General features: G+C 50.4%; 3 protein-coding genes and 1 long non-coding RNA gene across 12 annotated transcripts; 1 reads left to right on the top strand and 3 right to left on the bottom strand.

Moving 5' to 3' along the window:
• Nucleotides 1-287: 287 nt before the first annotated feature.
• LOC308462284 (N-acetyllactosaminide beta-1,3-N-acetylglucosaminyltransferase 4-like) lies at nucleotides 288-12,667 on the bottom strand. 8 transcript variants are annotated; one of them, XM_080979871.1, is made up of 5 exons: nucleotides 12,646-12,667; nucleotides 9,652-9,716; nucleotides 7,022-7,091; nucleotides 4,076-4,675; nucleotides 288-1,242 (listed from the first exon to the last, which is right to left on the bottom strand). In XM_080979871.1, exons 4-5 carry the CDS (start codon nucleotides 4,656-4,658, stop codon nucleotides 809-811), a joined length of 1,017 nt encoding a protein of 338 aa, XP_080835997.1. In that variant the 5' UTR covers nucleotides 4,659-4,675; nucleotides 7,022-7,091; nucleotides 9,652-9,716; nucleotides 12,646-12,667; the 3' UTR covers nucleotides 288-808. The 8 variants fall into 8 exon arrangements, with proteins under 8 accessions (XP_080835997.1, XP_080835998.1, XP_080835996.1 ...); XM_080979872.1 differs by lacking the exon at nucleotides 7,022-7,091; XM_080979870.1 differs by lacking the exon at nucleotides 12,646-12,667 and having other exon boundaries at nucleotides 9,652-10,020.
• A 13,250-nt stretch (nucleotides 12,668-25,917) lies between these two features.
• UFSP1 (UFM1 specific peptidase 1) lies at nucleotides 25,918-28,946 on the bottom strand. Its single transcript, XM_080980019.1, has 2 exons — nucleotides 28,791-28,946; nucleotides 25,918-27,407 (listed from the first exon to the last, which is right to left on the bottom strand). The coding sequence occupies exon 2, from the start codon at nucleotides 27,378-27,380 to the stop codon at nucleotides 26,715-26,717; it is 666 nt and encodes a 221-aa protein (XP_080836145.1). The 5' UTR covers nucleotides 27,381-27,407; nucleotides 28,791-28,946; the 3' UTR covers nucleotides 25,918-26,714.
• A 1,444-nt stretch (nucleotides 28,947-30,390) lies between these two features.
• Nucleotides 30,391-53,714, bottom strand: SLC12A9 (solute carrier family 12 member 9). 2 transcript variants are annotated; one of them, XM_080979696.1, is made up of 14 exons: nucleotides 53,578-53,714; nucleotides 50,167-50,424; nucleotides 49,923-50,057; nucleotides 48,531-48,662; nucleotides 47,564-47,854; nucleotides 46,463-46,570; nucleotides 46,093-46,204; nucleotides 43,880-44,037; nucleotides 43,546-43,628; nucleotides 41,076-41,200; nucleotides 39,020-39,212; nucleotides 36,828-37,002; nucleotides 35,734-35,880; nucleotides 30,391-33,142 (listed from the first exon to the last, which is right to left on the bottom strand). In XM_080979696.1, exons 2-14 carry the CDS (start codon nucleotides 50,390-50,392, stop codon nucleotides 32,238-32,240), a joined length of 2,790 nt encoding a protein of 929 aa, XP_080835822.1. In that variant the 5' UTR covers nucleotides 50,393-50,424; nucleotides 53,578-53,714; the 3' UTR covers nucleotides 30,391-32,237. The 2 variants fall into 2 exon arrangements, with proteins under 2 accessions (XP_080835822.1, XP_080835821.1); XM_080979695.1 differs by lacking the exon at nucleotides 53,578-53,714 and adding an exon at nucleotides 53,260-53,536.
• On the top strand, nucleotides 43,535-46,132 carry LOC308462411. The gene is made up of 3 exons (XR_013979126.1): nucleotides 43,535-43,641; nucleotides 43,902-44,056; nucleotides 46,031-46,132. It is a non-coding gene; the product is annotated as an uncharacterized lncRNA (long non-coding RNA).
• Nucleotides 53,715-60,948: the final 7,234 nt, after the last annotated feature.

The following is a 60,948-nucleotide window of genomic DNA, read 5'->3' as shown; positions in this document are numbered from 1 at the left end:
CAGAGTGGCTGGGGAAACCCAGCCAGATGGGCGGGGTACAGATAATAAATTACTATTACTAGCTGGCCCTTCTGAGGAGCAGGCCAATGCAGCAACGGCCATGCGGATCCTTCCTAGCTTCTGAGGGTGGCACGGCGAGCCTCTGCGAGACGTCCGATGCCCCTGGGAGCAGACTGTCCAGCTCCGGTACGCGAGAGAGGCTGCCCCCCCACTGCCTTCTGACCCAGGGCTCGGGCACAGACGCATAGCTGTCAACTTACAGATTTGAAAATAAGGGACCAGCAGCCTCAAAAATAAGGGATTTTAGTCAACCACCTGAAATACAAAGTTTAAAAGGACCAGATAATTTTGGAGAGCAGCGCCGGTTTTTAGCCCTTCGTTTCCAAAGGTTGCTGTTCAAGCTGATGAAACACTGCAATTAAATAACTACAAGCAGCAACCACTTTTCACGCAAAACGAAGTCCAAGCTACGAAGATGGTACCCCAGGCAGAGACACTCAGTTCGGCGGCCGCAAGGAGGATGGCGGCGGAAGGGCCCGAGGCTCCCGCAAGTCCCGGCGGGGAAGGGCTCCCGGGGGCCGAGGCTGGTGAGAGGAGGCCAGAGGGGGTCAGGCCGGGCAGCCAAGCAACACATTTGGAGCCTCCCTGGCCAGGAGGGAGGGAGGGAGAGGAGCTGCTTCCTTTGAAACCTGGGAAATTTAAGGGACATCATCAATAAGCGACAGCAGCGGGACACGGCGCTGGGATAAGGGACTGTCCCTCCAAAGAAGGGACGGTTGACAGCTATGCACAGACGGGCGGCCGCCACTCAGCTGACCCTGAGCTCCTGCCACACCTCCTCCATCCTTTCCATCGAGCTCCCGTGCACCGTCAGGGAGTCCCGGTACAACGCAATGTCGTCCTTGGGGATGCCCCACACTTTGAAGCGCTTGTCGTGTCGGTGGGGGAGCCCGGCAGCCAGAGTTAGGAAGGCCATGTAGACGTCGTCCAGGGGGAAGACCGGGAGCTCCAGGGACGCCTGATGTAAGGCAGGGATCAGGGGGCCGGGCACTATGAAGCCCCCGCCAGAGGCAAAGTTGGGGTAGTATCGCTGCGAGTAGAGGGCAGTGGAGACGGCGTACTTCCCTGTCCTCATCACAGCTGAGTGGCGCTGGATGTTCCCATGGATGAAGCGGGAGGCGTTGGGGGTCTGAGCCAGGTACTCGGTCAGCGCCGGCAGGTTCACAAAGAGGTCATCATCCCCTGGAAAACAACAGTGCTTTCGTATAATAATAATAATAATAATAATAATAATAATAATAATAATATATTATTTATACCCCGCCCATCTGGCTGAGTTTCCCCAGCCACTCTGGGCGGCTCCCAATCAAGTGTTAAAAACAATACAGCATTAAATATTAACTGGGTGACCTCAGCCATTCTGGGGGGACTTCCAACAAATTAAAACAAAAGAAGATGTCAAGCATTCAAAACTTCTTGTACAGGGCTGCCTTCAGATGTCTTCTAAAAGTCAGATAGTTGTTTATTTCCTTGACATCTGATGGGAGGGCGTTCCACAGGGCGGGCGCCACCACTGAGAAGGCCCTCTGCCTGGTTCCCTGTAACTTGGCTTCTCGCAGTGAGGGAACCGCCAGAAGGACCTCGGAGCTGGACCTCCGTGTCCGGGCTGGACGATGGGGCTGGAGATGCTCCTTCAGGTCTACTGGGCCTTTGAGGCCGTTTAGGGCTTTCAAGGTCAGCACCAACACTTTGAATTGTGCTCAGAAACGTACTGGGAGCCAAAGAAGTTCTCTCAGGACCGGTGTTATGTGGTCCCAGCAGCCGCCCCCAGTCCCCAGTCTAGCTGCTGCATTCTGGATTAATTGCAGTTTCCGGGTCACCTTCAAAGGTAGCCCCACGTAGAGCACATTGCAGTAGTCCAAGCGGGAGAGAACCAGAGCATGCACCACTCTGGCCAGACAGTCTGCGGGCAGATAGGGTCTTATCCTGTGCACCAGATGGAGCTGGTAGACAGCTGCCCTGGACACTGACCTGCACCTCCATGGACAGCGGTGAGTCCAGAATGACTCCCAGGCTGCGCACCTGGTCCTTCAGGGGCACAGTTACCCCATTCAGGACTAGGGAGTCCCCCACACCTGCCCGCCTCCTGTCCCCCAAAAACAGCACTTCTGTCTTGTCAGGATTCAACCTCAATCTGTTAGCCGCCATCCATTCTCCAACCGCCTCCAGACACCACACAGGACCTTCACTGGTTCTGATTTGAAAGAGAGGTAGAGCTGGGTATCATCCGCATATTGATGGACACCCAGTCCAAACCCCCTGATGATCTCTCCCAGCGGCTGCATGTGGATGTTGAAAAGCAGGGGGGAGAGGACAGAACCCTGAGGCACCCCACAAGTGAGAGCCCAGGGGTCTGAACACTCATCCCCCCCACCACCACTTTCTGAACATGGCCCGGAGGAAGGAGAGGAACCACTGTATGACAGTGCCCCCAGCTCCCAGCCCCTCTAGATGGAGGGGTCCCCCCTAGACTTTTTCAAGGCCCCAGTGCCATCCCGATGGTCAAATGCAGGTAAAAGCAAATCTATGCGCCACATCGTGTTTTGACATTCAAAGTAATGTTCAAGGTCCCATAAGCACATCCCACAAACACAGGGCGATATCTTGTTTTCAACGGCATGATATATCGCCAGCTAAACATGGCGTCACGCCAATATACCACAATGCCTGACATAAGGATGGAGCTATGTAGGCACTGAGGTCCAGTTCCGAGGGCCTTCTGGCGGTTCCCTCCCTGCGAGAAGCCAAGTTACAGGGAACCAGGCAGAGGGCCTTCTCGGTGGTGGCACCCGCCCTGTGGAATGCCCTCCCTTCAGATATGAAGGAAATAAACAACTATCTGACTTTTAGAAGACATCTGAAGGCAGCCCTGATTAGGGAAGTTTTTAATGTTTGATGTTTTATCGTGTTTTTAATGTTCTGTTGGGAGCCGCCCAGAGTGGCTGGGGGAACCCAGCCAGATGGGCGGGGAATTAATAATAAATTATTACATTATTATTATTATCATTTTGCTGGCTTCATGGTTTTTCCCACATTGCAGTTTTTGAATAACACCCCCACACACCCCATGATTTGCAATCATTCTTGGTCACCCACCTCTGCCCACCTTCCAGCTTGTCAACATCCTTCTTAAATTGTGCTGCCCAGAACTGGACACAGGACTCCAGGTGGGGTCTGACCAAGGCAGAATAGAGCGGGACTAAGACTGCCCTTGATCTGAACACTATACAGTGGTACCTCGGGTTAAGAACTTAATTCGTTCCGGAGGTCCCTTCTTAACCTGAAACTGTTCTTAACCTGAAGCACCACTTTAGCTAATGGGGCCTCCTGCTGCCGCTGCACGATTTCTGTTCTCATCCTGAAGCAAAGTTCTTAACCCGAGGTACTATTTCTGGGTTTGCGGAGTCTGTAACCTGCAGCATCTGTAACCCGAGGTACCGCTGTATTTCTGTTGATGCAGCCTAGGATAGCATTAGCCTTTTTTGCTGCTGCATCACACTGTTGCCTCACATTCAGCTTGACCCCTAGATCCTCTTCCCATGCGCTGCTAGTAAGCCAGCTGGTCCCTATCCTATCTTCACGCATCTGCTTCTTCCTGCCTAAGAGCCAGGCCTCCTTCGTGGCAGACCTGCCCTGTACCTTTGGCCCCCAGCAAGCCCGTGACGTACTGTATTTTTTGCTCTATAAGACTCACTTTTTCCCTTCTAAAAAGTAAGGGGAAATGTGTGTGCGTCTTATGGAGCGAATGCAGGCTGCGCAGCTATCCCAGAAGCCAGAACAGCAAGAGGGATTGCTGCTTTCACTGCGCAACGATCCCTCTTGCTGTTCTGGCTTCTGAGATTCAGAATATTTTCTTTCTTGTTTTCCTCCTCCAAAAACTAGGTGCGTCTTGTGGTCTGGTGCGTCTTATAGAGTGAAAAATACGGTTCGGAATATTTTTTCCCTTGTTTTCCTCCTCCAAAAACTAAGTGCGTCTTGTGGTCTGTTGCGTCTTATAGAGCGAAAAATATGGTACCTTTGAAGATGTAGGCCACACCTGGGCAGCTGCTGTGTACCCACTGCAGGAAACATCGTTCCTTCAGGGACAGGTTGTGGTGCGACTCCATGAAATCCCACAACAGGATGTCCCCGAACTCCTCGTTCTCCTCCGTCACCAGGTTCATCTGCTTCTGGTTGGGCGACACGGCCATCAGGAACACATGTCGGATCCGGAAGCCCCCCATCTCCCGCGGCCGCACCCAGGTGCGCCTCAGGGCTGCCCTCCTTGCGCTGGATCCCGGGTGGGACTTGATGGCCAGGAGAAGCAGTGGGGCGGCAGAGGCCTCCGGGCACCAGCTCTGCTCGCAGGTGAGCTCCCGGCACCGATATTGCTGCAGGTGTGGGAAGAGGTCATTGTAGATGCCCGGGTCCAGGCGGTAGGTGTAGGTGCCGTCGCTCAGGGTGGTGGCGTTGGCCAGCAGCGGGGGCTGGAAGGTGGCGCAGCAGGCACAGGGCGAGGGCACCCACTGGCGCACCATGCGGGTGAGGTGCAAGTGCAAGGCAGCGATGGTCAGGAAGCTCCCAAGAATCACGATACAGAGTATGTGGGTCTTTCGCATCCTGAGGCGGGGGAAACCTGTCCGGAAAAAGGAGGAGGCAGCAGTGGGTCAGTTAGCGGGGACTGTGGGTGCTCTTGCGCCCTCGCAGGAACCAGGCCCGATCCCAGACCACAGTCCCCATTTCCCAGAGACGTCGCTGCGAGTTACAGCGGAACCAGGCACAGGGCCTTCTCAGTGGTGGCACCCGCCCTGTGGAACGCCCTCGCACCAGATGTCAAAGAGAAAAACAACTACCAGACTTTTAGACGACATCTGAAGGCAGCCCTGTTCGGGGAAACTTTTAATGTTTAATAGGCTACTGTATTTTAGTGTTCTGTTGGAAGCCGCCCAGAGTAGCTGGAGAAACCCAGCCAGATGGGAGGGGTATAAATAATAAATTATTATTATTATTATTATTATGAGAAGCCGGTTTCTGATTTGATCTCGGAATGTCCCTGAAGTGTAGATAGGTTCCCATGAGGGAGGACACCAGAGATAACAGCGAGAACCTAGTAAATATACGGACTATTTGAAAAGTAATTGTAATGAACCGATTACGCTAGTAGGATAAGTTTTGTAAGGAGGGCTATCTGAAATATTGCAAGAAAGACTATGAGGAGAATTATTAGTGAATGATAATTAAGAGTAATACAGAAGTTATTGCAAGAATATATTGCAAGAAAGACTATGAGAATTATTAGTTGATGATAATTAAGAGCAATAGAGAAACTAAGAAATGCAGAATAAGTGATAAAGAACAAAAAATCATCAGAGGTGTTGACGGAAGTCTAAAACATTGTATAAGAGAACAAGTTATGTTATATGATTGTTGGAAATGATATGTTAAAAAAACTAAAAAAAAATTATATAAAAAAATAGAATATGTATTTTTCAACTCATTGTAAATCACCTGTCCCTTTCGCTCTCTGCCCTTCTTCATGCGGCGCAGGGTTGAACTGCGGAACTTCCTGCCTCAGTATGCCGACCTGAGAGGCTTCAAAAGAGATTTGGGCAAATTTGCAGAGGAAGAGAGGGCCATTGCTGGCTACGAGCCAGAATGACTTTGCTCTGCCTCCACAGTCGGAGGAAGCAACGCTTTTCTGAACGCCGATTTCTTGAAATCGCAGGAAGGGAGGGTTCCTTAAATGGAGGCCCCTTAGGGAGCTGCGGTGGACTTAGGCCAGTTATTACTGCTATTATCGTTATTATATATTTATTTATACCCTGAATTTTCCCCCTGACGGGAGGGCGGCTTACAGACACAAACAGGAACAGGCTAAAAATATGGGGGTAAATCTGTCATGAAAAGACAATTAAACATTGATAGAATTAAAACCAGTGCTTTTTTTCTTCTTTTTTAAAAAAAATGTTTAGGGGGACTCTCATTTATTTCTGCTCATATTGAAATACTGCGCCTCAATGAATAGAATAGAATTTTATTATTACGGTCACAGACCAGTTCCGGCTCACTTACAATATCAGGAAAATCATAAAACACAACAGGAATACATTGAATTGCAACTGGGTATAACAGAGACAATTCAGATATAGCAGCAGTTAAAAAATATATATTCAATCTTGATCACTAAAATATAACCTAAAATAGTCATTTAAAACCTTAATCGTTTTAGTAGTACAGCTTGTTCCCTAAGTTTTATGGCGGTCGCACAGAATTTGGCCACCCTGAGCGTGATCTCTGGATCCTTGTCCTCTACCAGGAGTTTTAGACCCATTTGGAGATTTTTGTACAACAGGAGTGATAAATACCGAGCGTATATCCCCACAGAAATGGCACCCCTCAATGAGGCCAAACTTAGATTCAAAAAATGTTTAGGGGTATGCGTTCCCCCCAGGGGAAAAAAGCACTGATTAAAACTATATTCGTACATAAATTCTGTTTAAAACATACTGATAATTACTGTAAAAGCAGACCATCCTCTTCTCACAGGGGCCAAAAAGACGCCTGCAGTCAGGATTCGAACACAAGACCGCTCTCCCCGCCTGCCGTTTCCAGCAACTGGCATTCAGAAGCAACCTGGCCTGTAGCCGTCGATAGCCCTCTCCCCCTCCATGAATTTGTCCAGTCCTCTTTCAAAGCCATCTAAGTTCGTGGCCCTCATGTGGCAGGGAGTTCCGCAGTCTAATTACGTGCCGAGGAGCCCGGGTTTTGCAAGGGGCTCTGCTTTGACTCTGTCTTATTTCCCTGGGAACCCCTCGCCATGCAGCGTTCAAAAGCAGAGCAGACCTCTCCTTCATGTTTTATCAGAGGCCGGGTGGCCTCCCATCGGGGATTCTCCCTGCGATCCCCGCATTGCAGGGGGTCAGGCTGGATGACCCCCAGGGGTCCCTTGCAAGCCTACAATTCTGTGAAAGTTGGAGCTTACCGGCCTGATTAGGCTTTCAAGGAGAGGCCTTGAGGAGGAAGATGTTCTCTTCGCTGCCGTCCGATTTTGACTGAAAGGATGTAGTGGTAAGGAGAACAACAATTATTCATCACGGCACGATCTCATTGCGAGAAAGAAAGTAAATCTCAAAGAGGCAGGAAGTCTCAGCGCCTGCGGTTGGACCAGTCTAACGACCACGGATATTACGATCTACACACAGCAAAGCAAAATGCTGTTTCTTCTGTGCAATTTAGGCGCCTTGGACAAACGCCACCTGGAATCCTGTATCTCGTTCTGGGCACCCCAGTTTAAGAAGGAGATCGACAAGCTGGAGGTTCGACCGAGATGATAAAAGGGTCTGGAAACCAAGCCCTATGAGGAACGGTCGAAGGAGCTGGGTTTATTTCGCCTCGACAAGAGGAGGGGGAGATGGTATCCGAAAGGCTTTCTCGTGGAGGAGGGAGCAAACCCGAACCAACGGATTCAAATCGCAAGAAAGGAAATTCCGCCTGAACATCAGGAAGAGCTGTGGCAAGAGCTGTTTCCCAGGAGTAGAAGGAAGCAGTGGTGCGTCTGCTCTTAAAGAAAACATCCCTAGATCCTTTATTTTTTTATTTTTATTTTATAAGATATTTATTAAGATTTTAAAAAATTCATCCCTAGATCCTTTAAAGGTAAAGGTAAAGGGACCCCTGACCATTAGGTCCAGTCATGACCGACTCTGGGGTTGCAGCGCTCATCTCGCTTTATTGGCCAAGGGAGCCGGCGTACAGCTTCCAGGTCATGTGGCCAGCATGACTAAGCCGCTTCTGGCAAACCAGAGCAGCGCACGGAAACGCCATTTACCTTCCCGCTGGAGTGGTACCTATTTATCTACTTGCACTTTGACGTGCTTTCGAACTGCTAGTTTGGCAGGAGCAGGGACCGAGCAACGGGAGCTCACCCCGTCGCAGGGATTCGAACCGCCGACCTTCTGATCAGCAAGCCCTAGGCTCTGTGGTTTAACCCACAGCGCCACCCTATCTATCCAATTACCGCCCGGTTTCGAATCTTCCGTACCTGGGTAAGGTAACTGAGAGAGCAGCTGCCAAACAGTTAGGTAGATTTCCGGATGAAACATCGTCTCAGTTTGGACCCATTTCAGTCCGGCTTTCGCCCTGGTTACGGGACCGAGACGGCTTTGGTCGCCCTAACAGATGATCTCCGTAGACAGCTGGATCGAGGCGGGTTGGGACTGCTGATTCTCTTAGATCTGTCAGCAGCCTTCGACACGGCCAAGCACAAACTTTTGGGCCAACGCCTTGCTGACGCAGGGATTCAGGGCACGGTCCAACAACGGCCGTGCTCTTTTATCTCAGGTCGGGGACAGAGAGGGGCGCTAGGGAGGGAGTTGTCGCTGCGGCACTGCTTGGGGCCAATCCTTCCCCCGATGCTTTTTAATACCTTTATATGCCCCCTTGCCCAGATTGTCCGGAGCTTTGGGCTGGGTTGTCATCAATATGCCGATGACACCCAACTCTATCTGTTGATGGACGGCCGCCCTGACTCGGCCCCGGACACACTGACCAGGCGCTTGGAAGCTGTGGCTGGATGGCTGCGTGGGAGCCTGTTGAAATTAAATCCTTCGAAGACAGGGGTCCTCTGACTGGGTCGGGACGACATGGGGTCGGGAGGCCAACTCCTGTCTCTTGCGGGGGCTCATTTAGTGCCAGCGCCTTCTGTCAAGAGTCTGGGTGTAACCTTCAGATGCCTCCCTTTCCATGGAGGCGCAGGTTGCAGCCACAGCAAAGGTGGCATTGTCCCATCTCTGCCGTGCTAAGCAGTTGGTCCCTTACCTTTCCCGCCCTGATCTGGCCACAGTGATCCATGTGACGGTCACCTCCAGGCTTGACTACTGTAACTGGCTCTATGCGGGGCTGCCCTTGAAGCTGACCCAGAAACTCCAGCGGGTGCAGAATGCCGCGGCGAGGCTCCTTACGGGGTCCTTGCCGCGGAATCACATTCACCCAGTGCTTTACCAACTGCACTGGCTCCCGGTGGAGTACAGGGTCAGGTTGAAGGTGCTGGTTTTGACCTTTAAAGCCCTATGCGGCCTAGGACCCTCATACCTACGGGACCGCCTCTTCTGGTATGCCCCGCGGAGAGGTCCACAAATGACAACATTTTGGAGGTCCCAAGTCACAAGGTGGTTAGATTGGTCTCAACTAGGGACAGGGCCTTTTCAGTACTGGCCCCGACTTGGTGGAACGCTCTGTCACAAGAGACCAGGGCCCTGCGGGACTTGACATCTTTCCACAGGGCCTGCAAGACAGAGCTGTTCCGCCTGGCCTTTGGTTTGGACTCAGTCTGACCCTTATGCTTCCCTCCCCTTATGGCTTTGACTTTTAAAATGAGGCTGCATTTTAAATTGCATTTTAACCTGTCTTTTAAATTGGGTTGTTGTTTTTTTGTCCGCCCCCTCCATTGTAATTTTACTGCTGTTAGCCGCCCTGAGCCCGGCTTTGGCCGGGGAGGGCGGGGTTTAAATAAAATTTATTATTATTAGCAGGGATTCCTGCATTGCAGAGGGGGTTGGGATGGATGACCCTCATGGGTCCCTTTCAGCTCTGCCATTTTTGGATTCTACTCACAGCGAGTCGAAGGTGTGAGCCTGGCTGCCGTCTTCCTCCTTTTCTTCCTCCGTCTTGGCGTCCCCCTTGTAGAAGAGGAAGGGAGGGGGGAAGGTGGGGGCAAGAGAATAAGGGTGAGTTGCCTCGGCTGCCCGTTCCTGGGTTTGGCGCCACCTCCTGTTGGCCTCCTTGCCTTCTGCCCTACCAGTCCCAGGTGAGGGGTCCCACCAGGCCTGCCTGCTACTGCTTGCAGGCACCCAACTTTCCTGGAAAGCACAGCAGAAGCAGCACCTAATCCTTTTGCAAATACGGAGCCTTCTTAGCCTTATCTCTTTGCTAAAATCAACTCAATAAGATTCTGGAAAGGCTCCAAGCAAGCGAGCAGTAATACGATAATATGATTTGCAATTCTCTCCCTTGCCTGGAAATGGCAGCGGGATGGAGAACGAATGGTGCCTTAATGGGCCCTTAATAGCTGGAAGGGAGGAAGTTGCTGGATCAGGCCAGAGCAGTGCCTCAAGGATCCCCATCATTGTTCATTGTGGGTCGGAGAAAAGTCACCGAATTGTGGAGCTGGGAAGGGAGAAAGGTTGTTTTCTGCTGCTCCAGAGAAGCGGACACGGAGCAATGGATCCAAACTACAAGAAAGAAGATTCCACCTAAACATTAGGAAGAACTTCCTGACAGTAAGAGCTGTTCGACAGTGGAATTTGCTGCCAAGGAGTGTGGTGGAGTCTCCTTCTTTGGAGGTCTTTAAGCAGAGGCTTGACAACCATATGTCAGGAGTGCTCTGATGGTGTTTCCTGCTTGGCAGGGGGTTGGACTCGATGGCCCTTGTGGTCTCTTCCAACTCTAGGATTCTATGACCCAACGGTCATCTAGCCCAACCCCGCTGCAACGCAGAAATCTTTTGCTCCATGTGGGTCTCGAACCCACGAGATTGAGAGTCTCATGCTCTACCGACTGAAAGGAAAGCAAGGCAGGCCTTTATGTTCCCCTCCCTGTTTTACAATGTTATAGGAAAATCCTTGGGCTCACTTGGATTACAAAACAAAGACACCATCCAGGAATAGAGGAGCCAGTAGGCCTGGTCTTTATTCAAACAACTGTTGCAACAGGACTCACCCAGCACATGGGAGAAGCAGGAAGAACAAAGGATGGCTTCCACTTTTATCAGTTTTACAAAGGAACCCACAACACCCCTAAAATTACATCATGCACACATCACAAATACATCACAAATTGGGAGGTTCTGGCGACAGAAACCTGAGTATCAGGGCTTGACCCCACCCTTCCCTTGACCTCCAGCTCCCACACATCAAGTAAGACAAAATAAATATTTACAAGTTCCTGGTTTCCCTAACATAAATTCCTGCAACAACGCAAACTGCCCCAAACGCCACAGCTACATCGCGAGACGGGTTGCGCACGCGAAACAGATCATGCTCAAGAGTTCACAAGCCTGTCACTCAGAGTTATTTGAGCAATATCTTCTATTTGCTTTTCCCTCCGGGAGCAGCCTATGGAAAAGGAGAAGACTTTGATGTCACAGTTTAATTGACGCAGACTGGCCCCTGTTCCTAGTCCAGAATTTGCATTCGGTTTCCTCTGAGTGATTTGCAAGTTGTAAAGTTTAGGTTTCCCTAGTAACTTCCTGCTATCTGCTCGGAAGGGGTATCAGTGTTCAGCCTGAGGCTAAATATTATACTCAAATAAAGGGCCTATTTGTTCAAGGGATGTTTCCTAATTTTTGAAGGGTTAAGGACTGGTTATCTGTGGAGTGTGTGCTGTCAGGTGTTATTCGTATTTTTTAAATATTAAGAGTGTGACTTCCAGTTTAGCTCTGCAAGGATAGATCATGTGCCAACGCTAACTAAACCTAGGAATTATGGGTGCCTGACGCCCACAAACTCTGGAACCCAAAACTCATAGAACCACATAATTGTACAGTTGGAAGGGACCCCGTGGGTCATCTAGTCCAACCCCCTGCAATAATAATATAATAATAAATTATTATTTATACCCTACCCATCTGGCTGGGCTTCCCCAGCCACTCTGGGCGGCTTCCAACAGAATAATAAATTGCAGTAATGCGTCAAACATTAAAAGCTTCCCTAAACGGGGCTGCCTTCAGATGTCTTCTAAAAGTCAGATAGTTGTTTATTTCCTCGACATCTGATGGGAGGGTGTTTCACAGGGAGGGCGCCACCACCGAGAAGACCCTCTGCCTGGTTCTCTGTAACTTGGCTTCTCGCAGTGAGGGAACCATCAGAAGGCCCTCGGAGCTGGATCTCAGTGTCCGGGCAGAACGATGGGGGTGGAGACGCTCCTTCAGGTCTACTGGGCCTTTGAGGCCGTTTAGGGCTTTCAAGGTCAGCACCAACACTTTGAATTGTGCTCAGAAACGTACTGGGAGCCAATGTAGGTCTTTCAGGACTGGTGTTATGTGGTCTCTGCGGCCGCTCCCAGTCACCAGTCTAGCATTCTGGATTAGTTCTAGTTTCCGGGTCACCTTCAAAGGTAGCCCCACGTAGAGCGCATGGCAGTAGTCCAAGCGGGAGATAACCAGAGCATGCACCACTCTGGAGAGACAGTCCGCAGGCAGGAAGGGTCTCATCCAGCGTACCAGATGGAGCTGGCAGACAGCCGCCCTGGACACAGAATTGACCTGCGCCTCCATAGACAGCGGTGAGTCCAGAATGAGTCCCAGGCTGCACACCTGGCTGGGCACCTGCAGGAATCGAGGGTTAGAATCCCTGGCAGGTGGCCATCTAGCCTCTGCTGAAGAACCCCCGACAACAGAGAACCCACATGCTTATGAGGAAGTCCATTCATAGCAAAATATACAGCGTACGACCAGAAGCCCAGCAAACTAAAAGGAGGATCAAGAAAAGCTGGAGGGGAAATATTTAATGTTGGAAAAGCCAACATCAAACAATCCATAATACAAGATCCCAAATGCCATATGGACATCACAGCATTTTAAAAAAATTAAAAATCTGGATTTTCCCTTACCTGAGAACATCTGATAAGCAAAAAAACCTCTGCTTACAATTGCAATCTCTGCTGGCATTGAAATGTTTTCTTTCGTGGGTGGGACCGATTCGGATGGTCCTCCCCCACCACTTAATGGATCCAAATGGTTTCCAGAGAGTGGTAGGGGATGCTTTATCCGAGGTTGTTGGCCTTTCGGCTGATTCCCTGGTGGCCCGCTGGAATGCGGAGTTAACCAGGGCTATTGACTGTTTGGCTCCGAAGCGTCCTCTCCGATTGCATGGAGCCCGGACAGCCCCATGGTTTTCCACAGATCGGAGGGCAATGAAACAATCGTTGAGACGGCTAGAGCGCCGGTGGCGGATGACCCATTCTGAAGCTGAACGGACACGGGTTAGAGCTCAATGTCGAGCCTACCAAGTGGCGATAGCGATGGCGAAGAAGACTTTCTTCACTGCCTGTATTGCATCTGCAGAAAACAGCAGCAGGAGACTTTTTCAGGGGGTTCGCAATTTAGCGGAACCACCTGCTCCATCGGGGCCCAGTAGGAGCCACATGATCTCCTGCAATGATTTTGCAAAGTTTTTTGCAGATAGTCACTCAGATTCAGGAAGAGGTAGACTCCACCGTGGGAGCAGGGCCGGGGCGGGAGAGTGCTAGAGTCCTGTCTGGTCAAGTTGTGTGGGATCAGTTCCAATCTGTTACCTCCAAGGATGTGGACAGGCTGCTTGGACAAGTGAAGCCAACCACCTGTCTCCTGGATCCTTGCCCATCCTGGCTAATAAAAGCAAGCCGGGAAGGGCTGGGCGATGGGCTCTGCGCGGTGGTGAATGCTTCCCTCCGTGAGGGAGCCTTCCCAGACCCGCTGAAAGAGGCGGTTATTAAACCGCTTCTTAAAAAACCATCTCTAGATGCGGCCACGATGGCCAACTATCACCCAGTCTCAAATCTTCCATTCTTGGGCAAGGTGATTGAGCGGGTGGTTGCTGAACAACTCCAGGCACGCCTGGAAGAAGCGGACCATTTGGATCCCTTCCAGTCAGGATTCAGGCCTCATCACGGGACTGAAACTGCCTTGATCACGCTGGTTGATGATCTCCAGCGGGCTAGGGACAAAGGTGAGAGTTGTTTCCTGGTTCTGCTGGATCTCTCAGCGGCGTTTGATACAATCGACCAGAACATCCTTCTGGACCATCTTGAGGGGCTGGGAGCTGGGGGCACTGTCATACAGTGGTTCCGCTCCTTCCTCCTGGGCTGTGTCCAGAAAGTGGGGGGGGGGATGAGTGTTCAGACCCCTGGGCTCTCACTTGTGGGGTGCCTCAGGGTTCCGTCCTCTCCCCCATGCTTTTTAACATCTAAATGAAGCCGCTGGGAGAGATCATCGGGGGTTTGGGCTGGGTGTCCATCAATATGCGGATGATACCCAGCTCTACCTCTCTTTCAAATCAGAACCAGTGAAGGCGGTGAAGGTCCTGTGTGAGTGTCTGGAGGCGGTTGGAGGATGGAGGATGGCTAATGGATTGAGGTTGAAGGCAGAAGTAATGTTTTTGGGGGACAGGAGATGGGCAGGTGTGGATGACTCCTGTGTCCTGAATGGGGCAACTGTGCCCCTGAAGGACCAGGTGCCCAGCCTGGGAGTCATTTTGGACCAATTGCTGTCCATGGAGGCGCAGGTTAATTCTGTGTCCAGGGCGGCTGTCTACCAGCTCCATCTGGTACGCAGGATGAGACCCTATCTGCCCGCAGACTGTCTGGCCAGAGTGGTGCATGCTCTGGTCATCTCCCGCCTGGACTACTGCAATGCACTCTACGTGGGGCTACCTTTGAAGGTGACCTGGAAACGACAATTAATCCAGAATGCGGCAGCCAGACTGGTGACTGGGAGCGGCTGCCGAGACCGTATAACACCAGTCTTGAAAGATCTACGGTACATTGGTTCCCAGTACATTTCCAAGCACAATTCAAAGTGTTGATGCTGACCTTGAAAGCCCTAAACAGCCTCGGTCCTGTATACCTGAAGGAGCGTCTCCACCCCTATTGTCCAGCCCGGACGCTAAGGTCCAGCCCCGAGGGCCTTCTGATGGTTCCCTCCCTGCGAGAAGCCAAGTTACAGGGAACCAGGCAGAGGGCCTTCTCGTTGGTGGCACCCGCCCTGTGGAACGCCCTCCCACCAGATGTCAAAGAGAAAAACAACTACCAGACTTTTAGAAGACATCTGAAGGCAGCCCTCTTTAGGGAAGCTTTTAATGTTTATTAGACTATTTTATTTTAATATTCTGTTGGAAGCCGCCCAGAGTGGCTGGGGAAACCCAGCCAGATGGGCGGGGTATAAATAATAAATTCTTCTTCTTCAAAAGTTATGAGTAGTGACATTTTCGGAATCGCCCTCTATTGCCCCAGGGGCTCCTTCCAGTTGCTCTCCACCAGAGTGCAACCTAGCCGCTTTATTTATTTAAAAACGCCATCCATGTATCGTTGAAACATGTGCCGCGATTCCTGCACTGCAGGGGGCTGGGCTGGATGACCTTTGGGGCACCCCCACAACCCTCCACTTCTGTACAATTCCATAACAACGAAAGGCACGAGCTAAAACCAGGCAGGCAGAATTATAAAAAAGGCAGAATTATAAAATTATAAATTAAAATTAATTATAATTATAAAATTATAAATTATAAAAAGGCAGAATTATAAAAGCCACACTGAAATGGATAAAAGGGGCAAGGAAACAGACCTCTGGGGGATTCAAAAATGTGAAGGAGGGTCTTACGGATCAGGGCGAGCCTGGTCTCAAAGGAACATCTCTGCAGGACTTGCCAGGTGCAACAGGTGGCTGGTGTTTGTTCCGTAAGCAGCAGAGGGAGTGGCAACCAGAGAACGGCGACCGGCTTGTATAATCTGCAGGGCGCAGCTCCACAACTAGAGCATCCTAACAATGACCTAACATTGGGTCAGAGCACTGAGCATTCATCTAGGCCAGGAGTGCCCACACTGGCTGGCAGAGGCTCTGAAGGCTTCCGGCCCGATTCCTACCCGGATTTTGAACCCGGGACTTTCTCACGGTTCAAATGAAAGGCTGCTCTGAATTATCGAGCGTTCGGAAGCCTTCGGTCTCAGGGCTGCCCTGCTTGGAGATTGAGGCAGTTGCCTTCTGCATGCCAAGCAGGTGTTCCGCCCAGGTGCTTAGCCCAGGTGATCTCCCAGGTCTGAATCCTTATGGAAATTATACAGGTTTCGTCCCGATTCTAAAATTGCAAAGTGGGACGTTTCTTTTTTTCTTTATTAATTTTTTTTATTGACAATTTCAACATAACAGTACAGTGGTACCTCGGGTTAAGTACTTAATTCGTTCCAGAGGTCCGTTCTTAACCTGAAACTGTTCTTAACCTGAAGCACCACTTTAGCTAATGGGGCCTCCTGCTGTTGCCGCGCCGCCGGAGCACGATTTCTGTTCTCATCCTGAAGCAAAGTTCTTAACCTGAAGCACTATTTCTAGGTTAGCGGAGTCTGTAACCTGAAGCGTATGTAACCTGAAGCGTATGTAACCTGAGGTACCACTGTATATCAAAACATATCATATTCATTATTTCCCCTCCTTTTTCCCCATTCCCCATCAAACCCTCCCTGCCCTCCGAAACTTCCCTCAGCTCCTCTCTCTGATTTCTCAGCACATGTTATTCTCTGCATATTATAACATTATTTCAATTCTTATATTATCTATTGTCCATGTTATCAATCGCTAAATTTGTGTATGTTTATTCAAAACTGGCCAAGGAGTCCAATTCATTTTCTTGTCTTTTTAAATACTTTGTAAAACGTTCCCGTTCTTCTTTGAAGTCACAGTTGTCCTTATCTCACAATTTGTATGTCAGTTTAGCAAGTTTAGCGGGACGTGGGTGGTGCTGTGGGTTAAACCACAGAGCCTAGGACTTGCTGATCAGAAGGTCGCCGGTTCGAATCCCCGCGATGGGGTGAGCTCCCGTTGCTCGGTCCCAGCTCCTGCCAACCTAGCAGTTTGAAAGCACCTCAAAGTGCAAGTAGATAAATAGGTACTGCTCCGGCGGGAAGGTAAACGGCGTTTCCGTGCGCTGCTCTGGTTCGCCAGAAGCGGCTTAGTCCTGCTGGCCACATGACCCAGAAGCTGTACGCCGGCTCCCTAGACCAGTAAAGCGAAATGAGCGCCGCAACCCCAGAGTCAGTCACGACTGAACCTAATGGTCAGGGATCCCTTTACCTTTACCTTTACCTTTAGCTCTGCATAGTTCATCACTTTCTCTTGCCACTATTGTTTTGTTGGGATTTCCTCATTCTTCCATCCTTGTACCATCAAGACTCTTGCCGCTGTTGCTGCATACATGAATAAGTTCCTTGTTTTCCTTGTAGGACAAGACTTGCCAAGGAAAATAAAGCGGGACAAAGTTTCTAATCCTCTTGTCCTGCAAGGAATCCCCCAAGCGCTCTTAAAAGTCTATTATCTTGTCACTCTCGCAGGAAGTTACCCTTTTTTCTCAAATCTAATGCTCACCTCTTCTGGCCAGGTTACGTTGCAAGAATCAAGGTGCGCGCATTAGATGCGAAGACACATTTTTGTTTGCCAGCAAGTACCTTTTTTTGGTTTCAAGGTTCTGAAAACTGAGGCGCGCGTTAGATTCAACGGCACATTTGTTGTTGTCGTTTAGTGGTGTCCGCCTCTTCGTGACCCCCTGGACCAGAGCACACCAGGCCCTCCTGTCTTCCTCTGCCTGCCGCAGTTTGGTCAAACTCATGCTGGTAGCTTCAAGAACACTTGTCCCACCATCTCGTCCTCCGTCGTCCCCTTCTCCTTGTGCCCTCCATCTTTCCCAACATCAGGGTCTTTTCCAGGGAGTCTTCTCTTCTCATGAGGTGGCCAAAGTCTTGGAGCCTCAGCTTCAGGATCTGTCCTTCCAGTGAGCACTCAGGGCTGATTTCCTACAGAATGGAGAGGTTTGATCTTCTTGCAGTCCATGGGACTCTCCAGAGTCTCCTCCAGCACCAGAATTCAAAAGCATCCATTCTTCAGCCATCAGCCTTCTTTATGGTCCAGCTCTCACTTCCATACATCACTACTGGGAAAACCATAGACCTTCAACGGCACATTAGACTCCAGTAAAAACGGTATTTCAGGCAGATGAGAGGATGTTCTTACATGGCAAGGCAGGTCCAAGCCACTAGCCACTTTGCTTCTCAGTATTCTCTGGTTGGCCTCTGTTATTTTCTCCTACCAATATAAAACCTACATAAGGGGGGAAAGGAGCAGTTTTTTCTTACAACAGCTGCCTCCAATTGTGGGGGCCAGAGCACAGACAGGCTGCCATTGACTACAAGGGTTGTAGCTGCAGTGTCCAGCTCACCTGCTCACTCACCTGCTGAGGCCCAGAGCAAAATGCTTGTCTGTCCAAGGAGGTGTAGGAAATGAGAGGGGCGTGCAAAGCCAAGGCTCCGCCCCCTAATAGCCAGAGGAGATGCTGACTCCGCCCATCACTGACTCCGCCCATCAGGCTCCCCCTCCGAACCCCACCTGCTGCAAAACAGGCTAACTCAGATTCTGTGAAATGGGCACGTTCTCATCCAACAAGGAGGTGTGATAAGAATTTTAAGGTCTTAGATATGTCGTAATTGTTCATAAATGTACCAAGCAAACACGTACATAAATATATACACCACATGTCTGAAAACCCCACAGAAAAAAAAGTCCTGAACAAATTGACCTCAATTATTAATCTGCAAGGTCAAAGTGGGAAACCTCCCCGTTGTCTTTTTCCTTCACAAATCCTGTCTTAAGGGCACATTTAAGATATGAATAGGGTGTGAGCCTGTGACCTGGCCCAGGAACTAAGTATTTATCATTACAAAAGACTGGCCAGGCTCCCCAGGCAATCCAATCAAGTGACCATTAACAGGTAACCTGACAGACGAGATAAACAAGTCACTCAGATTTCTGCTGTAGACCACCTTTTCTGTGATGTAGGTATGGTGTATCTGGGGGGTGGTCTTAGGTTACACCCCTTCTGGGATGTATGTAAGATGTATGGAGGGGTGGTCTTGAGCTCCAGGGCAGGGAATTTAAAATGTCTATAGAAGGCCTTGTGCACCATTGATCTGGGTCCTCCTCCTTTCCTGCGTGTGAGGGGAGCACCCTGTTGCAACTGTAGCAGGAACCCCCCACCCCAATCATTCAGTTTGTACAAACTTCACACACTCACACTCACACACTACATATTCCACACTTCTGTTATAAATTCATAGAAAAATCAACCATACATTGGATTTGCACTGTTCCATTTTTATTTTACTCCATATGACAAGGACTATCAAAGGGGGGTGGCTTGGTTCTGGTCAGCCATAATCCCTTCACCATCCCAGCACATCCACAGGAGCCCTGCCCAGTTGCTATGCCAACCCTGATGGTCCTAGACCGAAGACCATCAAGATCACAAAGAACTTGCATATGGGAGTGGATTCAGCATGGACTGAAACAAAGGACAATGATCAGATCTTCCCTCTGGGGGCAGGAAACTGCCAACTCCCCTTTGTCTCCTGGAAGTGACTCATGGGGAGGGGGAAAGGAGGAACCAGCCAGGTGACAGGACACTCAGGTTACCACCACAACTCCTCCCTCAACCCCTCCTTTCTGTAATGTATGCATGATGTTTCTGGGGGTGGGCTTGACCTAGAGGATGGGAATTTCAAAAGTTTTTATAAGGTCTTGCACACCATTTTCTGTGTCTTTCCTCTCCCCTGCAAGTGAGGGGAACACCCTGTTGCGACAGTATTCAATAAAGGCCAAGCCTACAGGCTGCTGTTTTGCTCCACGTTATCCTGGTTGGTGTCTTGGTTTTTGTCCAAGGGAGCCCTCGGATTTTTCCGGTAACACAACAGATCAAGAAAGATCAGGCTTTCTAGCTGCTTTGCTTCTCAGTATTCTCTGGTTGGCCTCTGTTATTTTCTCCTACCGATAGGGAACCAACGTAAGGACTCTATACTGGATCTTGGATAACCCCATAAGGGAAAAAAGGGCAGATTTTTGTTTACAACAGAGGCTTCCAAACATGGTTGGCCCCTTCAGTTCCCAAAGCAGGTGGTGGCACACATCCACCCACATACCCCGAATGTGTCAGAGAATCATAGAATCGGATGGGACCCCGAGGGTCATCTAGTCCAACCCCCTTCAAGGCAGGAATCTCATCTAAATCTCATTTACATTTCTGGATGGAGCAGAACACCTTCCTCGCTTCGCCTTTCAACTTTCCCTGCTCTTATCGCTTCCGGTGCACCTGCCTTTTGCTGCTTCTGTTTGCGTTGGCGTTTTATGAGTTGCCGCAAGATAGCCGATGGTTAGTTAACGCTACTGATTTCCTTACAGATTAGCCAGTAGGTGAAGCCGTGTGCATCCAAATATTTTACGCTCCAATGTTCCTTCACCCCGAGTAAGAATGTGTGAAAAATGCTTTTCATGCGATACTCTTAGTTGTGTATTCTTGTTCAGCCTTATATAAGAGCATATATTTATTTTGGCATGTATTTTTAAAAATAAACATACAATCGGCAGTTGCTGCTTTGTGTTATCACCTTCCTTGTTGGGTTGGGCAAACTGTTACTCTTTGTCGGTGCTTTTTTTCTCTGGAAAAGACCCACTTCCCAGAAATGGGCAGAGGGGCGAATCGCAACCTGCGCACGCGCAGACATGAGTTGCCTTCCTTTCATGTTGTGAACGGGCCTCCAGAACGGATCCCGTTCACAACCAGAGGTTCCACTCTACTAAGCTTGGATCCTGGAACAATAGGCAAGTAGGATCCTAGAATGCAACAACAGATTGGCCTGCAGGAAAAGACCAATCAGGCTCCAGGAGGGAAGCAGAATCAGCCAATCAGAAGGGACTAATTGTGTAAATGGTGGGACGCGGGTGGCGCTGTAGGTTAAACCACTGAGCCTAGGACTTGCCGATCGGAAGGTCGGCAGTTCGAATCCCCGCGACGGGGTGAGCTCCCGTTGCTCGGTCCCTGCTCCTGCCAACCTAGCAGTTTGAAAGCACCTCAAAGTGCAAGTAGATTGATACGGAAGGGGGGGGGGCATGTCTTCTTCACCTTCTTCTTCTCTACAATATATCCATTTATTTCCAATTGCCAATGTCAAAAGGGACTAAAATCTATAAAATTCATAGAAAATCAACGTGCCAATTTGCTCAATTTCTCTAGGACTCCATGACACCTCCCCTGCCCTCCATAATCCCTCAAGCAAGGTGTCAAGACCCTAATCCTGTCAAATCGCTCTGCCAAGCCCTTCCTCCGGGCGATGCCAGGTGACAGACTATGCATACATGGACCATTGTCTTCTCAGGATGTGCTTATCTGCGCATATCTCCAGCTCTGCATATTCCCCCCTCCCTCCTCCATATGTTAATCCGGTGTAACCCAACCTCTTCCTAATGTATTCGTGATGTAATCTGTGTAACCCAACCTCTTCTTAATGTATTCATGATGTAACTGGGATGTATTTTGCACTGTATTCTGGGACATGGAGGGAAATTTCAAAAGTTCATGTCACCCCTTTCTCGCTGTTCAATCTCGCCTTGAACCTGTTGCGCAATAAACTTGGATCTTCTGCAGTTTGCTCCTGTCTCCGGCTGAGCTCATTTTTCTTCCGCAGGGACCCGCGGACTTAGTCCGACGAGCTGGGTGGCAGAGTAGCCTCGCACCCAGATTTTACCGTAACAGTTGAGCAAACTGTTACTCTTTGTCAGTGCTTTTTTTCCTCTGGAAATGACCCACTTCCCAGAAATGGGCAGAGGAGGGACAGCCAAGCCGGCCAAAGGAATGCACTCTGCACATGCTCAAGTGTAGCAGGAAACCCCTCCCCCCAATCATTCAGTTTGTACAAACTTCACACACACACTCGCACACTACATACGCTACGCTTCTATTATAAATTCATAGAAAATGAACCATACTGATGGTCTGCACTGTTCCACTTTTATTTTACTCCATGAAGGAAGGACTACAAAATGGGGAAGGTTTGATACAGGGCAGCCATAATCCCTTGAGCATCCCAGCACATCCACAGGAGCCCTGCCCAGTTGCTATGCCAACCCTGATGGTCCTAGACAGAAGACCATCAAGATCACAAAGAACGTGCATATGGGAGTGGATTCAGCACAGACTGGAACAAAGGACAATAATCAGCTCTTCCCTCTGGGGGCAGGAAACTGCAAACTCCCCTCTGTCACCTGGAAAGTACTCATGGGGAGGGGGAAAGGGGGAACCAGCCAGGTGACAGGACACTCAGGTTACCACCACAACTCCTCCCTCAACCCCTCCTTTCTGTGATGTAGTTGTGATGTAGTCTTAGGGGTGTAGTTTGGGGATTAGTAACTAATAAAAGCTGGGGTCTTCTTTTGTTCTGGGCTTCCATTTTGCTTCATCTTGTTGCGGGTGGGAGTCCTGTTGCGACAGTATTCAATAAAGGCCAAGCCTACAGGCTGCTGTTTTGCTCCAAGTTATCCTGGTTGGTGTCTTTGTTTTTGTCCAAGGGAGCCCTCGGATTTTTCCGTGAACACAAGGAAGCAAGGATCTAGGATTCTGCCCGAGCCTCATATCTCCTTCCCCAAGCCCAGGAAGGTCCCAGGGCAGCTATTTAAGATTCAGAATTAGGTAAAGGTAAAGGGACCCCTGACCATTAGGTCCAGTCATGACCAACTCTGGGGTTGCGGCGCTCATCTCACTTTATTGACCAAGGGAGCCGGCGTACAGCTTCCGGGTCATGTGGCCAGCAGGACTAAGCCGCTTCTGGCGAACCAGAGCAGCGCACGGAAACGCCGCTTACCTTTCCGCCGGAGCGGTACCTATTCATCTACTTGCACTTTGACGTGCTTTCAAACTGCTGGGTTGGCAGGAGCAGGGACTGAGCAACGGGAGCTCACCCCGTCGTGGGGATTTGAACCGCCGACCTTCTGATCGGCAAGTCCCAGGCTCTGTGGTTTAACCCACAGCGCCACCCGCGTCCCCTAAGATTCAGAATTAAGAAGTGTTAAAACAATATTACAGTCGCAGAAACATGGTCCTCCCAGGAAAATGAACCAGGGAAATTTGATTTCCTTGAACTGGAAGCAGGGTTTAGGCATTAGTTTCCTGCAGCAGCAGAGTAAGGAGGACTTACTCTTCACTTCATCAAATCTGGCCCTTTAAAAAAAATATTTTTATTAAAGTTTTCTTGGTTTACTTTGAAAAAAGTTTTGACACCACTGCTGCTATGCCCCCCCCAATTCTTCCCCCTTTAGGATCCATCAGTTAAATGTGCCACACGTTTAGCCCAATTACTAATTGCATCAAACTGGAAAGGGGGAAAAGTACCAACATTAAGGGAATGGCAGAACAAATTATTAGATTACGCAGAAATCGCTCTATTAACGAATAAACTGTTCAAAAACCATTCAAAAATGGGATATGTTCTACGATACAAGGACAACTTTGATTTCAAAGATGAATGGGAACCTTTTACAAAGTATTTAAAGACGCAATAAAGTGAATTGGACTCCTTGGCAGGTTTTGAATAAACACTCACAAATCTTTTATTGACAATAATCAGTTAGATAATCTAAGGAATTGTACAATTCTGTAATATGCAGAGTACAACATTCATAGAGAAACCAGAGATTGGAACTGAGGGAATTAAGGATGATACGTTTTCAGATAATATGTTTTGTTTACATTCCTAATAAAAACTGTGGTTTTTTTTTAAAAAGGGATATATTCAAGAGATATTTACAAAAACGTAACAGTGATATAACATCTATGGCAGCGTTCGAATGACGCTTGTGTAAAGTAAATATTAAGAAATAAAGGGAAATCGGACATGTTGTAAGAAAGTATTAGAAAACATATTAAGAGTAAGGTAGTAATTATAAGTACATTCAATATTACAAACGTTTATTACATTGGGAAATGATGGGAAGTCTACTTTATTTTATTTTACTTTACCTTAGTTTAATTAGAAAATATGTGGAAAGAGTAATTTAATATTTAACTGTAAATTTATGTAAGGTTATTTTCTTTTCTTTGTGTGTGTGGATTTAAGATACTGTATGATATCTATGAATTTCAGTAAAGGAATAATAAATAAATAAATGTGCTGCACGTTTAAACAGCATTTAACACCTGGCTGTCGTACGCAATACCCCCACCCCAGTCCCTTCTATCTCCTTGCACCCTCCTATTCTGGCAGATGATAATTCTGGCAGCCGTTAAAAGATGTTGCAATCTTGCCCTGTCCTCTGCTATTACAGTTCATTTATCATATCCTGGCCGGCCTCACAGCAAAATGCCTCTGTCAGTGGCATGATGCCCCTTCCTGTTATGTACAGTCCTACGTTTGCTTCAGGTTGCGTCCCGCTGCAACCCGGAAGTACTGGAAAGGGTTACTTCCGGGTTTCGCCGCTCACGCATGCGCACAAAATGACGTCACGCGCATGCGCAGAAGGGGCGAATCGCAACCTGCGCACGCGCAGACATGAGTTGCCTTCCTTTCATGTTGTGAACGGGCCTCCAGAACGGATCCCGTTCACAACCAGAGGTTCCACTCTACTAAGCTTGGATCCTGGAACAATAGGCAAGTAGGATCCTAGAATGCAACAACAGATTGGCCTGCAGGAAAAGACCAATCAGGCTCCAGGAGGGAAGCAGAATCAGCCAATCAGAAGGGACTAATTGTGTAAATGGTGGGACGTGGGTGGCGCTGTGGGTTAAACCACAGAGCCTAGGGCTTGCCGATCAGAAGGTTGCCGGTTCGAATCCCCGTGACGGGGTGAGCTCCCGTTGCTCGGTCCCAGCTCCTGCCAACCTAGCAGTTTGAAAGCACCTCAAAGTGCAATTAGATAAATAGGTACCACTCCGGCGGGAAGGTAAACGGCGTTTCCGTGCGCTGCTCTGGTTCGCCAGAAGCGGCTTAGTCCTGCTGGCCACATGACCCGGAAGCTGTACGCCGGCTCCCTCGGCCTGTAAAGCGAGATGAGCGCCGCAACCCCAGAGTCGGCCACGACTGGACCTAATGGTCAGGGGTCCCTTTACCTTTACCTTTAATGCATCCCCAAGTCTGCTTGGAAGGAACCAAGGCAGCTGGGGTCAAAAGCATCTGGAGGCCATCCCAGGGTGCTGCCTGAGGCTGATGGGAGACGTAGTCCTGGCACGCTCCACATTGGGTGTGCTATCCAAACATCACCACCGTCATAAAATAAAAATAATTTATGTATACCGCGCCCATCTGACTGGGTTTTCCAGGACACTCTGGGTGGCTTCCAACAGGATATTAAAAACACAACAAAACATCAGACATTAAAAACTTCCCTAAACAGGGTTGCCTTCAGATGTCTTCTAAAGGTCAGAGAGTTGTTTATTTCCTTGACATCTGATGGGAGGGTGTTCCACAGGGCGGGCACCACCACCTGGTTCCCTGTAACCTCACTTCTTGCAATGAGGGAAGCGCCAGAAGGCCCTCGGAGCTGGCCTCCGTGTCCGGGCTGAATGATGGGGGTGGAGACGCTCCTTCAGGGATACTGGGCCTTTGAGGCCGTTTAGGGCTTTCAAGGTCAGCATCAACACTTTGAATTGTGCTCAGAAATGTACTAGGAGCCAATGTAGGTCTTTCAGGACTGGTGTTATGTGGTCTTGGCAGCCACCCCTAGTCCCCAGTCTAGCTGCCGCATTCTGGATTAGTTGTAGTTTCCGGGTCACCTTCCAAGGTAGCCCCACGTAGAGCACATGGCAGTAGTCCAAGTGAGAGATAACCAGAGCATGCACCACTCTGGCCAGACAGTCCGTGGGCAGGGAGGGTCTCATCCTGTGCACCAGATGGAGCTGGCAGACAGCTGCCCTGGACACAGAACTGACCTGCACCTCCACTGACAGAGGTGAGTCCAAAATGACTCCCAGGCTGCGCACCTGGTCCTTCAGGGGCACAGTTGCCCCATTCAGACAAGCCTGTTGGACAAGGCCAGGCGTCCATCTTGCCAAGCTACCTGGTACTCACAGTGGCCAGCCAGTTGCCCCAGTGGGAGACCCACAAGGAGAATCCGAGCCGAAGAGCCCCTCTCTCGTTGCTGCCTCCGACTGTGGAGATGGATCAGAGCCATCCTGACTAATAGCCACCCAGAGCTTGATTTTCCATGGTCCTTGAGACTAAAAGCTTGTTGGGGATTGGACGTGGGCACTGCAGCCACTCCCCACGGATTCATGGTTCCACTGCGTCCTCCCGTCTTCCACACTTACGATAACCGGTCGGTGCCAGGCGTGTGACTCGCTTTCGGCTCTCTCCCAAGGTACTGTGAGCGAATGCCTCCCAGCCAGCGCATGACACTAGTAAGTAACCAAACACACCCCTGTGTTGCAAAGAGAACGTCAGCAATGTCTAGGCAACACGACGACCATGTACATATGCAAGAAACAATCTTTTATAGAATTCCTTCAAACCATAATAAGTCCAAAATGAAATCTGTAATCTTCGTCAGCGTGGCGTAGTGACTAAATTATTACATGAGCACTGTTCCACAGCATTTGACATTTTCATTTACATCCGTCCATTCAAAAGAAGATGGGTTTATGAAGCAATTCTTTATCTTCCCAGCACGCTGACAAGAATTCTACGAAACAGCGGTCTATATCCGGAATCACTGTTTAGTGTTACACATCATATTTGCTGAATACACAAAGCTTCACCGCTTGTCTGTCACAAAGTCTGGTACCTCGCTTCATTTAAAGATTTTCAGAGACTCTGAGGCTAAAGATTTCATGAGGAGAGAAGACTCCCTGGAAAAGACCCTGATGTTGGGAAAGATGGAGGGCAGAAGGAGAAGGGGACGAGATGGTGGGACAGTGTTCTCGAAGCGACCAGCATGAGTTTGACCAAACTGCGGGAGGCAGTGGAAGACAGGAGTGCCTGGCGTGCTCTGGTCCAGGGGGTCACAAAGAGGCGGACACGACTAAACAACAACACATGGTCATTGTGTTGCCTAGACATTGCTGACGCTCCTGACACGAGACACCCCTGCAGCTGTTGGTTTGGAGAACGGCACCTCCTTTCTCAAATCATACAGGACATCCTTTTGCCCTGAACTGGGGGAAGCAGAGGTTGTAGAAGGAGCCCGCTTCAAAGAGGGCAAGCTCCCTCCAATGGACCCATCGCTTTGCCTGCAGCTCCTCCCTTGTCAGAGACCCTGCCCGGCCATAGTAGTGAGGGTCAAGGACCAGGAGGTGGTGGCGCCCTTCTGGGCCGGAGCAGACCCCCAGCAGCCCCTTGGAAGAGTTGTCCCTGTCGCCCCCCATCATGACGGGCCCCCCGCCTCCCTGGAAATGGGCATGCAGAGCCTCCAGCTCCCTTTCCAGCTCCCGCCCATGGGGAACGTGGACCACCTTGCCCGGTATGCTGTAAAAGTGGTCCAGGCACAAGGCTGCTTCTACGGTGCCAATCCAGTCCCGGGAGCCGGCAAAGGAGGCGGGTTTGTCTCCGATCTCCACCAGAGCGTTCTGGATCTCCTGCAGGGAAGGGACCGGGCGGGGAAGGGTTTTCTCGACACCCGACAGCAGCCAAGAGCACACAGTCTGGAGGGTGCGGTACCCGCAGCCCCAACCCCGGTCGTCCACACCGTCACAGCCGTAGTGGTAGTAGCGGTAGGAGCCGGAGACGAGGGCCAGGCGGTGAGGAGGAGGGTCCGGGAGAGGCAGCCCCAGGTGGACGTCAGAGAGTAAGGGCATCCTCTGCAGGAGAGAGGAGAGGCGGGCCTGCGGGGGGCAAAGAGAGAAGGAATCATTATTCATTATAATTATTTTTGGTTGGTTAGACCGCGTGGACTGCAAGATGATCAAACCTATCCATTCTGGAGGAAATCAGCCCTGACTGCTCACTGGAAGGACAGATCCTGAAGCTGAGGCTCCAAGACTTTGGCCACCTCAGGAGAAGAGAAGACTCGTTGGGAAAGACCCTGATGTTGGGAAAGATGGAGGGCACAAGGAGAAGGGGACGACGGAGGACAAGATGGTGGGACAGTGTTCTCGAAGCTACCAGCATGAGTTTGACCCAACTGCGGGAGGCAGTGGAAGACTGGAGTGCCTGGCGTGCTCTGGTCCAGGGGGTCATGAAGAGGCGGACACGACTAAACGACTCAACAACAACAACAGACCGCGGTGCTGGCAGTGCCAAGGCTGCATGTTCGATCCCCGTAAGGGGCAGCTACGCGTATTCCTGAATTGCAGGGGGTTGCATTAATGAACCTCAGGGTCCCTTCCAAATCTATGATTCCATCATTCTCCCAGCTTAACCTACCTCACAAGGTTGTTGTGGGAATTCAATGAGGAGGCACCTTGGGGGAAAAGGTGGCCTATCAGTCTAATAAGGTTTTAATGTTGTATTTTAATCTTGTTTTTTAAGTTGTATTTTAATCACCTTGTTTTTATTATTGGTTGTTAGCCGCCCTGAGCCTGGTCATGGCTGGGGAGGGTGGGGTATAAATAAAATTTATTAAATAATAATAATAATAATAAATAAATAAATAAATAAAGGACTCTTTCCATAAACAAAGCAATTATAATATGTGTTCACATATGTTTGTGCTCAAACTCAATAACATTGAAAAAGAGCTAACCAGCTCCTTGGCGTAAGGCCAAGCGGAAATCTCTCCCTTGTCTGACCAGGGTTCTTGCAAACCCGAATGGCACCTTCGCACCCCATGCAATTTTGATTCCAGCATTGCACATTTGCTCCTGCCTTGCAGCGGGTTGGGACAGAATGGTTTATAGGGCTGTCCATCGCTGGCTTTTTTGAAGGGAGAGTAATTCTCTCCTCGACCAAATGTCACCTCCAGCGGATCCCTCTCCCCAGGTACAGGCAGCAGCAACCTGCCACCCCTCCCTCGTTTATGGGCGGGGTATAAATAAATTATTATTCTATAACAAAGACTTGACGTTTTTATCCCCCCAAAAAAGTTTTTGATTTGAGTTTCCATTGAAATGAGGCTGTATTTTAATATTTTAATATTTTATTGTTGTATTTTAATCCTGATTTTAAGTCGTATTTCAATCAGCCCTGAGCCCGGTCTTGGCTGGAGAGGGCGGAGTATAAATAAAATTTATTATTATTATTATTAGTATTAGTATAATTAGACTCACCCTCCAGAAAAACCAGCTTTCCTTGGTCTCTAGACAGGTCTAGTCCTCCATTACCATAGAGACGGGGCCTGCAAATCCTTTCTATCCGACTCCTAGAGCGGCCCCTCCCTCTGCCCGTATTTATGATATAAAGACCAACAGAGGGGAATTGATGAAGGCGGGGAAGCGGGCAAAGGGTGACGACGCAACGGAACATCCGCTTCCGGAAATCTCCTGCCCAACTTCGAAGGCGTGGCGGCCATCTTAGGTAAGGTTACGGGGAAATTCCGGCCGCTCTTCCGCAGTAATATGGCGGGCATCCGGAAGTGAGGTAAGTATAAACTTCCGGCTAACTCCCCCAAAGGAAAGGGGGCGGTGGAAATGATATTTAAATTTTAATACCTATAGAAAAGCTTAAAATTCCGAAGCCAACACGTAATTGGCCATTGGGGGTAAGCGGTAAGCTGCCATTTGCCTGGTTGCTCTGGGTGGGTGCCGCTCTAGGCGTTGGCATCTCCATGATGAAACGCCCTCTGTGCGTTGCACCCACGAGATAGGAAAAGGGTAGAGGCGCCATTCAAGTGCCAAAAGGCGGGAACCCATTGGCTTTCTCGTTTTCTTTAGAGAATGGAGAAACCCAATATTTTATTATATCCGAGACTTTATATCCAAACAACAACAACAGAAAAGGTGGCAACTAAGAGAGAAGTCCTCATATCTCTAATTCAACTCTTGATTTATTTCATGTGGAAAACACGACTTAAAAAATAATAATTCTGCCCTGCAAATCCCTTATCCTTGTATTATAAAGATTAGTCCATCTCAAATAAATTAAGGGGAAAAATGCAGCGTAGATCTAATTAATGGAGTCATTTGCTTACACGTTAAATATAAGATTCTCTATCCTGTTTGTGTAATATATTGCATTTTGAAGAAACTATCGGGGGTTGGACTAGATGACCGCTGGGTGTCCCTTCCAACTCTACAACTCCGTGATAATAGGAATCCTGAAATACTGTTTGAGAAGGGACGGGGTAAGGTTTGAGCCGTGTTATTTTTATAATGGAGGTTGGCATGGAAGTGAAAAAAGGTAGTGGAAAGGAGAAGAGGGCGGAAAATGTTTCTCTGTCCCCTCTTTCTCTGTATCATGCATTATTTCATAAATAAATTTCTATAATGCCACCACTTCCTCGCCTTTTCTCTAATCAGAAAAGCCCAGACACTGCAATCTTTCTTCATAGGGGAGCTGCTCCAGCCTTTTGATCATTCTGGTGGTCCTTTTCCGAACTTTCCCCAACCCTACAATATCCTTTTTGAGGATATATCCTTTTGACCAGAACTGCACACAGGACTCTAAATGCAGCCACACCACAGATTTCTATAATGGCAGTATGGTATCGGCAGATTTATTTTCACTCCCTTTCTTCCTAGCAACCCCTAGCATGGAATTCACATTTTTCACAGCCACCACACTCTGGGTCGACATCATCAAACCCGTCTGTTGCGACCCCAAAGTCTTGCTCCTGGTCCATTACCCCCAGTTCAGACCCAGTTTGGAGAAGAGGCGTTCCCAAAGACCTCACCCCCCCCCCCAAATAAACCCCAGACACAACACGCCATCTGTTCTTGCACTTTCACTTTTATTGCAGCGGTCACTAAAAAGTAGAAATCACCCCACTTCTCCTCTCTCCCCTCAAGCCCTGTTAGTGTTAGTACCCAAAAGCACATATTTAGCCCCCAAAAGGGGGACCACAAACACCCCCACCCCAGTGGCTGTCCAGCTAAAGAGGCACAAAAAAATAAAACATTTAAGTCGGCCAGTAAACAATTAGTAGAAGCACCTTTGGGGCAACGAGGGTGTCAGGAAATATTTGGGGAGTCCCGATTTAGGAACAACTCGCTTTAAAAATAGCCTGTTCTCTATGGTTAGCTGGGTTAATGGCAGGGATGGGGGAGACGGCCCCCTCCTGACTGGGGAATGTAATGAACAAAGCTCATCTTCCACTCAACACAGTCGAAAGCCTTTTCCAACTTATAGCATCCTCCAGAAATTTTGGATTACAGCTCCTGGCTGGAGATATTTTCCAAAATATTTCGGGGGGGGGGGGGCGCCAGGTTGGGGAAGGTGAGGAATGACTTTTAAAACGGGGAGGGCAAACAAAGCAATATGGCAGCTATCAAAGGGAGTGGAATGAGGGAAGCATCCTCAGGGTCTAGATTCATGTGTAAGGAAGAAGTTTCACCTTTGTCCTGAAAGGGACATGGCCTCTAAAACGATGGCAGGGGACCACCCTGCCAGTAGTCTGGGTCGCAGGGCTGACCCAGTGTCCTAGAGAGACCCCTTAACACACATACACACCCACACATTCAAACGATGCCTTGTGGAAGTCGGAAAAGTGTCAAGTAACTTCTGTGTTCGGGTCTCGGGCCACACTCGCACCGGGCAGCTAAAAGCACTAAAAAAACCACTTTAAACAGTCATGGGTTCCCCCAAAGAACTCTGGGAGCTGTAGTTTTTTTTTAAGGGTGCTGAGAGCTGTTGATTCCCCTCTCCCAGGGCTACAACTCCCAGAGTTCCCTGGGAAGAGGGGCTGATTGTTAAAACTGAAGTTTGTTTGTGTGTGTGTGTGTGTGTGTGTGTGTGTGTGTGTAACAGGGGGTTTCCCAACAACTCTAAGCCCCCTTAACAAACCGCAGATCCCAGGATTCTTCCGGGGAAGCCATACCTGTTTAAAGTGACATCACCGCGGTTTAAATGGATGGTGCGAATGTGGCCCTAGAGTCAAGGTAGCATGCGCTGAACAAGTGGACTGGGGGCCCCAATCCACCGTTTCTAATTTCAGGAGTAAGGCTGCAGGGGCGTTGCCTGAAGGAGCAAATCTTAGAGCCTAGCAGCAAAAAGGCCACCCTATTGCTAGTGTTGGGGCACTGCCTTCGTTTTCCCTGAGGAGGTGTCTGTGCGGGAGAAGAATTCATGGCAGGCGGAAGAGCATCGATGTGCCTGGGAAACCGGTCTGTGCGTCTCATATGAATCCTGATGGAGCAGCTTGCAAAGGACAGGTTGCAAGGGAAATATATATGTGCAAGAACTGCCCTGTCTAACAGATTCTGATGGTCCAAGGCCTCTGCTACATGTTTCAGCTATGAAGGCATTCCCGAACCGTCTCCTTAAGAACTTTCTCCTTAAAAACATAAAAAGAAGCAGCCCCTGCCAAACCTCTCTCTCCGCCCCCTTCAAGCTTGCTGGGCATTCACTCAAGACTCCCAAAATCCACCCGGGACTTGCAAGGTCCTCTCTGCCCCTTTCCAAAGCCACCTCTCCAAAACCACCAGGGCAAATTTTCTCACCACTCACTTCACTCGAGAGACAAGGCACCTTATTTCTTTTGTAAAAAAAAAAAAAAAAAAAACAGAAACAGAAACAAAACCACCTAGATTTTCCACCCCTCTGCCCCCGCCAGGTCCTCCTCAGAGCTCCGTACAGGTGACGGGCGTCAGGCCGTGGATGAGCAGAGTGGGCCCCAGGTCTGTGGTCAGGATCGCCAGCTGCTCCAGGTAGCGCTCGTACTGCGAGGTGTCGGCCGGGGGGCGCGGGAGGTAGAGGAAGCGGACGGCCGTCTGCCCCCCTTGCTTCAAGAGCAGGTCGTTGACGGAGGCCAAATACTCGTCGGTCACCTGGAAGGTGGCGGCGTTCAGGTAGGTCTCTCTCGCCGGTTTCTCGGCCCCGGAGGGAGGGTCCGGCCTCTCGGGGTCCCCCTGGGGCCCCGCGGCATGCTGGGGGTGGCCGTGGAGGGCCACCACCTGGTCCCACGTGACGATCTTGATGGTGGCCTTGATCCTCAGCTTGGTCAAGAGCTCCCTCAGCTTCTCCTCCTTGCTGACCCAGCCCACGTCTCCCGACTCCACGCAGAGGAAGATGCGGAGCCTCGCGGCCTTCCAGGAGCTGACCATGGTGAGGATGCAGGCCATCTGCAGGAGGAAGAGGCTGCAGATGTCCACGTAGGTGGGTGAGTTGGGGCGCAGGAGGTTGAGGGGCCACACGTCGATGTAGCGGCCCTCGAAGCGCCGCTTGGAAGAGGTTGACGAAGACGAGGGCGGCAGGTCCTTCTCCAGGAGGTGGAAGTAGCGCGCCAGGCAGACGTTCTTGTGCATCTTCACCGCGTCGGAGATGATGGCCACGTACTCGGAGGGTCTCAAGGCCCGCTGGCTCTCCGCCTCCCTCACCGGCGGGAAGTGGGCCTGGAGGGCCGGCAGGTCCACACCGAACTCGTCGTTCTCCCGCGCTTGGCTGAAGGCCGGGTCTTGCAGGAAGTAATCCTCCGGGACGCAGTCGTCGTAGAAGCCAAGGACCAAAGTGTTGGGTTTCATCCCTCCTGTGGAGGAAAAGGCACACACACACAAGCAAAGTTGAGGTCAGTTTGTGGGCTTGGGAGACAGACACCTCGCCAGGTTCAAAGATGGAGGGTGAAAGAGCAGAGATTATATTTTCTGAGAATCCTCCGGAAAAATAATATCTCAAAGAACCTGTTGATGGCATTTTACCACTGTACTGCTAAGAGTGTATTAACTTATGGTCTCTGTGTGTGGTTTGGGAGCTGCACGGTCAGGGGAAAACCAATGCTGTCCAGGGTTCTAAAGAGTGCGGAGAGAATAATTGGGTGCACTCTTCCCACCTTGGATCAAATCTACGCTTCCAGGTGTCATAAGAAAGCTGCAGAGATAGCGCAGGATAGTGCACACCCCGGAAATGATCTCTTTCAGCTTCTGCCTTCTGGAAGAAGGTACAGGGTTATAAAGACTAGGACTAGCCACCTGAGAAACAGTTTCTATCCAAATGCGATTTTGTTTTTAAACGCAGTGTAAGGTAGTCTCTGTGGGAGTATATTGTATTTAATTATGGGGTATCAGAGTTTTTAGGGGGCTAAACAGGCTGGGATAGCAGGCTTGTTGGTTTTTGAATGTCTGATGTAGATTTTTTCAATTTCATTGTTCTGTATGGGACAATGGCAATAAAGATTATCGTATCAAAAGATAAGAGATTGAAGGGTATATTTTGGGGGTGCCTCTAAGTACGCAGCTCTTTGTACGGGACTGGGGAGTCTTCTCCCTCTCTTTCTGGGGGCATTGGGAATTCTCCCCAATATGAAAATATAAGGGGAGCCGGTTGGGTCCAGTCAATGGCCCATCTGGTCCAGCTTCCTGCTGTCAAGAGTGGACAGCCAGCTGTGCGTTATGGGAAACCCGCAAGCTGGATTCGAGCGCTTTTCCCATCCTGAAGTTTCCAGCAACAGGTATTCAGAAGCAATGCTGCCTCTGACTGTGGAGGTGGAGGAGCACAGCCACCGTGACTTACATAGGTCAGTAGTCAACCCGTCCCAAAAAGACATAACACATAAGGAAAAAGGGATGTGGGGGGAGGAGGAAAAATGTAAGCGTAGGCACCAGTTCCGAGAAGTTGGAAGTTCCTATCAGAACCAACTGCAATTGAAAGGATTCATGCAGCTGAATGTTTTTTTAAACTATTTTTAATTCTGAATTTTAAATAGTTGTAACCCGCCCTGGGACTTGCTGGTAATAAAGTATTAACAATAACAATGCTGGTTTGTAGTACCGTATTTTTCGCCCCATAGGACGCACTTTTCCCCCTCCAAATATGAAGGGGAAATGTGTGTGCGTCCTATGGGGCGAATGCAGGCTTTCGCTGAAGCCTGGAGAGCGAGAGGAATCGGTGCGCACCGACCCCTCTCGCTCTCCAGGCTTCAGGAAGCTATCCGCAAGCCTTGCAAGCCCGGTGGGAGTTCCCGCGGGCTCACAAGGCTTGCGGGCAGCAGCCTGCAGCCCCGGTGAGTGTCCGCAAGCCTTGCGTGCCCCGGCAGAAGGTCCCTCCGGAGGGCTCCCTGTGCTTCGGGCGAGTGTCTGCAAGCCTTGCGCGCCCGGCAGGAGGTCCCGCCGGGTGCGCGAGGCTTGGGGCGGCAGCCTGTCGGGCAGGTATGCGCAAGGCTTGGGGCGGCAGCCGCGGCGGGAGGGGGGGAATATTTTTTTTTTATTCATTCCCCCCCCCCAAAAAACGAGGTGCGTCCTATGGGCCGGTGCGCCCTATAGGACGAAAAATACGGTAAGTAGAAGTGGGTTGGGTGCCTTATATGAGAAGCTAGGAAGAGCCCCGCTGCTGGATCAGCTCAAAGGGGTCCTAACCAGCCTACCCTCCTGTTTTCTGGGTGTCCAACCAGATGCCTCTTCTGGGGAGACCGCAAGCAGGAGCTGAGCTCAGCAGCAGCAGCAGCAGCAGCAGCAGCAGCAGCAGCTACTCTCTCCTTCTACCATACCAAACAACAGATCCAGAGGGATGCAGAGGTTAGAGTGTTGGACTGGGACAGGATGAGGCCAACACAGCACCCATAGCTCTTGGGATTGTAACCCTGTGAGGAGAAGGACTGCCTTGTTAAGCCTGCCACGGAATGCCTTTTATGTCTGAAGTGTAAGCCACAAATGCTCTAAATCAGATAAATAAACAAAGGAGCGTCTCCACCCCTCATCATTCAGCTCCGAGGGCCTTTTGGTGGTTCCCTTCCTGTGAGAAGCGAGGTTGGCAGGGAACCAGGCGGAGGGCCTTCTCAGTGGTGGCACCCGCCCTCTCATCAGATGTCCAGGAAATAAACAGCTACCTGACTTTTAGAAGACATCTGTAGGCATGTCTTCTGAAGACATCTGAAGGCAGCCCTGTTTAGGGAAGTTTTTAATGTTTGATATGTTTTATTCTGGTTTTAGTGTTCTGTTGGAAGTCGCCCAGACTGTCTGGGGAAACCCAGCCAGATGGGTGGGATATTATTATTATTATTATTATTATTATTATTATTATTAAGTGCAGGTGAGTGGACTAGAGACCCAGGTCATCCTAGGGCTTTTCTCTCTCTCTCTCTCTCTCTCTCTCTCTCTCTCTCTCTCTGCCCCCTCCCTTCCTCACCCAAGCCGGTGATCCGGAGGAGGTGCTGTGTCCCTTGGCGGACCGAAGGCGAGAGGGTGAGGTCCACGAAGGCCTTGATGCTCAGCTTGTCCACCAGGCTCAGCCAGAAGTTGTAGTGGGCTTGGATGGGGTCAGAGGGCATCGTGTCTGCAGAGGGAAAACCACAAAAGGCAGGCAGGAAGTTACCAACAGGAGGAGAAGAGAATGGAGCCAGTTAGAGGCAGCAAGGCCTTTGAAGGACCTCTCAAGGACCAGGTGCGCAGCCTGGGAGTCGTTTTGGACTCACCGCTGTCCATGGAGGCGCAGGTCAGTTCTGTGTCCAGGGCAGCTGTTTTCCAGCTCCACCTGGTACGCAGGATGAGACCCTCCCTGCCCACAGACTGTCTGGCCAGAGTGGTGCATGCTCTGGTTATCTCTCACTTGGACTACTGCAATGCGCTCTGCGTGGGGCTACCTTTGAAGGTGACCCGGAAACTGCAACTAATCCAGAATGCGGCAGCCAGACTGGTGACTGGGAACGGCCGCCGAGACCACATAACACCGGTCCTGAAAGACCTACATTGGCTCCCAGTATGTTTCCGAGCACAATTCAAAGTGTTGGTGCTGACCTTTCAAGCCCTAAACGACCTCAAACGACCAGTAGACCTGAAGGAGCGTCTCCACCCCCATTGTTCTGCCCGGACACTGAGGTCCAGCTCCGAGGGCCTTCTGGCGGTTCCCTCCCTGCGAGAAGCGAGGTTGCAGGGAACCAGGCGGAGGGCCTTCTCGGTGGTGGCACCTGCCCTCTCATCAGATTTCAAGGAAATAAACAGCTATTTGACTTTTAGAAGACATCTGAAGGCAGCCCCGTTTAGGGAATTTTTTAATGTCTGATGCTTTCTTGTATTTTTAAATATTATTATTATAGTTCTACAATGCCTAGCTTGCCACATGTCCTTCACTGAGGCTCTCTGCCTGTAGGGCAACTGGGGGCCGGATTCACAGAACCGCAGCGCTGAGCGAGCGTAGGACCAGCTTTTCCTTGCCGTTGGTTTGGGAAACGGTCTGGACGTCTGCCCCTTGTCCTCCGCTTCCGCCCCGGATGTCTCTCTTACCAAGGTCCCCGATCTCCACGTGCCCCAGGACAAAGAGGCCCCCTTTCTTGAGGTGGTTGATAAACTTCATGAGCTGGGAGCTGCCCCGGGGGTTGGCCACCATAAGGAGGATCTGGGGCCGCCAGAATTTGACGTGGTCCTTCCGGATATCGAGGAGGAGCAGATACTTCCGGACCTGTTTTGGAGGGGGGTGGAAAAGAGGGAAAGTGAGAAGGTGGAGGGGTAGCCGTCAAGTTGTGGAGGACAGCTCCCTGATAATAATAATAATAATAATAATAATAATAATAATAATAATAATAATTTATTTATATCCCGCCCTCCCCAGCCGAAACTCCCAACAGAGCAGTTTAACCACCAATCTGTCTCCCCCAGGGAATTGTAGTTCTGTGAGGGGAATAATGGGGGGGTCTCAACCCTCAACACCCTTAATGACGCAGCGCTCCCAGAATCCTTTGGGGGAAGCCATGGTTGTTCAAAGGAGCACCATAGTGCTTTCTGTGAGGGGAATAAAGGGGTCTCTCCTCAGAAATCTCAGCACTCTGAACCATAGCTGTCAACGTTTCACTTTTTTTAAGGGAAATTCCCTTATTCCGAATAGGATTCCTTGCAAGAAAAGGGAAAAGTTGACAGCTATGCTCTGAACAAGCCACAGCTCCCAGAATCCTTTGGGGGAAGCCATGACTGTTCAAACTAACATTATAGTGTGCTCTGTGAGGGGAATAAGGGGGTCTCCTCACAACTCTCGGCTCCCTTCACAAACTTCAGCTCCCAGAATACTTTGTGGGACGCCAGGACCGTTTAAAGTGGTATCACAGTGAGCTCTGTGATGGGACTAGGGGTCTCTTTCTTCAGAAGAAGCCATGACTGTTCAAACGGGCATCATAGTGCTCTCTGTGAGGGGAATAGGGGTCTCCTCAGAAATCTCAGCGCCTGTAACAAGCCACAGCTCCCAGAATCCTTTGGGGGAAGCCATGGTTGTTCAAAGGGGCACCATAGTGTTCTCTGTGAAGGGAATAAAGGGGTCTCCTCAGAAATCTCAGCACTCTGAAACATAGTTGTCAACGTTTCGCTTTTTTAAAGGGAAATTCCCTTATTCTGAATGGGATTCCTCGCAAGAAAAGGGAAAAGTTGACAGCTATGCTCTGAACAAGCCACAGCTCCCAGAATCCTTTGGGGGAAGCCGTGACTGCATGGATGTATCCAGGGCTTTTTTTTCACATGGAACTTGCCGGAAATCACTTCTGGCACCTCTCATGTAGGCGCCATTGCCATCCTTGAGAGAACAAGGGAGGTGTTCTTGGCGAGTTCCAGCGCCTCTTTTTTTCTAGAAAAACAGCACTATATAGTGCTCTGTGTGAGGGGAATAAAGGGGTCTCCTCAGAAATCTCAGTACCCGTAACAAGCCACAGCTCCCAGAATCCTTTGGGGGAAAGCCATGACTGTTCAAAGGGGCACCATAGTGTTCTCTGAGAACAAGCCACAGCTCCCAGAATCCTTTGGGGGAAGCCATGACAGTTTAAATCGGTGCCTTAGCACTTTAAGTGCACTGGGCGAATGTGGCCACTTGCCACTGCTCCCTCTAGAAGGTCTCAGGTTCAACCCCAGCATCGCCAAGTGAGGATCAGGAAGGGCCCATGTTCGAGACCCACAGAGCCGCTGCTGCCAGTCTGTGCAGACAGCACTGAAGGAGGTGGGCCTGTGTTCTGACTCAATGCAAGGCAGCTCCCTCTGCCCCCGAATTAATTTATTTTTATTGCATTTATTTATTGCATTTCTGTCTCCAAGGAGCTGAAGATGGCATGCTAAGTTCCCCATACACCCCAATTTCCTCCTCACACCAACCCTGTGAGGTGGGCTAGGCTGAGGGTCTGGTCACGCCCAGTGAGCTTCCCAGCGGAATTTGAACCCTCATCTCTCCCAGATCCTAGTCTGAAACTCTAACCACTATGCAACACCACCACCGGCTATTGGGCAGAGCACTTGCTCCACACGTAGAAGGTCCATGATGGCATCTCAAGTCTTAAAAACGAGTAAACTTGAGCCAGGTAACAGGTGACAGAGCAAAATCTCTGCAACGATTATGGGCTAGAGGCAGCAACGTGTGCTGGGAGTTTAGACTGTCCCTGGAGGATGTCTGAGAAGCCCTGGGGCTCCCCTTCAGAGATACATGCTCGCAGGTGTAAGGAGGGTACCTGGTGGAAGATGAGGGCCTGGCTGATGTAGCCCCAGGAGGAAGCGGCGGAGCGCAGGTGGATGAAGCCCAGGAGCAGCAGCATGAGCCCCAGGCTGCCAGAGGCGCCGGCCGCACTGATCAGGAACATCATCACCAGGCAGGAGACGATGCCCAGGAGGCAGGTGTGCCACGAAAACACCTGGAAGGTGGGGCTGGGGGAGGGGGAAGAAAAAGAGCGGGGAGGCAGGGAGGGGGTGCGCTCAGTACAGAGTCTGACACCGAGGATGGGGACCCTCAAATGTGACCCGCCACATCTCCCCATCTGGCCCTCAGTGATATATCCTCTTTACCCTAGCCACGCCCCCTCCTCGGCCACACCCTCTCCGCCCTGGCCACACCCTCCCTTAGCCACACCCCTCTCCACCCAGGCCACTCCTCTCCCACAAGCACACCCCTTTCAGACAAGGCCACACCCCCTTCTCAGTCACACCTCTTTTCAGTCACATATTCTCCACCTAGGCCACGCCCCTTCCTCAGCCACACCCTCAACATCCTGGCCACACCCCTTTCTGCTCTGGCCACGCTTCTCCCTCAACCACACCCCTTTCAGACAAGGCCACACCCCTTTCTCAGCCACACCCTCAACATCCAGGCCACACCCCTCTCCACCTAGGCCACGCCCCTTCCTCAGCCACACCCTCAACATCCTGGCCACACCCCCTTTCTGCTCTGGCCACGCTTCTCCCTCAACCACACCCCTTTCAGACAAGGCCACACCCCTTTCTCAGCCACACCCTCAACATCCAGGCCACACCCCTCGCCACCTAGGCCACGCCCCTCCCTCAACCACACCCCTTTCAGCACAGGCCACACCCCTTTCCCAGCCACATCTTCTCCACCCAGGCCACGCCCCTTCCTCGGCCACACCCTCAACATCCAGGCCACACCCCCTCTACCTAGGCCACTCCCCTCCCTCAACCACACCCCTTTCAGACAAGGCCACGCCCCTTTCTCAGCCACACCCCTTTCAGACAAGGCCACACCCCTCACCACCTAGGCCACGCCCCTCCCTCAACCACACCCCTTTCAGCACAGGCCACACCCCTTTCCCAGCCACACCTTCTCCACCCAGGCCACGCCCCTTCCTCGGCCACACCCTCAACATCCAGGCCACACCCCCTCTACCTAGGCCACTCCCCTCCCTCAACCACACCACTTTCAGACAAGGCCACGCCCCTCCCTCGGCCACACCCTCAACATCCAGGCCACACCCCTCTCCACCTAGGCCACTCCCCTCCCTCAACCACACCCCTTTCAGACAAGGCAACACCCCTTCCTCAGCCACACCCTCAACATCCAGGCCACACTCCTCTCTACTCTGGCCACGCCCCCCACAAGCACATCCCTTTCAGATAAGGCCACACCCCTTTCTCAGCCACACCCTCAACATCCAGGCCACACCCCTCTCTACCTAGGCCCCTCCCCTCCCTCAACCACACCCCTTTCAGCACAGGCCACACCCCTTTCTCAGCCACACCCTCAACATCCAGGCCACACCCCTCTCCACCTAGGCCACTCCCCTCCCTCAACCACACCCCTTTCAGACAAGGCCACACCCCTTTCTCAGCCACACCCTCAACATCCAGGCCACACCCCTCTCTACCTAGGCCACTCCCCTCCCTCAACCACACCCCTTTCAGCACAGGCCACACCCCTTTCCCAGCCACACCTTCTCCACCCAGGCCACACCCCTCTCTCTTCCTACTTTGCACACCTGGCCTTGAGCTGCAATGATGCCTCTTGCTTGCCTGAACCGGGAAGAGTGCGCAAGCGTGTCTGTTACAAATGTCAAAATGCACACCCATGGCCCTGCCCTCTGGCCCCTCCCACCACCGGAATATCCCTCCCCCCCCCCAAAAGGCAGTGCACCCCTCAGGCAGAAGCAGGACCCCCAACTCAGTTTTTGACTGCGGTTTCAGAGCAGCGTAACCGTCAGAAAGGCCGACTTGCTGCCTCGCCCCTCCCCTCTCCCCAAAGCGGCCTGGCTCCACCCCCTCCCGGGACACCACACCCACCGGAAATTGGGGGCGGAGGCCCACTCCAGCGCCAAGCAGGCCAGGTCCACGGCGGCATAGGCCACGAGGTAGAAGACGGTGACGATGCTGGCGATGGTGTTCAGCTTCCCGACGAAGAGGACCAGCTGGGAGAGACACCGAGCGGAAAAAGAGTCAGAGCGGCAGAGGAAGCGAGGGGGCTGCAGCTATGGGGCAGGGAAACCCTGTCCTGGCTCTGGCGCTGCCCGTGCCCCCTTCCTGGCATCACTTATTGGGGTTCACTGGGTCCTCGAAACCAATTTATTCTTTTATCGTTTGCTGTGAGTCCCGCTCACGGCTTTCCCACTGGAAAGGACCCTGGACTAGGTGGGCCACTGGCCTGATCCAGAATGCTGCTGCTATTATTATTATTATTATTTATTAATTTTGTATACCGCCCTGTACCCACAGGTCTCTTACGCTCTTACAACTGTGAGCTGGCAAAAGGCAGGATAAAAATGATGCTATCATACCAGCCTTTCTCTAACCTGGAGCCATCCATGTTTAGGGAAGTTTTTAACGTTTGATGTTTTATCGTGTTTTTTATAATACAGTGGTACCTCGGGTTAAGTACTTAATTCGTTCCGGAGGTCTGTTCTTAACCTGAAGCGCCACTTTAGCTAATGGGGCCTCCTGCTGCTGCTGCGCCGCCGGAGCACGATTTCTGTTCTCATCCTGAAGCAAAGTTCTTAACCCGAGGTACTATTTCTGGGTTAGCGGAGTCTGTAACCTGAAGCGTATGTAACCTGAAGCGTATATAACCCGAGGTACCACTGTATTCTGCTGGGAGCCGCCCAGAGCGGCTGGGGAAACCCAGCCAGATGGGCGAGGTATAAATAATCAATTACAGTGGTGCCTCGCAAGACGAAATTAATTCGTTCCGCAAGTTTTTTCTTCTTGCGAGTTTTTCGTCTTGCGATGCACGGTTTCCCATAGGAATGCATTGAAAATCAATTAATGCGTTCCTAGGGAAACCGCCTTCAGACCAGGTCCGGGGACAGTCTGTCCCCCGACCTCTTCTGAAGGCTGGGGGGGGGGGGAACAAGGGCTTCTGAAGGCTGGGGGGGGCTGGGGGGGGGAACAAGGGCTTCGCTGCCGACCCCCAGCATTTTAAAATGTCCCCGGGACACGGGGAGATTTTAAAATGCTGGGGGTCGGCAGCGAACGCTTCGCTGATCCCGGGACGGCAGGCAGATCTGCACCGCCATCCAGAGCGGGGCGGGACTTAGCGCCCGGCTCGGGATGGTGGCGCAGATCTGCCTGCAGTCCCGGGACGGCAGGCAGCTTTGCGCGGCCATCTGGAGCGGGGCGGGCTTCGCCCCCGGCTCCCGATGGCTGCGCAGAGCTGCGCTGATCCCAGGACGGCAGACAGCTCTGCGCCGCCATCCCGAGCAGGGCGGGACTTCTCTGCTGTCCCGGGGAGATTTTAAAATGCTGGGGGTCGGCAGCGAACGCTTCGCTCCCGCCCGCCAGCATTTTAAGATCGCCCGGGGCAGCGGAGAAGTCTCCGCTGTCCCGGGAAGGCAGGTGGGGGGGGGGGAGCAAAGACTTTTGCCCCCCCGCCGGCCTTCAGAAGAGGTCCAGGACCTCTTCTGAAGGCCGGCTGTGGGCGAAAGTCTTTGCTCCCGACCGCCAGCAATTTAAAACAGGTCCCCGGAGATTTCCCTATGGGCTTTCGTCTTGCGAAGCAAGCCCATAGGGAAATTCGTCTTGCGAAGCGCCTCCGAAACGGAAAACCCTTTCGTCTTGCGGGTTTTCCGTCTTGCGAGGCATTCGTCTTGCGGGGTACCACTGTATTATAATATTATTATTGATATCCAGTTGCTTTGGACTGCGACTCCGAACAGCAGCTGATGGTAGCTGTAGTCCACCCCACCTGGAGGGCTCCAGGCTAGTTTATATATTTTTAAAATCCCTTGCTCAAAGGCCACCTCACTCTATAACTGACTAGCTGCAGATTCCTGCATTGCAAATGGGCTGGACTCGATGATCCCCGGAGTCCCTCCTAAGATAGATTCTATGAATCTATGAAACTGCAGCTAGGACCGCTGCTCCCCTGTCTTGCCCTTCAGCATCTATGCCAGGGGTCAGCAAACTTTTTCAGCAGGGGGCTGGTCCACTGTCCCTCAGACCTTGGGGGGGGGGCGGACTATATTTTGGAAAATAAAAATAAAAATGAACGAATTCCTATGCCCCACAAATAACCCAGAGATGCATTTTAAATAAAAGGGCACATTCTACTCATGTAAAAACACACTGATTCTCAGACTGTCTGCGGGGCGGATTTAGAAGGCGATTGGGCAATATCTGGCCCCCAGGCCTTAGTTTGCCTACCCATGATCTATGCCCTTCTTGTTTTTTCATTTTCCAATGTTGGCCGGGACAGAGCAGCTCTGGGGTTCCCCTGAGCGGCACAGGGTGAAAGGGGAAGGAGGAAAAGAGGAGAACGTACCTGCACGAGCGCCCAGGTATAGAGGACGGCCACCCACGGGTTGCCCCCTTTGGAAACAATCTTCGCCGGAGCAAGGACAATTCCTGCCGTGAAAAGGCAACAATGGGATCTTCGGCGAGGGAAGGCAGGCTTGGGGAGACGAGGCAGGGAATGCCTGTGGATCCTTTCCATATATTTCTGGACTCCCAACTCCCCTCAGCCACCATGGCCAACGGGCAGGGACGACGGTGGGAGCTGTAGCGCCCGGTGGGAGTTGTAGCGCAGCGGCACCCGGAGAGCTATGGGTCCCCCCTGCACTCATGTAAAGGGATTTTTCTGGAGGGGAAGGACTCACCAAACAGGTCGTCCTTTGCCAGGGCGTGGAGGATCCGCGACGCGCCAATGAGGTTGCTCATCGATGCCGAGAGCGACGCAGAGTAGATGCCGATCAACACAAAGGGCGGCCATACATTGATAGCCCGGAAGAAGCCGTAGTCCCCCTTCAGCAGAGCCCTGCGGGGTAGTCCAATACGTAAGAACACAAGAGCAGAACTGGCGCCGTTGCAAGTGCCACACAACGCCCATTCCGCCTTTGTAAGAAATCAAACTTTCACCTAGACTTTGGAACTCCCTGCCAATTGACACCAGGCAAGCGCCTTCACTGAATTCTATTTTCGGCGCCTGCTAAAAACATTTCTCTTCAGGGAAGCCAACCTAGAAGTTCAATCTGGTATTCAGCTTACCGTTGATTTAATTTTAAAAAATGTTTTAAATGGTTGGTTTTAAACCGATTACAGTGGTGCCTCGCAAGACGAAATTAATTCGTTCCGCAAGTCTCTTCGTCTTGCGAGTTTTTCGTCTTGCGATGCACGGTTTCCCATAGGAATGCATTGAAAATCAATCAATGCGTTCCTAGGGAAACCGCCTTCAGACCAGGTCCGGGGACAGTCTGTCCCCGGACCTCTTCTGAAGGCTGGGGGGGGGGGGGACAAGGGCTTTTCTTCCCACCCCCAGCATTTTAAAAAACCCCAGGACAGCGGAGGACTTCTCCGCTGTCCGGGCGATCTTAAAATGCTGGCGGGCGGCATTTTAAAATCGCCCCGGACAGCGGAGGACTTCTCCGCTGTCCGGGGCGATTTAAAAGCCCCTGGGAAGGCAGGCAGGGGGGACAAAGACTTTCGCCCCCCGCCCGCCTTCAGAAGGTGTTCCCGCCCCCCGCCCCGCTTAGGAACAGCGTTTTAAAATGCTGGGGGTCGGGAGCGAAGCGTTCGCTGCCGACCCCCAGCATTTAAAAATCTCCCCGGGACAGCAGAGAAGTCTCTGCTGTCCCGGGGAGATTTTAAAATGCTGGGGGTCGGCAGTGAACGCTTCGCTCCCGACCCCCAGCATTTTAAAATCTCCCCGGGACAGCAGAGACTTCTCTGCTGTCCCGGGGAGATTTTAAAATGCTGGGGGTCGGCAGCGAACGCTTCGCTCCCGCCCGCCAGCATTTTAAGATCGCCCGGGGCAGGCGGGGGGGAAGGCAGGCGGGGGGAGCAAAGACTTTTGCCCCCCGCCGGCCTTCAGAAGAGGTCCTCTTCTGAAGGCCGGCTGTGGGCGAAAGTCTTTGCTCCCGACCGCCAGCATTTCCCTATGGGCTTTCGTCTTGCGATGCAAGCCCATAGGGAAATTCGTCTTGCGAAGCGCCTCCAAAACAGAAAACCCTTTCGTCTTGCGGGTTTTCCATCTTGCGAGGCATTCGTCTTGCGGGGCACCACTGTATTTATTAACAAATATTATTTATTAAATTTGTATAGCACCCTTCACCTGAAGATCACAGTGCAGTTCACAACATAAAAATACAAAATGAGGATGCAAAATTCACAATAAAACACAAACAAAAGGATATCCCGCCCTCCCACAAGCACACTTAAAAAGTCATGGTTGAAGGGCGCCTAAAGATATATAATGAAGCTGCCAGCAAAACCTCCCCAGGGAGAGCATTCGACAAACGAGGAGCCACCACAGATAAGGCCTCTTCTTTTGTTGCCACCCCCCGGACCTCTCATAGGGGAGACATACAAAGGATGTCCTCAGAAGATGATCTCAGGGTCCGGGTCAGTTCATATGGGGAGAGGCAGTCCTTGGGGTATTGCGGCCCCGAGCCATTTAAGGCTTTATAGGTCAAAACCAGCACTTTGAAACCTAATTGGCCGGCAGTGCAGTCGGGCCAGGAATTTCTTCCTATATATATAGAAATGAAGGGTGTCGTCACGCTCTGCAGTTGGCACGAGGCCAGCAGGCAGGCCCAAGCAAGCTGTTTAATGGGGAGGGAGGGGAGGCTCTGTGAAGCTCCTCCCACTCCTGAAAAGGGGTGGGGCTTGGGAGGAAGGGAGGGGCTTGGGGTGAGCTGTGTGGGAGATAGGGGAGGAGGTCAGTGAGGTGTAAAGGGAGGGGGCATTTGTCATTTGTTGGGGAAGGCCTGCCCCTAGCAAAATATTTATTTGCTTTATTTCATTTCACAAAGTCCATACGCCGCTTGATCGTTGAAACCCACTGAAGCCGATTTGCAAATAAACTACCACCCACCTCTCGCAGGTGAAGCTGGTCATGAAGAAGAGAAGGAAATAGATGACAAAAGTGTAGACCACGGCAATGATGGTCCCTTTCGGGATGGAGCTGCTGGCATTTTTGAGTTCCCCTATTTTTAAAAAAAGAGAGAGGTGAAAACAGCTGCTGCTTTGAGGCAAGTTGGGATCTTGTTTTTGCATTCCCCACCCCTCTCGTTTTTGTCACAGATTGGAAATTAACAAAACTACATTTTTAAAAAAGGCTCTCCCTGCAAAATGGGCGCAGGGTCCCAAGCGCCACCCCCCGACCACAGGAAAGGAGGGCATGCGCCCCCAAAACCCACTTCCTGCTGCCCCCCTCGCCCCGGCCCACCCTCCGAAAACCTCACCTGACATGTTGGACCCGGCCATGATGCCCGTGCAGCCGTTGAACATGACGGCGAAGACAGTGGCGAAGGACATGATGTTGTTGGTGGTGTAATCGCGAGAGTACATGGCTGTGGAGGGAGAGAAGCATGTTTGTAGGAGACACACACACACAATGTATGCGCCCGCACAACTGCTTCGATCAGCGAGATTGGCACTTTCACCTGTGCCACACAGTGCCCTCACCGCATCTGCAAGAACCTGGGCGTTTAGTGTGGCGGCACCGACACTGTGGAACTCCCTCCCCATTGATATCAGGCTGGCACCTTCGCTGCATTCCTTTCCTACCTGTCCGCAGACTGTCTCGCCAGAGTGGTGCATGCTCTGGTTATCTCCCGCTTGGACTACTGCAATGTGCTCTACGTGAGGCTACCTTTGAAGGTGACCCAGAAACTACAACTAATCCAGAATGCGGCAGCTAGACTGGTGACTGGGGGCGGCCGCCGAGACCACATAACACCGGTCCTGAAAGACCTACATTGGCTCCCAGGATGTTTCCAAGCACAATTCAAAGTGTTGGTGCTGACCTTGAAAGCCCTAAAAGGACTCAGCCCAGTATACCTGAAGGAGCATCTCCACCCCCATCATTCTGCCCAGACACTGAGGTCCAGTGCCAAGGGCCTTCTGGTGGTTCCCTCCCTGCAAGATGTGAGGTTACAGAGGGCCTTCTTGGTGGTGGCGCCCTCCCTGTGGAACGCCCTCCCATCAGATGTCAAGGAAATAAACAACTATCCGACTTTTAGAAGACAGCCCTGCTTAGGGAAGCTTTTAATGACTGATGTTTTAATGTATTTTTAATCTTTTGTTGGAAGCCGCCCAGAGTGGCCCAGCCAGATGGAAGGGGTATAAATAATACATTATTATTATTATTATTATTATTATTATTATTATTATTATCCTTTTGGCATCTGTGGAAGGCATTCCGCCTGCCTGGTTGCTCAGAAAGTTTGCAGGCGTTTCTATTTGTTTCCTTTTTGCTTTTAGCTCTCTGTACATTCGCCCGGTTGGTGAAGTTCTGCTCTGGGCCTCCTCCCTCGGTCGTTCTGCACACGCCGCAGACTTACCATACATGTTGTCCCTGAGCGTGGAGACGTTGAACCCGGTGAAGGAGGCATTGAAGCTGTGGTTCCCGTCCCGGGAGACCGCGATCTCCCGAGGTGACACAGCAAAGAAGCTGGCGAAGATGGTGATGAGGACAGCGTTGACCACCAGGAAGATGAAGAAGGCCGCCCGGGAGTAGATGTGGGACCCCACCAGGCAGACCAGCAGGCAGACCAAGAGGACAACCGAGCCGTAGAGGAAGCTGTACAGGTAGCCCTGGGGGAGAGCCTTTGCCCCGGGAGGGTCGGATCCGTCTGCAGGCGTTGGGGAAGGGAGGTTAGGAATCACAGAATCACAGAACTGTGGATTCGGAAGGGGGTCCCCCAAAGGTCATCCAGACCAACCCCCTGCGATGCAGGAATTTCAGCTGATAATCTCGTCGTTTTGCTCTTTCGTAAACTGCCTTGAGGTTGTTTCCTTCCCCCGCCAATCAGGCAGAATATAAATTGCACGACATAAACACTGTATTTTTCGCTCTATAAGTCGCACTTTTTCCCTCCTAAAAAGAAAGGGGAAATGTGTGTGCGTCTTATGGAGTGAATGCCGGCTGCGCGGCTATTCCAGAAGCCATAACAGTGAGAGGGAGCACTGCTTTCACTGCGCAGCGATCCCTCTTGCTGTTCTAGCTTCTGGCTTAGCTGTGCAAAGCCTCTTCAGGGCACGGGAAGCCTCCAGGCAAAAGCCTGGGATAGCCGCACTCCCTTTTCCTCCTTGGGGAAAAGCCTGCAAGCGCCGCACACACGCTTCTCGCGGCTTGTGAAAGGGAGCCCTAAGCAGAGCCTGGGATGCAGACAGACTCTGTTCAGCGCTCCCTTTAAAGAATTCCCCCCCCTTGCATTCCCCCTCTAAAAACTACGCACATCTTATGGCCAGGTGCGTCTTATGGAGCGGAAAATACGGTAAACACCCCTCGCTCGTCTTGACACCCACCTGCTCCGAAGTCGTCCAGAATGGCTTCCACCAGCCCAAGGACATAGACGCCGCAAGCGCAGACGTTGGCCAGGTAGAACATGAGCCCGATGCTGCCGCCAAATTCGGGGCCCAGGGTCCGACTGATCATGACTGAAAGCGGCCGGGTTGGGGGGGGGAAGGTTGTCAGTTAAGGCAAAGTTTTGAAAGAGGAGAAGTTGAGGAACCGCCACCCTCCCAAACTCACGGAGGATGAGCGTAGCTGTGGAGCCTCCATGTACAGGGGAAGTCTACCTCCAATTACCAGGCGGCATGGAGCAGGAACTAGCGAGGGCCGACTCCATTCGGGCCACAATTCAAGGGCCTCTTTCTGGGATGGTCAGAGTTGGAGCAAGTTCCGGGGGGGGGGGGGCAGAAAGAACAGGACCTTTATCAAAGTCCCAAGAGTTTCAGAGCGACATGCGCCTCCTTTGGGAGCTTGGAAAAAGCTTGCCAGTTCTTTAAATCCTTGCGGGATCAGGCCCGTCTACTCCAGCATCCTGTTCTCACAGATAAGTGGAGGCAGAGCGTAGACCAGGCTTCCTCAACCTCGGCCCTCCAGATGTTTTGGGACTACAACTCCCATCATCCCTAGCTAACAGGACCAGTGGTCAGGGATGATGGGAACTGTAGTCCCAAAACATCCGGAAGGCCGAGTTTGCCTATGCCTGGCATAGAGAAATCCTGGACACTAGCCACCGACAGCTCCTCTCCTCCTCCATTAATTCGCCCAATCCTAAAGCCCTCCAGGTTGGTGGCCATTGCTGCCTCCTGTGGCAGGGAGTTCCATAGTTTAACTGTGTGTCGCGTGAATAGATGAAAAAACAAAAGAGGAATGTAAATGGGTAAAACTGATGGTAATTGCAGCCAGGCAGGTTATCGCGAGTAATTGGGAAAATGCAGAAGAGCTATGGGTGAAACAATGGAGGAAAAAACTACAGTAATTTTAGAATACCTGACTGTGAAAATACATGGAATGAAAGGGCTTAAGGCTAGAAAGAGGAGGATTGGTTTGAGAAGATACTGAATTATTTGGGCAGGTTTGAACAATTTGGGGCAATTAAAAATGTTAAAAAGTTAAATAAACCTTGTTTGAGGGAGGAGTGTGAAGGTATATAGAAGTGTACATATGGTTGATCTGAATATGATATTATTGAATATGATTGAATATGTATATTATTGAATATTTATACCCAATGTATCAGCTGCCTGTGGGGTTTCACTGCTTGTGTTTTGGTACTTGGTAAAAAAAATAAAAATATTATTAAAAAAATTATTATTTTTTTTTGTTTCCTCCCACCCGCCCACTCTCCCCCCTTGCTCCATCCAAGAGCAACCAAAGTGCGTCGAATTGCCCCCCCAAAAAAAGGATACAGTAAGCCCCGCCTGCCTGGACCGCTCCATTGGTGGAGATGGCGCAGACGGACAGGACGGTCAAGGAAATGATGACATAGGCCACCACCAACATAAGGAGAGACTGCAGGAAGCCTGCGTGGCCAATGACAAACCCTGCGTGGAGACACGGATCAAGGTCAGGTTTTGGGGTTTTTTTTATAAAAGGGGGGGTGCAGAGAAGGACAGCCACCTTGGTGCCTCTCGAACCCAGAGCCCGACTCACCCACACGCATGAAGACCACAATGCTGAACATGGAGAGGACCGTGGGGACGATGACCCCGAAGAACGTCGACAGCTGCCGGGCCGGGTCATGGTGGGAGCTCCCCGTGGCTGACCCCGCCACCCCCACCACCAGGGGGGCCTCTTCCTGGCCGCCCCCTGGCATCTCGCCCTCGCTAGAGACCCGGAAGAGCCGGTAGCTGAGCAGAGGGGAGCTCTCTGTAGACATGGCCTGGGGGGGCCGCAAGCTCCCCGGTTTATCTAGGGGGTCAGAAAACAGGAAGATTGGGGGGGGGGGAGAGAGAGAGATTAGCTGCAGCAGTTGTAATCATCAGCTCCAATCGTTGGATCAGACCAATGGCCCATTTTATTATTACTTTTAATATAATTTTTATTAAGTTTTCCATATTTTATTACATTTCAATCTCAAAAAATAATAATTCATGGCTTAAGACATTGCTTAAATAAAGCATCGGCCTCCTTCCTTCCCTCCAACAGACCTCCATATCTCATTACCAATTTCTCCACGTTCCTAAATTCACTTTTTTACCTTAAATCAATCTTTTAACAATCGCCTACTTCTAAGTAAATCAGCTCCTTAATTTCCCATTACCAAACATTTCAACTTAAACCTACAAACGTATCCAACTGTTTGCAATTTTCTTTCATATAGAGTATAAATTTGCCCCAGTCCTTTTGGAACAAATCATCACAGCCATTCCGAATCTTCCCCGTCAGCTTCGCCAGCTCCATGTATTTACTTGCCAATCTTCCAATGTGGGGAGTTCTTGTTGCTTCCATTTCTGGGCCAGGAGTATTCTTGCGGCCGTTGTTGCACGCATGAACAAATTTACATCTTTCATTTGTATTTCCTCAATTAACCCCAACAGGAAAGCCTCTGTTTTTTTGCTGAAATTATACTTAAATCTCTTTTTCAATTCATTATATATGGTATCCCAAAAGGCTTTAATCTTGGAACATGTCCACCACATATGCAAGAAATTTCTTGCCAATGGCCCATCTTAGTCCAGCATCCTCTTCTCACATTAGCCAACCAGTGGTACCTTGGTTCCCCAAAGCCGAAAACCCAGATGTTCCGTTTTTCAAAAATTGGACTGTCAGCTATTGTGTTTCCGGGGCGGCTGCACCTGCCTTGGTTTTCGAACATTTCGGAAGTCAAGTGGACTCCCAGGACGGATTAAGTTTGGCGCTTTTGTTTTTGTTGTTTATTTTGCGTTTTTGTTTTTTTGAGGCTTTTCCGGTTAATTTGTTTTTTGCGATTGTGTGGAACCCAGTTTGGCTAGTGATAGATTGATTGTGTGTGACTGTGGAAATGGATAAAAGCCCCCCCATCCAAACGATGACTATCATCCGCGCAGGTAAGGAAAAAATAATAATTGTAATTTCTGTCATCTCCAATACTGCCTTGTTTATTTTATAGTACAGTACACTGATTATTGCTTTCATTTTATGGATCAATGGTCTCGTAAGAGAATAAAATTCATGTTGGACTGCTGTTTTCAAAAATCTGGAACGGATTAATCGGTACAGCATTCTCTTAATCCCAGGGACTTTGGTTTGAGTTCCGGGTACGGCAAAAGTTTCCTGCATTGCAGGGGGGTTGGACTAGGTGACCCTAACTCAACAATCCTAAGATTCTATGGATCCGAAGCCAAGAGCCCTCTGCTCCTCCGCAAATTTGCCAAACCCCATTTTAAAGCCATGCAGGTCAGTGACCACCCCTGCTTCCGTCCTGTGGAAGTGAGTTCCATAGGTTAACTCTGCATACCAAGCAGGAGCTCTGCCCCTGAACTACACAGGCCCGTTCCTCAAAGAAAGGTGTGTTGGGGGGGGTAGGTGCTGGATCAGGGAGGATCCTTGGGGGGGGGGGCTGGGGAGAACCAGGGCTGCTGGGCCTCATGACCCACTGGCATGGAAGCAAGCTCTCTTCATGGATCCTCTTTGGGACCATTCAGCGGTGAGCACAGAATCATAGCTTTGTTGTTGAGGGGCCCCCAAAGGTCATCCAGCCCAACCCTAACCCCCCGCAATGAAGGAATCTCAGCTGAAGAACCCCTGACAGGTGGCCGTCTGACCTCCGAGGAAGGGGAGCCCACCACCTTCCGAATAAGGAATTCGGTGCATGCTCAGAGGAGCCCATGTGTCTATTATTGCACAACCAGGAGAAAAATAAGTTATTATTATTATTTGTTCAATTGATATAAAGGTAAAGGGACCCCTGAGCGGTAGGTCCAGTCGTGGCCGACTCTGGGGTTGCGGCGCTCATCTCGCTTTATTGACCATGGGAGCCGGTGTACAGCTTGCGGGTCATGTGGCCAGCAGGACTAAGCCGCTTCTGGCGAACCAGAGCAGCGCATGGAAACACTGTTCACCTTCCTGCCGGAGTGGTACCTATTTATCTACTTGCACTGGTGTGCTTTCGAACTGCTAGGTTGGCACTGCCCTTTATCCAAAGATCCCAATATTAAGAATGTAGTTTATGCAGCATAACAACGAATAGCATAACATACAGCATATTAATAAAATAGTCATAATAACAGTGGGTTAAATTTTTTTAAGGAGGGTGGGGAGAGTGGCGTTCAGCCAACTCCCGTTAAAAAAATGATACGAGGGAGGACAGGAAAACCGGGTAATAATTTGTAACACCCCCCCCCAAAAAAAGAAATGTGCTAAAAAGCATCCATGACTCTAGATCAGGAGTGATCCCCTCCTAAACTCCCCCCCCTTAATCTCCTGGGATTCCGGTTTACCAAGCTGGGGGGGGGGGGAGATTTGGGAAGGGCATCCTGAGAGCAGAGATTTTCCCATCAAGCCCAGGGGCGCAGCGGGGCCCCTTATCAGCCCCAGGGGCGGAACGGTGATGCTGAGACGGGGACCCGATCCTCACAGGGACCCAGGAGTCCGAGAAAGCCTCAGCTCTCCCTCCCAGTCCTTCTCCTCCCCGCCCCCTCTCTCCCGAAGAACCCAGGCGTCCTGGCTCCATCCCCCGGGAGTGGGTGGGGCCCCCGCTTCTTTGCAACCCCACCCCCACCCCGGAGGGACCCAGGCGTCCTGGGCCCCCCGCCTCGCACCGACCTGGCCGCGTCCTTTGCAGCAGCCCCGGGAGGCGACATGGAGCTTCGGCCGGACCGGCTCCAGCGCCGGGCGGGTCACGGGCTCTTCATGTGACCGGCCCGGCCCGGCCCGGCTTCCTCCTCCTCCTGCCGGGATGCGATTGCATCCGCCGCCGCCGCCGTGAGCTCAGATCCTGCCCGGGAGGAGCCTCGGCTGGCCGGCGAGGAAAAGGAGGAGGAGGAAGAAGGCGGAGGCAGCTGCAACCCACCCCCCATAAAAAGAAAAAGCCCAGGCAGGCTTGACACGCGTCGACCCACAACCCGGATCCGCGCCACCCACCGTTCTCACGTTACGCGTGTTCGCGGGAGGTCGTGCGGCGCCGCGCCTCTTGCCTCCCCGGGACAAAGGAAAGGGCTTGCCTTCCTGGGCTGCCCTGTGTAGGCACAGCAACCGGATTTCTTGCAAGGGCAGACACGTGTTTTTGGGGTTGGGTGGCTGGAAAAAGCCGGCCCTGGGGCTGGTTCTCTGCCTTCCCAGGGCGTGTGTTTGTTTGCGTGTCTTCCTCGCCTTCTTCCTAACATTTGTCACCCTGGACCTGAGCCTCTGGCAACAGAGATTTCTTTCAAGAGTGTTTTTGTTAAATTTTGTCCATTATAACCCAAATAGTCAAATGCATAAAAACTATTTTATTTTTTTATTGAGTTTTCATTTTAAATACACCAACACCAACAAACAAACGTCTCTACGGAACATAAAGTAGGATACATGTAAAAAGACTTGATGTTTTTGTTTGTAGGCAAATGCATAAAAACTAAACCAAACTAGGGTTGTCCTAGGCTGTTGACATTCACAAGAAATATATATATATATAAAGCTGGTTATCCGGATATTTGTGATAAAATACAGGCAGGTAAGTGGGGGGAAATAGATTTATTTTTAAAGGGGAGGGGAGGATATTCCTCCAGGGCTCTGCTCCCCCCCCCTAAAAAACCCCACAAAAAAAAACTTAATTGGTTAAAGGGGCGTCAAGGTCCTGCTCAAGGTTTTCCTTCCCCAAAGGAGGCTTTCACTTCCCTCTCCAAAGTTGCGCCATTTGGCCGCATTCTATCGCTTGCAGAGATTGCGGCCATCAGTGGGTGTTTCCACATGGAAACAGATGTGTGATTCACTTAAAGGTTGATAGCCATAATAAGATAGCCAGCAGCACTCGGATCCTTAATAAAGGGACCCCTGGACCACTTAACTCAGCCTCTTCCCCCCCCCCACCTGGTGCCTTCCAGGTGTTTAGGACTACAATTCCCAGCATCCTCCGTTAGTTCAAAATGCACCAGAAGGTGTACAGTATAGGGAATGGAAAATATTCAAAGAATATCTAAAATCGTACTGTACGAACAATAAGATACTTGCAGAAATAGAGTGATAGTGGTAAGCAAGAAATGCATAAAATATAATATTGGAATTTATATATATATATACACAAAACAAAATAATATGAATCTGGGCAAGGAATACAGATAATACAAGTAGTATAATGAGAATTATTGGAAGTTATATATTTTAATTTGTCATGTAAGTGTAATATATCGTATTTGTTTATGTCTGTTTCTTTATCTTACTTTATTGTTTCTATTCATTTGTAGTGTTTTTTGTTTTGTATGTTATGTAATTCATGTATATTTGTTTATGTGAAAATTAATAGAGATTTTCTAAAAACAAAAAAACAAAATGCACCTGGAGGGATCCAGGAAGTTGCTTCCGCAGCCATTATGGGAAGGTGTTTTCTTGATGGACTGTGGACGCTATGAGTCAAGAGGGTGGGGAGAGAGCGAGAGTGTGAATTCAGCAGCGCTTAGTTTGTCAATGTTGTTAATATTGCTTTGTGGATTATGAGTGCTGTAACGCTTTGTGGGTTTTATAACAGGACTTTTCTTGTGGTTGTACTGTTTATGTTTTAAGTTGTTTTGTTCGTAGTGGTTGCTTTTACTGATGATTTGTTAATTGTTTTATATAATTTACGTCGCAGTCGTGATGTTCTACTATGTTGTCGTTTATTGGACGTAAGCCGCTGTGTGACTTCTCGTGAGCAAAGAGTGGCGTCGGAATATAAGAAATGAATGAAATGTAATCAAGGAGGAATTAAAGAACCTTTTAATGAGGGTGAAAGAGGAGAGCGCAAAATATGGTTTGAAGCTCAACATCAAAAAAAACGAAGATCATGGCCACTGGGCCCATCACCTCCTGGCAAATAGAAGGGGAAGAAATGGAGGCAGTGAGAGATTTTACTTTCTTGGCTCATGATCACTGCAGATGGTGACAGCAGTCACGAAATTAAAAGACGCCTGCTTCTTGGGAGAAAAGCAATGACAAACCTAGACAGCATCTTAAAAAGCAGAGATATCACCTTGCCAACAAAGGTCCATATAGTTAAAGCTATGGTTTTCCCAGTAGTGATGTATGGAAGTGAGAGCTGGACCATCAAGAAGGCTGATCACCAAAGAGTGGAAGCTTTTGAATTCTGGTGCTGGAGGAGACTCTGGAGAGTCCCATGGACTGCAAGAAGATCAGACCTCTCCATTCTGAAGGAAACCAGCCCTGAGTGCTCCCTGGAAGGACAGATCCTGAAGCTGAGGCTCCAGTACTTTGGCCACCTCATGAGAAGAGAAGACTCCCTGGAAAAGACCTTGATGCTGGAAAGATGGAGGGCACAAGGAGAAGGGGACGACAGAGGACGAGATGGTGGGACAGTGTTCTTGAAGCTACCAGCATGAGTTTGACCAAACTGCGGGAGGCAGTGGAAGACAGGAGTGCCTGGCGTTCTTTGCTCCATGGGGTCACGAAGAGTCGGACACGACTAAACAACAACAACAGACACACTCCTCCATTGTGCACATGACAGAATTTAAAACCGAAAAAGTGCCTTAGCCCCAGCCAAAACCACTTAAATCAGCCTCTCCCCCAACCTGGTGCCCTCGTTTTTTGAACTACAACTCCCACCAGCCCTCAGGCTAGGGGAGGTGACACTACACACAGCATCAAATCTACCAGGCAGGTATTATTCATCTGCGGGGTGGGGGTGGGGATTTGCAGGGGCACGCAGGAATGTGTGTTTATCCATTGAGCATGCAGATTTCTGCTGTGCACGCAAGCAAAACCCCCATTGAAAGCGGGCGTGGTGGATTCATCGCCCTGTTGCATGGATTCGTTTGCAGCCCTGTTGGCGTCCGTTGCATAGCTGTTCAGCAAGAGATTGTGCGCCTCCTGCCGGCCAGGACTGCTGCACCCTTCCACACCCCTTGGCTTGCAATGCGGTTGCCTTGGCCAAGGTTATCAATTCGGTGCGATAAGAGCCAAGCCACAGGCAGGCCCAATTGCCCCACGGATAAGATACCGCGATAACCCAGTGGCCTTGCTAACAGCCCTTCGAGATAACTGCACCGGGCGTCCGACTCTGCAGGATAACGTGTTCTGCAGATTAATGAAAGGGAGAATTTAGGAATGCAATAAGAGCCAGGCTGCTGGATCATGTCAAAGGGGGACCATCTAGGCCAGCATTCTTTCCCCCTCCCCCCAATAATATTTATTAAGTTTCAAACAAATACAACACATACTGTAAAACCAATGAAACAAAAAGAAAAAGAAATAAAACATAACAAATAATCACCAAAAATATAACCACAAACACATAAATAGTAAAAGTCAATTAATTAGACTTCGAACTTCATAAACCTATTACTTGACTTCCTCTAATCTCTTCCATCTGAATTTCCTTGTACATAACTGAATGTAGCAGTTCCAATATCATCATTCAAAAAACAATATTCCGATTATAATCAAATTTCTTAACTTTTCTTAACATTCTATATCACATTTATTTATTTAATCCTAGGCCTATTTAGTACTTCCAAGTAACTACTAATCTTTAATATTACAATATTTATTCAAATAATCTTTAAATTTCTTCCAATCTTCTTGATATTCCTCTTCTTTCTGGTCGTGGATTCTCCCAGTGAGATCAGCCAGCTCCATAAAGTCCATCATCTTCATCTGCCATCTGCACGAATTTTAATAGCCCAAAAGTGGAAAACACAAGAATAGGCCGGCATTCTCTTCTCACAGTGGCCGGCCAGCAGGGGGTGGGCTTTGGTAATCTTTCGTAATATGGAGTCCTGCGCAATGGCAAGATTTGGTCCCCAAGATGGATCTTCTTAATGGTGGATCTTCTGTTTTGTGCCCGCTTGGCTCAACACCCTGTGCAGGGGAACCACCCTAAATCTGGCGCGGCTGATCAGCAAAGAGGGTTCAAGCACAAGACGCCCATTATGGGAAGCCCCCATGCAGGATTTGAGCACGAGAGCGAACACTCTCCCCTCCTGCAGTTTCCAGCAAGTGGTGTTCAGAAGTACCGTAATTTTTGCTCTATAAGACTCACTTTTCCCCTCCTCAAAAGTAAGGGGAAATGTGTGTGTGCGTCTTATGGAGCGAATGCAGGCTGCGCAGCTATCCCAGAAGCCAGAACAGCAAGAGGGATCGCTGCTTTCAATGCGCAGCGATCCCTCTTGTTGTTCTGGCTTCTGAGATTCAGAATATTTTTTCCCTTGTTTTCCTCCTCCAAAAACTAGGTGCGTCTTGTGGTCTGGTGCGTCTTATAGAGCGAAAAATACGGTATCTCTGCCTCCAACTGTGCAGGCAAAGTTTGGCCATCATGGCAAGTCGCCATTGCTAGCCCTCTCCAGAAATTTGCCCAATCCTTTTGTAAAGCCATCTAGGTTGGTGGCACTCCCTGCCTGCTGCAGGAGGGAGTTCCACAGTTTAACTCTGGGCCGTGTGAAGGACTTTATCTATCCTGAATCTCTCAAGATAAAGCTGCACTGGATTTCCACAAATTCCAGTGTTACGAGAGAGGGAGGAAGCTGTTTTCTCTGCATCTGCTTTCTCAGGGCCAGGCATAATTTTAAAAAAAGCTGCCTCTCGTTTGCCTTTTCTCCAAACTGAAAACCCCCAAATGCTACAGACTTTTCTTCCTAGGGGAGTCGCTCCAGCACCTTGTTTTGGTTGCCTGCTGGATCAGGAAGCGCCTGCTGGATCAGGCCCGTAGCCCTTCTAGTCCAGCATCCTGTTCTGAGTGACTCATTTCTGAACCTGACTATAGCTTGGTGCCATCCTGGGCCCATTTGCCCGCAAACCCAGTTTCATAGCTGGAGCCTGGAAGCTGGTTTCTCTGCAGCCCAGGGAAGCTGGCAGAGAACTGGGCATAGAAAAGGCCCAATTGTCTGTGTTGCTAGAGAACTGGGGTTGGCGTTCACAGCCCAACTCCCCATGAAGGGACTTTAGGTCCCTAGTAGGTCAGAGATACAAATGGAGGCTACCAAGGATGCAAAGAAAGCTGCTGATCTTTATTGGTCTGTTGCAACAGTCTCCTCGCTTCCCTCCTTGCGAGGAGGTGGGGAGAGCCCGCGAGTTGCACTTTTTAAACTCTTGGATAGTGATCGCCCGTCACAGAAAGACCACTCCAGATGCATTACAAAATGGGTTCTGCATGCTCAGAGTTCATGTTTCTCCAACATACTTATGAGTCTGTCAATGAAGATGTCTGGCAATACAGTGGTACCTCGGGTTACATACGCTTGAGGTTACACCCTCCGCAAACCCAGAAATAGTGCTTCAGGTTAAGAACTTTGCTTCAGGATGAGAACAGAAATCGTGCTCCAGCGGCGCAGCAACAGCAGGAGGCCCCATTAGCTAAAGTGGTGCTTCAGGTTAAGAACAGTTTCAGGTTAAGAACAGACCTCCGCAACGAATTAAGTACCGTATGTTTTGCTCTATAAGACGCACCAGACCACAAGACGCACCTAGTTTTTGGAGGAGGAAAACAAGAAGAAAAATATTCTGAATCTCAGAAGCCAGAACAGCAAGAGGGATCGCTGCGCAGTGAAAGCAGCAATCCCTCTTGCTGTTCTGGCTTCTGTGATAGCTGCGCAGCCTGCATTCGCTCCATAAGACGCACACACATTTCCCCTTTCTTTCTAGGAGGGAAAAAGTGAGTCTTATAGAGCAAAAAATACGGTACTTAACCTGAGGTACCACTGTACCTGCTAATTCCTGGCATCCATTTGAAATGGCAAATACCTTGATTCCAGAATTCATAGTCAAGGATTCATACATAGATATCTGCTTTGTTCACACAGATATCTGCTCTGTGACAGGTCAGTTCAGAAAGTTCTCCAAACATGTTAAACTAGTTTTGCAGAGGGGAGGCCCTGGAAGAATTCCTGCTCTGTGACTGGAGGTCAGCGGGAGGCTAAACATGGTTTTAGACTTGCTCTCCATACTATTTCAGACTTATGCACTTATGTATCTGTGTTTTCCCAGCAGTGATGTATGGAAGTGAGAGCTGGACCATCAAGAAGGCTGATCGACGAAGAATGGATGCTTTTGAATTCTGGTGCTGGAGGAGACTCTTGAGAGTCCCATGGACTGCAAGAAGATCAAACCTCTCCATTCTGAAGGAAATTAGCCCTGAGTGCTCACTGGAAGGACAGATCCTGAAGCTGAGGCTCCAAGACTTTGGCCACCTCATGAGAAGAGAGGACTCCCTGGAAAAGACCCTGATGCTGGGAAAGATGGAGGGCAGAAGGAGAAGGGGACGACGGAGGACGAGATGGTTGGAGAGTGTTCTCGAAGCTACGAACATGAGTTTGACCAAACTGCGGGAGGCAGTGGAAGACAGGAGGGCCCGGCGTGCTCTGGTCCAGGGGGTCACAAAGAGTCGGACACGACTAAACAACAACAATAACAAATCTGTGTTTACTTTGTGCTGTGCAAGGACTGTCAGCAGTCAATCGGCTTTGGCTCTGCGCAACGGCCTTTGTGGGTTTCCTTTCCTTTGAATCATGACTGGTGGTTAATGTTGAAACAGGAAAGAGGCTCTGGGGCTGCCAGCTGCGTAGGTGGCAGCGAAAGCAGATGTTTAGGGTGGTGCAACAATGGCTGAACCTCAGCAGCCACAGTCCAGGGTCACCCCAAAGGGCAGGGGATGGGGGCAGCAGCAACAGGCCCCTTGTCACTGGCACCCCAGGGCCTGCTGTAGTCGATGTTGGTAATACGATCGTAGCATCACAGACTTGTAAAGTTGGAAGCGCCTCCCAAGGTTCCAGCTCACAGCCAAAGAATCTCCTACAGATGTCCTCCCAACCTCAGTTTAAAAGCCACCTGTTTTTTAAAAAATACAGGGAACCCCTGATTTGCATAGGGGTTGCATTACAGGTCATTGCGTGTGATAGCAGAGCATGCATAAGCCTGCCCTTCCATTTTCCGGCCACTTCCCGGTTGCCGTGATGAATATGTGCACAATCGCACGTTATTTGGACGCGCATGAATTGCTCGTTGCCTGTGTTGTAATTTTATGTTGTGAACCAACCTGAGAGCTACAGGTGAAGGGTCATATACAAATTTAATGAATAATACACAGAGCCTAGGACTTGCCGATCAGAAGGTCGGCGGTTTGAATCCCCACGTTGCTCAGTCCTTGCTCCTGCCAACCTAGCAGTTTGAAAGCACGTCAAAGTGCAAGTAGATAAGTAGGTACCGCTCCGGTGGGAAGGTAAAAGGTGTTTCCGTGCGCTGCTCTGGTTCACCAGAAGCGGCTTAGTCATGCTGGCCACATGACCTGGAAGCTGTACGCCGGCTCCCTAGGCCAGTAAAGCGAGATGG

Source organism: Podarcis pityusensis (assembly GCF_964106645.2).
Source record: "Podarcis pityusensis genome assembly, chromosome: 13".
Lineage (NCBI taxonomy): Eukaryota > Metazoa > Chordata > Lepidosauria > Squamata > Lacertidae > Podarcis > Podarcis pityusensis.
This window is presented reverse-complemented; position numbering and strand designations above follow the sequence as displayed.

What these genes read in the sequence shown, in the direction of transcription:
- LOC308462284 (XM_080979866.1), bottom strand. Translation starts at nt 6,661, where the DNA reads ATGCCAGTTGCTGGAAACGGCAGGCGGGGAGAGCGGTCTTGTGTTCGA. An exon ending in TGCTTTTACAGTAATTATCA is followed by an intron (nt 4,676 to 6,546) that starts GTATGTTTTAAA and finishes TTTTCCGGACAG; the next exon opens with GTTTCCCCCGCCTCAGGATG. An exon ending in TGTGGCCTACATCTTCAAAG is followed by an intron (nt 1,243 to 4,075) that starts GTACCATATTTT and finishes GTTGTTTTCCAG; the next exon opens with GGGATGATGACCTCTTTGTG.
- UFSP1 (XM_080980019.1), bottom strand. Translation starts at nt 27,380, where the DNA reads ATGCCCTTACTCTCTGACGTCCACCTGGGGCTGCCTCTCCCGGACCCT.
- SLC12A9 (XM_080979696.1), bottom strand. Translation starts at nt 50,392, where the DNA reads ATGTCTACAGAGAGCTCCCCTCTGCTCAGCTACCGGCTCTTCCGGGTC. An exon ending in GGCCGGGTCCAACATGTCAG is followed by an intron (nt 46,205 to 46,462) that starts GTGAGGTTTTCG and finishes TTTTAAAAATAG; the next exon opens with GGGAACTCAAAAATGCCAGC. An exon ending in GGCAAAGGACGACCTGTTTG is followed by an intron (nt 43,629 to 43,879) that starts GTGAGTCCTTCC and finishes TTTTCACGGCAG; the next exon opens with GAATTGTCCTTGCTCCGGCG.